Here is a 57,075-nt window from a genome sequence, read left to right on the forward strand (position 1 = left end):
TGGAAGATCATATTTTATATGTCTCTATCCTAACCTTTTGCTGCTCTGGCCTTTGGCCTAAAGCCAAACAATTCTGATAGGATATATACTGAAGAAAACCATGGTAAGAACACAATGTATACCCAAATCGGCTAACAAAGGGCATTTTCTGAAGACACTTCTAACAAAGGAGTTATCGGTGAGTTCCAGGACAACCCATCTTGGCTGAGTTTACAAAGGCTTTCTTTACAACACACATCTTGTACTTCGTCTAAACGCACTTTCCATTCTCTTTTTAATTTCTCTCTACACAGAAACACCAAACACTAGTACAGAGCTTTACCCCTTGTGTAAAAAATTCTTTAGAAAAGGTACTTATTTAAAAAAAAAAACAACCCACTGCCTGGATCTGAGGGTGACTAGGGAGTGGGGGACTATGCCTGTGAGGGAAGGGTGTGAGGGCAGCAGGCCTGTCACCGCCCACTTTCAAGCATGTTACACATTCTTCTCGACACTTGACTTTCTAGTAACTTGTAGTCTCTACTAAGTGTAAGGAAAGAATTTGCTCTGAAGGTTTCTGATTTTAGGTCCAATTCTTTTCCCACCAGAAGACTGCATTAGACTCTGATCTAACAAGTCAGTAAGGAGAGGTGAACCCATCTCTTTTCAAAACACTCTTCTGGTATCAAACAAGAAGGAAAGGAAACATTTTTGTGAAGATAAAAAAACATTAACATGAAACTTACTATCTAGAGTTCAAAAAAGGTCCAGTCCCCCATATGCTCATTAGAGGCATAAAAATAACTCTTCCAAATATTGTCCTGATTAAAAATGCAAAGCCCAGAAGCAAAAGCACGGAACACCTCTATGTTAAAAATCAAGAATAAATAAACTAAAGGCCAAGTCCCTCTGAAGCTAATAGTTATCCTCTGGGCCTCAGAGAAATCAAAAAGGTGAAGTCCCACAGTTAATCTACAGACTAGCAGAGATTTCGAACATCACTCTTAAGAGACAGAGCACCCAGTGTCCTTTTGAGGTTTGATATCTGGCTCTTTTACAGGTTTCACTTCTTCTTCTGGTTTGGGTTTGACCTAAGGCAAAAGAAAACAGGGTAAATATGCAAATGAAGACTAAGGGAACCCACAAAGATCTCCTCTACTTCAGACCTTCAAAGGCACTGTACTTAAAGGACAGCAGCAAGGCTAACCATGCCATCCCAGAGGCTGCATTTTAAAATGCTGACCATAGGCAACACCCCAGTGGACGGGAACTTAGACTGAGGGGCCCAAGTGCGGCACTTCTCTATAATATTTCCAGGAAGGAACAACTCAGCAATGGAATCCTAGAATGCAGAGATAATTTATGGCACTATAAGCTATCTTTGAAGGTACTGTTTAAGAGGCTTAATAGGAAGCAGAGATGGTTAGTTTAAGGAGTAGGTGTATGGGGAAGAAACTGGGTAAAATATGCAATTTCAAGGGGGGACTGTGCGTGTCAAGCAAACCATGCTCTTTCTGTCACAGATCCCTAGTCTTTTGGTAACTAAACATAAAGCTTTTGGTGTGAGCTGCCCTTTGACTTAGAGCACCCTGGGGTGCTTAGGTACAAATGAATGTACAAGCATTCTGCTTTATTCCTGGAGGATTAACAGAACGCTGAAGTTAAACTGAATCTTCAAGTACCCAGGGTCAGACGGGGCACGGCTATCGCAACATCAACACAGTGCCCTGTCCCCCATGCTCTTCTTATAGAAAGCACTGACAAGTTGTAAAAATGAGCTACTGTGTTGAAATAATTAAACAGTAAATTAAACAGAAAACCAGAAGATCCTGAAGGTTCAGGGCTACTCCTGAGCGCAGTCTACAACAGATCACGTCAAGCACCGCTGTAAGCTAACTGAGCACTGAGACAAATACAGAGCCTTGCTGAAGTGGACAACGCCATCAAACGCTAGCCCTATGTTCTTCTTAAACTTCTGTGACGGGACGGGAAAACCAGTTTTCATACACTGTCATCCTTGGGTCTCTTGGTGAGATCAAACGCAGCCAGCGCTTCCGGTGTCCAGTGAGCACTCATGGGAGGAAATTCAAAAGGCACAGGCTCCACGAGCCCGTAATTTGCTTTGAGTTCCAGTTGTGGGGCTTCGGTAGGAACTTTTTGAAAGTAACTGCAAAAAGCAATTTAAATAGTGATTTATTCATTTATTTAGCAACTACTGATGCACCTAAAGTATTCAAGGCTCACGATGAGTATGACAGTTCTCTGCCCCGGGCCCAGTCACAGATGAACAGGTGAGAAAGCCAGGAAGCCTACCAGCTACAGTACAACACCATGGAAGCTTCCAAGGATACAAAGAGGGACAGTGGGCCTGGCTTGGGGGTTCAGTCTATTTTCAAGGGAGATAATAAAAACTAAACCAGACAAAAGTTCAGTGTGACTCAATGCAGAGTGTCAGAAGAATATAAAGAGGCAGGCAGAGAAAAGAATGAATGAGTCTCCCCATCCTACAAAGGCACTGAAATACAGTTTGCAGACTGACTTACCAATAGGCTTAGTCTCACTGCCTGAAAGACCAGGAAGAATTTTGAGAAAATTAAAATTTCTGCTTTATTGTTAGCTCAAACCAGAGTGAGACAAATATACAAAAGAAGTTGATCTCTCTCTGTCTCTGTGTCTCTCTCTCACACACACACACACACACACACCACACAGAGAATTAACATATGGAAACAAAGAGAAAAATACATCTTTATAGGAGTGTCGTGATGAAATAAACTTTATGTTAACAATTCACATTTAAATTTTATATATAAATAAAAGGCCTTACAAACAATTTTATCACCAATTTAAAGAGAAAATTAATACTAAACTTAGATACAACTTAAGACAGAGCCTTTGGGACTGGAGATACGTGTCCTAAGACACAGTGTTTTAGCAGTGATGCCATGTGGTACTAGTGTTAAGGGGCCACACTCACATGAACCCATTCTCTCGCTGACACTTGTCCAGGGTATTCTTCACAAGGCTTCCAAGCTTCCGAAAGAACAGGTGCCCTGACGGCTTGGCCGTTGGTCCTGGTCCTTTGGTTTCCCCATACTCTTTGCACAGGGCTTCCGCCTCTGTGTACACTGCAGTGAGGACAAGTCTCAGAATTAAGTATGCCCTGCTTGTGACTACTAAAGGCTTTAAGTCAGCTGGTTCCACCTGCTGTAAAAGCAATACCAATGACAACACGGCCGGAAGGCAGCATTAGTTTCTAGAAGCTCCAGGATTAAGTTTTGCTTTTTTTTTTTTCTTTTCTCCAAATATCTAGCCCATTCCCTTTCATAAACTCAGCCAGAATCTACTCATTCTCTTTAGAATAAAAGATTTTTTTAAAAAGGAATTAAAATTCTATAAGCAAAACTTACATTTTTCTGCTTCTTGGAGAGATCTGATTGCTTCTCCACATTTATCACTAGCCAGCAGGGTCTGGCCGTGGTAACAATACGCCTGGTAAAAGAAACATTTTCACATATGCTGTCCTCCCACTTACATGGCAAATAAACTCTGCCAGTCACTACTTGGACTATCCTTTGCATCATTTACTTGAAGTAAGATTCCCCCATCTCTGTCTAAACAAAAGGTAGAATTAGGTCCAGCCCTGATGCAACGTAGGGTTCTAATCATGTTCCAAGAATAAAACCCGATAGCTGAGACTTCTTTTAAAATTTAGGACAGAAGTAAACGAAGGAGAAAATTATTTGTTAGGCATATGTAAAGGAAAAGGGTAGTGTTTGGAGATGACAGAAGTGTGTGTGTGTGTGTGTGTGTGTGTGTGTGTGTGTGTGTGTGTGTGTGTGTGTGTGTGTGTGTGTGTGTGCGCGCGCGCATGCATGTCCCCTGCAGCAGGGTCTTCTATAAGTCAGACTGGGTTGAGGATTCTTCAGGCTCAGTTTCAGATGCTAGAGTTACAGGCATGTGCTGTCATACCTAGTAAGGACCACAGGTCTTAAGAAAAATGCATCAGTGTGAAAGAGAACTCTTTAAAATCTGTTCACACAGACACTCAGTGTTGGGCCAGAGTATGCTGGAAAACATGACATGTAAGGGATATTTACTTAACTCTAAAAAAGGTTTTAGCTGCCTCTCACATAGTAACAATCTTGAAGCAAGTTTGGTGGCCGATTAACTAGTAAGGAACTTCTAAAATGGTGCATACTGCTGGTTTTCACCTAGGTGATACACACTGCATGGTACGCCTTAAGAGTAAATTTAATAAATGACAACAAAATCAGTGTGAGTCTAGAGGAGGTGTGAGCGAGGCAGAGTGCACTGTTGTTTTGCTGTGAGGCATGCAGGGCTGGCTGCTAGTATCTCTGAATACCACCTATCTGCTGGGATTTCAGATGTGCACTACCGCATCCAGCTTTACATGGCCTCTGGGGATCAAGTCTTTGTGCTTGCTTCACAGGCACTTAACCTACTGAGCCACTGCCCAGGCCATGAAGATTAGGATTTGTTGATACTCTTGTCAAATAACTGAGAATTCTCATTATGTATCCAGCCTACAGCTCTCTATCTTTTCCTCCCACCCACTCCTGCCAGTGAACATCTACTGAGAGCTGCCTGTCACTGCTTGTTGCCAATGACTAGTGGTGAGACGAGAGGCCTGGCCATCATGGGACTGGACTCGCTGTCTGGAGGGTCACTGCTACTCACGTAAGCTGTGTAGAAGCACATCTTCAAGTGGAGGTATTTTCTCCATTTGGCCGAGTATACAGGCTCCAAACTGGATAAAGTATGATCTAAAGTTACATTTTAAAAGCAAAGTATCATTTCACCCCGTTTCACTGGAACACTGCTTAGCTCCTGTGTCCTGGTGCTGAAGCAGAACGTCATCTAGTCTAAGCTCAAGCTTTCATACACTAGGGAAAAAACCCTAAATACTTAACGTGATTTATTCCCCATAATTATGTTAGAACCTCTTCACTTTGGTGGTTAATGTAGCTTTAAGTTAATGACACATAACAGGACTAAAGATTTCAAAGCAAGTATTTCTATCACAGCTTTAAAACTGTATCTATTACAGCCAGGCACACAGCAGTCTATTTGTCTGCCAGGAACAACTCCTGTCCATTCACTCATTACTGAACCATGCATGAAAAATACACATTTACTCGCTCACATGTCTGCATGTGCTCACATAATCGGTCTTACTTTCAACTCATCATCACTGTCAGCCCTCCCTTCATTTTCTCCAAGGCCTGTACCAAGTCCTTCTTAAACACGGGGCTAGCCTATTCCTTCACATAGCAAGCCCGTGTGTAAGCTTGGGAACTTTCTTTCAAAATTACAATTCAATCAAATCAGACTCACTCTGTTCTGAAATCAGACTAGAAAGCCACCTTCCTCTCACAAGCCTTTGCTAGCACGCTCACACTGTTCAGTTCCTCACATCACATCTTACGTCATGGCCTGACTACAAGTTCACCACCTGCCCCAGACTGTGAATTTAGTCTTATCTACTCAGTAACTAAAATAGTAACCAGGCTTCAAATAGAAACCTAAGGGAGTTTCCTAGATCACAGGACCAAGTCTGGTGTTCCCATTTTCCACATGCTAGCAGTCACGTTATAGGTGTCACCTTCTTATCTAAATAACGATTATGAATAATTATGGAACAGTTAAAAAGATCTGGACATGGTGGTTCATGCCTCAGCATTTTGAAGGCAGAAGCAAGTGGATTTCTGGAGTTTGTGGCCAGTCTGGTCTACAGAGTGAGTTCTAGGACAGCCAAGGTTAAACAGAAAGATTCAGTCTTTTTTTTTTTTTTTTTTTTTAAGATCCAGTCTTAAAAGCTAATCAATTAACTAACTACATAATATATACAAACATATACACATATATATTGTTTTAAAGACCAGAAGAAAAAAAAAAAGAAAGAAAGAAAAAGAAAAAGAAAAAAGGCAAAGGCTGCATATAACTGGCTACAGCTGGTGGAAAAGGATAATCCTGTCTTTCCCATTAGAAGTCAGTGACACATTAGCTGTGAGGCTCTGGGTCTGATGCAAGTGCTCTACTACTCGCTAGATTCCAAGCTTCTCGTACATTAACTTATAACATGTATATGTGCACATTTGTGTCTGGGAGGAACATGTACATGTGTGTGCCTGTGTGGGGAGGCTATTCACCTTGTCTCTTGAGACACCTTCTCTTTTACTTTTACCTGGAACTTACTGATGGAGCGAGACTGGCTGGTTAGCAAGCCACAGCGGTCCCCTTGACTCCTCCCCTCAGCTATAAGATCACAAGCACATGCCATCACATTTGGCTTTTTTACATCTTAGAGATCAAACTTAGGTCCTAATGCTGACACAGCAAACACTTTTCCCACAAAGCTTTCCTCCTAGTTTTAAGACAAATTACCCAGGATAGCTTTGATCTTACCCTGTAGCTCAGACAGACCTTGGTACAATCCGCCTGCATTAGCCTCTGGAGCAGCTGTACAACCAGGCCTGGCCTCTTAGTTCAAACAAGGCTTTACTCTAGTGTTGTAATGGAAAATATGAGAATATTTTCTTTCCTTTTGAGCAAAAATCAAATGAACAGGAAACTAAGGACTGAGAGTGTAACAACACAGCGGCTTCACCTGCTTTCTGGTAGAAGCTGGCCGTCTCGTACGCAAGAGCAGCGATCAGTCCAGGAGCATGTTTCAGTTCAATCGCTCGGGCAATCGTTACTGTAACCAACACACAGTAATCATAATCATTAAGTTCACATCCCTCTATGGGAAGTTTAGTCATAATAGTGAAAGACAGTCTTTTTTTCTTCTCAAATTTTCATAGTTTAAAAAAATTTTTTAGTATAAAATTTATAGAAAAATATAAATTAAAAAACCCCACTGATTTTGTGTTTCTGATACAGTATCTTTAAATCACTAGCCAATTATTAGCCAAGCTCAGAGAATTACTATAAAATAGCATGGTATAAAGAAGAAAAATACTTGCAAAGCACTTGATTTTGAAACACAGATTAAAAGCTTAGGATGTTACTTTACTGTTTCCTGTAACTACAAGATGATGACGTCGAGCTAAGTTAATGAGTGGAAGAAGGAAAACAGTAAGCCCAGGACAAGAGGAAAGATAAGTTAGAGAATTAACGTCTGGGGCCCGAGCAACGGCTCACAGGTAAGAACATACAGTGCTCTTTCAGAAGAACCAACTGCGTTTCCCAACATGCATATTCTGGGAGGCCACAAGCACCTGTAACTCCAGCTTCGGGGGACTTGACACTGGGAGGCCACCACCCCCTGTAACTCCAGCTTCGGGGGACTTGACACTGGGAGGCCACCACCCCCTGTAACTCCAGCTTCGGGGGACTTGGCACTGGAAGGCCACCACCCCCTGTAACTCCAGCTTTGGGGGACTTGGCACTGCCTTCTGACTTCCAAGGGCACCTGCACACACAACCTCACCACATGCACGCACACATGCAAGCACCAAAAAAATAAATCTTAAAGAAAAAAACTCCCAAGATTAACATTAGTGCTGTCAAAAAAAAGTACGAGCACGGCATCAAAATCTTCTTTAAAGACGTGTTAGCTAGGAGGAACTCTCCTGCTGATAGCAAAGGAAATTTTAAAGACGTGTTAGCTAGGAGGAACTCTCCTGCTGATAGCAAAGGAAAATTTAAAGGTAAAATGACCCTCACAAGTCAATACTTAAAACCTGAAACACAATACAGCTAAATATAAATATTCTTAAAAACAAACAGCCCAGTATTCAGAATACCTTCTTGAGCCTCCGCCTGGCACTGGATGACGTAAGCATCTATGAGCCGAGCCTCCAAGTCCCGCCCCTTTTCTGCTGGTGTAAGAAGCTTGGGTATATGACTTTCCTAGAGATAAAGAGCAGAAAACAAACATGTCAAATTTCCTCTTAACACTGTTGTCAGAGGTGAAGAAGATGTAACTTATGGGACATTCAACCTTGAGACTCTCTAGGAACCTAAGAGGGCAGACCAAGGAGCAGCAGCTATAAGCTCATAGGCAAGGTGGGGTCTTGAGTATTCAAAGTGAACTTTAAAAGAAAGCCAATGGCAAAATTTAGGTTTTATCTTAGAAAGCACTTAGCTGCAATAGTAGCCACAAGTCTCTTTTGTACTATGAATTGTCCATTTACAGTAAGAACTAATGACGGAGAGGGGATACTACAGGATCTAAGTCTGATTCAGCGTGGATGACACCCTGAAGCTGCCTCCAAGAGGCCCTCAGTGATGAGGAGTTTTAATCAGAAGGAAGCAGGACAGCCTCAGAGGAAGACACACTGTTTTTCCTCAGAGTTCCCATCCCATCTTCAGGCTATCAGATAGGATTAGAATACAATGGTTGGCTGGCAAGTGAGAGAGCCAGGATGCAACCTCACAGTCAGGTCTGTGGAACTATGACTGCTCCTGACAGCGGCAGAGCACAATGTGTAATAGCACAGACATGTTTATGTTTTGTTTACACTCAGGGTGAAGAGACAGAAAAGTAACTTCTGGTTATAAGTCACTAACTTTAAGGTAAAAATGGAGCTATGCTCACTCAGCAATTGGCTGCAGCTCACCAATAAGGCAGTGAATGTACAGGATGCAGTTAGCTCACAGGCACGAGCACATCACTTCTGCCCTCAGCCACTTGAGACTGGGCTGAGTCTCAAGACATTTCCCTTGCCAGCACTCCCTGGACAACACAGAATGGGTGCTCACAAGCACTACGCAGAGCTAGACACGAGACTCAGGGCACAGGATGCGTGGTTTGCATACAGACGCCACACCTTTTAGAAGAGGCACTTGGGTAGCTGGAGTTTGGTATGGAGCCGTGGAAGAGGCGCTCTGTTCTTGAACCAACACCCTGAGTTCGTAGAGGGACTGATCTACCTCCTTGCACAAGGGGGTTACTAACCCTGCCACTCAGTTCAAGAATTAACACCCCACCCCCATCCCGACACACACACTTTACCTTTAAATGCTTAAAAATCCCAGCTGCGATCTTCAGGCTGCGGTGGACCTCCTTGGCTTCATCTTCTGTTATGCTTTAAGACAGTAGTTATGTTAGCTAGAGGAGGAGTCTGACTCCTGGTGCTCGTGCTGTGAGCCAGCTGTGCATGCTGTGCATTCGCTGTCTTCTTGGGGAGCCTCAGCCACGCTGAGTGAACATCAAGGCTGCAGAGGTGGCTGGGGGCTAAGAGCACTCGCTGCTCTTGCAGAGGACCCGAGTTCAGTTCCCAGCCCCCACGTCAGGGGCGCACAACTGCCTGTGACTTCTGTTCTAGGGCTTTTGGCGCCCCCGTGCGTGTGCACATGCCCACAGACACATGATTTAAAAACATCAGAAAGCCAAATTAGTTATTTGTGTTTATTACTAGTTTTCTTCCTTAAAAAGTATAATTTACCACTAAAAAATAAAATAAAATAAAAGGGACATGAAACAAATCCCAAGGTTCTGCAGCTGAGTAGAGATTTTGCCTAGAAGTAAATGCTAAACAATCTTCTTTTCTTTCCAGATTGCTCTGTCACAAACAAACTATTATGAGCTGAATACACACGGTGGATTACACACTACTCTGCTCATTTGAACCACTTTACAACAGCAAACATAATTTGTTTTTAAATGGCTGCATATTACTATGTATGGTGAATCATAACTAATTGGCCAGATTCCTAATTCTGTATCCATGCCGTCACTACAGCAGTTGTCTCATTTAATACTACAATTCTTAAAAAAAAAATACTGTTATTCCTTTATTCCTCCATGTGCGTGAGTGGAGGTCACGGACAAGTCTGTGCGCTCGGTTCTCCTTCCATCTTTTTTGAGTTATGGAGGCCAACACAGTGCATCGTCAGGCGGCAAGCGCCTTTACCCACTGAGCTACCTCAGCAACTGGACTATACAACTGCTGGGTCTTCTGAACATTTTTTTAATAACCATAAGCCTCTATTGTTTTTAATGAATTGCCTATTCATATCCTTTACTTTCAACTGACTTGATGGTATTTGTTGGTTTTTGAGATTATACATCTAAAAATGGACAGTTCATTATGACCAAATCTGTCACTGTTTCTAATCTTTGTTTATTGCTTACAATAGTTATTTTATCTATTTATTTGTTTTGTTATTTTGGGTTTTTTCAAGACAGGGTTTCTCTGTGTTGTCCTGGCTGTCCTGGAACTTGCTCTGTAGACGAGGGTGGCCTCAAACTCAGAACCACCTGCCTCTGCCTGCTGGGTGCTGGGATTAAAGACGTATGCAACCAGCCAGGCAAGTGGCTCAAAACTGTAATTGCAGCACTCAGGGAGGCAGAAAAGGCATGTTCAACAATGCCTGGCTTTGTTTAATTAAATATAGTTAAATATTCAGATTAAAAATGAGCTCTTGATTTGGGGCCTTACTTAGATCTATCATGTAACAAGATTATGAACATTTTTCATAGTAGAGTGCACAGGTGGTGAGACAGCTTGCTGCACAAGCTAGCAACGTGGAATCAACCTCAGGGACCCATGTAAAGATGGAAGGAGAGCACATACTGCACAAAGCTGACCTCTGCCCTTCACATACACCTTAGCATGCGTGTCTCTCTCCCACCCCAATAACAATAAGTAAAAATTCAAAAGACTAAGCTGCATAACTGTAGTACGTAAGTATGAACAAAGACTCTTCCACTTACTTCAAGTGGAACCTTTTAACACATAGCCCAAAATAATACAGACACGTGCAACCTTTGCTTTCTAACTTACTTTTCTTTTCCAGCCAATCTTGAAGCATATTTTGTATACCATAATGCGACATTAAATCCCATGGAAATCAGTTCAAAAACAGCATCCTGCTGGGCACTGTAAATAAAAATGAAATAATTAAGTTGTGTGAATTATGATCACACTGCTATCAAAGCTTACGTGGCTTAGCAGGTGACAAGCCTGATGGCCTGAGCGCAGTGCCTGGGACCAAGCGGTTACAGAAGAGCATTGATTCCTGCATGTTCTTCTCTACACTGTACCGTGGCATGCAGGCACACACACGTACACTTCACCACCACACATAATAAATAAAATGTAATTAAAACAAATTATAAACATAGAAGCTAGGGGTAGTGACTCACGCCTTTAATCCTAGTACCCAGGAGGCAGGTGGATCATTGTGAGTTTGAGGCCAGCCTGGTCTGCAGAGTGAGTTCCAGGACAGCCAGGACTGCATACTGAGACCCTGCCTCAAAAACAAGCAAACAAACAAACAAACAAACAAGCAAACAAAAATATAACTGGCACACACAGACGATCTAAATATATGGTCCAGAATTATCTTAGTTTGCTTTCTATTTGCTAACACACACACACACACACACACACACACTCCTCAAACCAAAACCAGCCAAGCAACCAACTTGGGAAAGAAAGGGTTTATTTCACCTTATAGGTTAGAGTCCAACATAAAGTCACAACAGAACTCAAGGCAGCAGGCTGGAGGCAGGAGCTGAAGCAGAGGCCATGGCGAGCCCTGCTTCCTGGTTTGCTCCCTATGGCTTGCTTAGCTTCTTTCTTATCCAACCCTAGACAACCTGCCAGGGGTGGTAAAACCCAGAGAAGGCTGGACCCTCTTCACATGAATCATCCATCAAGACAATGCTCTGCTAACTGGCACAAGTATCAACTATGTACTTCACAGTAACCATGGAAAAGTAGTTCCCAAAGCTATGTAGAATAGTTCCACAACTATGTATTTCTGAGACTCAGAAAGTCAGAAAGCTTAGGATGGAGTCCAAACATTTAAATAAATTTGTGGTGTGTGTGTGTGTGTGTGTGTGTGTGTGTGTGTGTGTGTGTGTGTGTGTTTTCCCGTCTATCCACACCATGGAGCATGTGTGGCCATCAGAAGGTAACTTGCAGGAACTGGTTCTCTCTTACCACGTGGGTCTCGAGAGCAAACCCTGGTCAGCAGGCCTGCAGTCAAGCACCCTTACTCAACGCACCATCTCACCAGCCTCAGCTTTGCTAGTTTATGTCTTATGAATAACTATCTTCTCTCATTTGCATGTGTGTGTGACTGTATGTGTGTGTGTTTGTATGAAAGAGAGAGGGGGAAGAAGGGAGGGGAGGGGGAAGGGAGAGAGAGAGAGAGACAGACAGACAGACAGAGACAGGGAGAGGGAGGGAGATATTTTGATTCTGAGGATCAAATCCAGGGCCTTACACATGCTAGACCATGTTCTACTGGTGAGCTAACCCCTTGTTTTAGAACACTCAATTTCAGTAGTGCAATCTAAGTAGTAGTGTGACTGTGTGTGGTAGCTGAATAGGAATGCCCCGCACAGTCATGTGTTTGCTGGGCATAGGGAGTGGCACTGTTAGGACACGTGGCATTGTTGGCGTAGGTGTGGCCTTGTTGGGGGAAGTGTGTCATTGCAGGGGCTGGCGCTGAGGTCTCCTATGCTCAAGCTTCACCCTGTGTGGCACACAATCTGCTGCCTGCGATCAAGATGTAGAGCTCTCAGCTCCTTCTCCAGCGCCATGTCTGCTGCACGCCGCCATGCTTCCCGCCATGATGATAATGGACTAAACCTCTGAACTGTAAGCCAGCCCCAATGAAATGCTTTCTTTTATAAGAGTTTCCCTAGTCATGGTGTCTCTTCACAGAAATAAAATCCCAATGAAGACACCATGTACTATGAAAAAGTTATTTTCTCACTAGGTGTGGTGTTCACTCCTGCAATGCCAGCACAGTGGAGCCTAAGACAGGAGGACGACCTTGAGTTTCAGGCCAGCCTGGAACTGATAGATTTGAGATCAGTCAGAACTAGAGTGAGATTGTCTTGGCACAAATACACATGGAGTACAATTTCTACCAACTATGACATACAGTGTCATAGGTACTGGATATTGGGTACTTAAGTTACATCACATTTTTTTTTTTAAATTTTATCTCTTTTTTGAGACTTGTTCTGTTGCTCAAGTTGGCTTCAAGATCATGATCCTCCTGCCTCAGCCTCCCCACTGTTCAGTTATCAGCATGTGCCACCACACTTAGCTTAATCACATAATTCCTCACCACATCTCATGAAATGCAGAAAAAACAAGGAACAAAAAAACCAACCAAGCAAACCCCACCCCCCCAACCCTCCAGTAACATAGAATCAGTATTTCGAATGATGTGGGGAAGGCACTAAATTTATATTATTCAAGCCATCTTATGGCCATTTATTTATCTACTTATTTATTTGTGTTTGTGGGTACACATGTGCCACGAGGCATGTGCGGAAGTCAAAAGGCAAATTATAAAAGTTGGCTCTCTCCTTCTACGTTTATGTGGTTTCTGGGAGTTGAACTCAGGGTGTCATGCCTGGCAGCACACACCTTTATACACTGAGCCATCTTGCTGGCTCCCTTTCTATTTTTTATTAAACAAAGATCTAATTGAGCTAGAAGATGGCTCAGATGTTAAGAGCACTGGCTGCTCTTCCAGAGGCCCTTAGCTCAGTTCCCAGCAACCACACAGTGGCTCATAACCATCTATAATGAGATATGGTGCCCTCTTCTGGCAAGCAGGTACACATGCAGGCAGAATGTTGTGTACATAGTAAATAAATAAATAAATAAATACATCTTAAAAAAAAAACTATGGACATTTTAATAGTCTAATCCTGTATTAAAACAAATAAAGGTTAGCACTACAATAATCTATTATTAATAATTGAATAGTGAAAAAGGTGTGAAGAGAAGTTTTAAGAGTATAAACACAACTAGAAATGAGGGAAGAAAAATACACACAGTTTTGGACAGCAAACTGGGTGTTATTAAAAAAAAGGTGTTTAAATATTTATATTATCTCAAAGGTAGATGTTTGTTTGGTAGAAACACATAATTTAAAATGTAATAGTACACACTTTAGTTTAAGTCAATGTTTTAGTTAGTTTCCTAGGAAGGGAAATGTTTGACAGGCTTCTATTTTCTTCTTCAAATACACTGGCGAATAGTTAAAAACAGACTTCGATTTAGGGCCTCACTAGGTCTGCTCACCTCGGAACGTGGCCTTGTAATGTATCAGTCCACTTGAAAGTCTGAATGTATCGTAATTTGCTCTCCTGGGTAGAGTCGCCCAGTGAATTTATGAAACCTGCAAAAAAGATGTATTTTACTTTTAGGAAAAATATGTGCCCTGGCTAAAATAGTATTCATACATAGCAGGGCATGATAGTGCACGCCTCTGATCCTAGCACTTGCACTTGGGAGGCAGAGGCAAGGGATTTCTGTGGATTCGAGGCCAGCCAGGACTACAAAGCGAATTCCAGGACAGCCAGGGCTACACAGAGAAACTTCCACCTCCCACCCCCACCCCAAATTTATTCATACAATTACTTTTCCAAGTGGCTGAATGAAACTTCTGATATCTTTTTCCCTTCCATATTTTTCATATTCTCCTGGTAACAATATAAAATGTGTACATATCCAATTTTTAGAATATAAGAAAGACCATGGACCACCAGCACGACTTCACATTTTGAGACCCAAGCATTCCAAATACAGGCTGGGAGATTAAATTATCCCAATATGAAAAGTTAAATGTACATTTCCACACAGTTGGTCTTTAAAAAACACTCAAGTCTGTAACAGTAACTAACCTTGTAAAAGTGAGAAATACAAGTCTGCCGCACTCTTCATCGCTTCTGGATTACAGCTCAGGTCAGTGAAGAGTTCGAGGAGCCGAGTCCTGGATGATCTCAAGTCACTTACATCAACAGACAGTAAAGTATGTAAGTCATGTGTCTAAGACTATGTAAAGACAGCCCAGAGCCTACAACTTAAAAGCATTAGAACAATGCCCATAGGCCCACTGCTACCTTCTATAAAATAGTTGAAATTTCTAGTAACAATTGATTCAAAAGTTATATAACAATAAACTCAGTCTAATTAAAGGGGCAATGCTTGCACCCAATTGTGCAATTAAAATGTTGAAGTTATTTTTATAAAACAGTGTTTGTTTCTCTTAGCTTATCTCTTACCTGGCTATCACAAATAATTGAGAGTCTTATAATACAAGGCTTCAGAACAGCCTGAGCAGTTTATGTTCATTCTTAATCCTCTATGCTATTTTGTCTCATTCCAGCAAAATCTGCACTGTGTAGCTTTCCTTGGCTTCAGCTCCTTCCTCCTTATCTTCCTTGGACGTCTTCCCAAGGCTGAAAATCCCCTGGCTCCATCTGCTACTTCCTCTCCTAACTCCTCCTTCCCTGGCTGCCAGGAAGTCCATCCCTATTCTCTCCCTGCTCATTGATTGGTTGTAAACTACTTTATTGACTTATCAGGGGGACAATTGGGGAGCAGTTTTCTCAGAACAAAGCTTGCAAACTGACATTGGGGTACAGAAATCAGCATTTAATCTACACAATAACCTTATGCCTACATAAAAATGTATAGGAAGTTTAAAAAACTGACCAGGCATGGCACCAGAGACCTGTAATTCAGTGCTTGAAAGCGGCAAGAAGGACCCTTAGCTACAGAGTCAAGGGGAAGTGTGAATCAGCTCAGTCTACCTGGACCCTGTCTCCACTAACATGAACAACTGAGTGTATTTAAAATTCATTCTTCATTCTTTAGCCAATAGTATTGGAGGAAAACAGAAATTTAATGTCGTTGTATCTGATTTTAATAACTATTTTGAATGTCTAAATTTGGCACTACACATAAAACTCCTAACATACTGTCCAGAAGATGCAGAACTGTGTGGCCATTGTTTAAATACCTGAGCCGCCCTACTCTTCTATGCAACAGGAAGTGTATCATCTCCACCTTTCCTTCCTGCAGGTCCTTACCCCATGGTCAGGGTGACTGCCCCAGTTTTGAGACGTTCCTCCCCATTCAACATTTCTTCTCTGTGTTCTCAGTTCTTTCCCACCTACAAAAACGCCAGTCTTTGGGCTTCTGATTTTTCTCTTTTGAGATCTCTACTCTGGCCTCAACAATAACTTCCTCTTCTAGATCTACACCGTCTCCAAGCTATATTCACATCTAATCCAGGAGGCAGTGAGAGTTCAAAAAATCCCATTAGACAGTAGTGACTTGAGGCATTTAAAACAGGGCTAAGTGGCAGAAGACTAAATTTAAATTGTAAACACACAGAATGCATACTATATATTATACATTCTGAATATTTTTAAAGTCATTTGAAAATTTCCTCATTCTAAATACATAGTGTCCATTCATGTATGCACACATGTACACATGGAAATATTCATGCCTATGCATGTGTGGATGCCTGGGTTTCTCATAGGGAGCTCTAGGCTCTGCCTGTCTCCCAAAACACCTCATTCCTCAGTTCTGGGTTCGGAGGTGCACCATCTTGTCCTGTTTTTATGTGGATGTTAGGGATCTGACCTCAGGGCTCGTGCCTGTGCCTAAATCGCATATGTCTAAGGCATACTCTTTTTAGTTTGCATAATTTCAAGATGAATTTAACTTTCTGCACATTGAGCTATAGGTGATTCTCTTTTGCACATGCGTCTCACACATGTGTGCGCGCGCGCGCGCACACACACACACACACACACACACACACACGACATTATTTTGCCAACTCCTGATCTAACTTGAACAATTTATGTGAACCCCAGCTCAAGTCCTTTCTTCTATATCACTACTCTGAAGGCTATTTCAAATCACAGGAGTCTCTCCCTGCTTGGAACATAAATAATTTACTGTCTGACCTATTAACAAGACTCATATCCTACCTTGTGGCTCTGCTAAAATACATAGTTTAACTCTGTTACTGCTTTAGCCCTTCTGGAACTCATTTGCTGTACTAAAATTAAGCATGTGGCTTAGATGACCAACCCGTGATCTAACCTTCATTTGTTAACGAGAAGATACAAAGTTGTCCTAAGTTTAATGTTAGGAATGTGTTGCACATTTCTGTATTGACCATGGACATTAAGAAAATGCCTTGATTCCCTGCCCAGCCAACGCTTCTCACGTTGTCCTAACACTTACTTGCAAATCTTTGAGGCAGGAGGACCAGTGATCATGCCATAGTAGTTAAAAGACACAGGAGCTGTAGCTTTTAACGGGTTCCTATGAAACCAATGGGTCATTTTCTCGAGATGTGTTCTACAGCCAGAAGAGACATAACAATTGAAGAAGCATTAAAAAGAAAAGGACACAGTAAAAACTGGCTACTTTACAAGAGATACATTTTATGCATAAGCTATTATATACAAACATACACATATAAATATAGACACCCCAAATGAATTTTGTCCTGGCAGTCTATTCTTAAGATTACGCCTGTATAAGAAACTGAGAATTTTGTTCATAATAACTTCAGTGATAAAACACAGAAGAGCAGTGATATTTAAACTTTAATACACATTAAGCAAAAATACCTGGAGGTAAGTTAGTCTTGTATGTATTCTTACTGGTTTAGGGGGAGAACCTGAGATGCTGACCCTGCAGGGGGTCCAGATGACACTTCTGAAAGGCACAGCCAAGACCTTGGCTGGACGGCTGCAAATGAGAAGGCACAGTACAGATGAGCTTATTGCTCATCAGAGTCAAATGACCCTGTCATTATCACTGAGTTTACTTGAAGTAAGATTTTAGAGCCATTTTATTTTCCACATATTGCTGGGGTGGAAACCTTCTGTTCCCTACTAAATAGGTAGGGTATAAAACTGCTAAGAGTTCTATCATCTATCTATCTATTCATTGGTTTTTTGAGACAGAGTAGTTTCTCTGTGTAACCTTGGCTGCCCTGGACCCACTTTGTAGACCAGGCTGGCCTCAAACAGAGATCCACCTGCCTCTGCCTCCAGGAGTGCTGAGACTAAAGGTGTGTGCCACCACATCTGGCAAGTATTTTTTTTTTTAATAATAAAACATAAATTGATGAATAATTTCCATTACGAATGTGAAAATATGTGGAAAAAAACTCAATGAAATGTCAACTTTAAAAAACTGTAGCAAAACAAACAAAAATCAGCACTGTATTTTTTTTTTCCTGAAAGTTCCTGGGTAGGTAATGCATTTAGCAACACAGGAAGACTCCAAGTCAAAGCCTCTCACATCTATCTCATTACATTCCCGGAGAATACAGAAGCAATTCTGATAAGGCACATGTAATTTAAAGATATTGCACAAAATCTTCAATCAACCATTATTAGGAAAAAAAGTGTGGGGGTGGGTGCGTACAGTGTTCCAAAATATCTATATTATGCACCGCTCAGGTTAGACTTACTCATGGCAAAAATGTTTTGTGGAGGCGCCAGATACGCAACGAAAAGAGAATGCATTGTATACTCAGTGAAAGCCTAGGCAGATCCACCTAGGACTCAACCCATTTAACAAACCCTATCATAACACATCACCAAAACAGCATCCATACAAACCACCTTCAAAACTTACGCAAACGCAGCACAGGGTGAGCCTACCATACTCTAGGGGAATTTTTGAAAATGAATTTTTCGCAACTGTTTCTTTTATTGACTGTTCTCTGCTCCATCCTTCAAACATTCCGGTGACCTGGCACTCTTTCAGGTCTCAAGAACTCAGAGCGGGGTGAAGAACGACACACCCATCCTCAGGTGCCCGCAGAGCCCCCAAGTACACCTGGAATCCAGAATGTCACCTGCCAGACCTCCACAAGACCACCCGGCCTGGTGACACAGCCTCTCCCGACTCCAGAGCTCCCCGGTGCCCCTGGAGCCTACCGACAGTCTAGACACCACCCGCACCCACTTCCTGTTTACCGCCGGGACTCTTCTTCCCAGTGTCCTACTGAGTCAGCCGGTCGCGACCCCGCGACCCGCCTCCTGGATCGCGATCAGGCCTTAGTTAGGGTGGCACACCGATCCTGTCAACCTCGGAAGGGCAACCAGATGATTGCCAAGGCACTGTGCCGCATCTATTAGGCCTTCTAACAGCCGATGGGGATGCCGGGCGACGAGAGTCGGCCGATCTAGCTGTTAATACTATCGATTCTTCCATTGACTTTAAAGGATGATGGAAGTGACCCTGTCATTGGAGTTCAGGGACCAGAGGGGAGGGGGACCACAGGTTCGCACGCTTCCTGACAAGCTTACCGGGGACCTCAGAGCCCGCAACACCACTCTTCCTGCTGGAGGAAATGGAAAGTGGGACCGAGTCCGCCAGCGAGACAAGGAAGGCGCCGGTAAGCACCGAGACAACTGGGCTAGAGCGGCCGGAAGCTGGGCCAGCCGAGCGCAGACGTCACGTGACTGGAGACCGCGACAGCGGCGGATGCGGCCGAGCGTGTCTCTGAGGGGCGGGTTCCGCCGCGCTGTCGCGGCTCCGTCGGCTCGCTTCGTCTGCCTACCCTTCCTAAACTTCGTCCGCTCTTACCTCTCGAGCGTCTGTCTGGGCCCTAGAGAGGGGAGGGATGTGGCGTAGGGTCCCCAAGCCAAGTCCGGATGCCACTGTAACTATGGCGGCCCGGGCGGATTGGGGCGGCCTCAACCTAACTGGGGCGTGGCTTGGGGGCGTGGCCTCGGCGGGGCGGCCGCCTTGGAGCCGCTAAGTTTGGCTGTGGCGGCAAATGGGTTTGGGCGGCTCCTCGGCGGGTGGCGGTGGTGGCCTTAGCGGTTCCTCCTGGCCCTGTTAATGTCAGGGCCAAGCCCGGGGAGGATGGCCCCCTAGAGCCTGGCCTTGGCTGGGGTAGGGGCGGGAGGGGGTCGGGGCGGGGACCGGCCATGTCGGAGGTGACCCGGAGTCTGCTGCAGCGCTGGGGCGCCAGTCTTAGGAGAGGCGCCGACTTCGACTCTTGGGGCCAGCTGGTGGAGGCGATAGACGAGTATCAGATGTGAGTGACTTAACCGCGGGAGTGGGCCTGGCGGGTCGCCTCCCCTTGTTTCTGCCGGGGTTTAGCATCACCGTGTCCCGCAGGGCAAGCTTCTTGGGGTGGGGCCCCCGAAACACCAGGGCTTTGGTCCCTTGGGCCCTGATCTGGCTGCTCGGAGACCACCCGTTCGCCCTCCGGGGAAGCTCTCGCATCTTCCTTCTTGTGGACAGGGCCGGGCCCATTCAACAGGTAGCTGGGGCCCTATAACTGGCTCTCTCCTTAGTTTCCACCAAGCTTTTCACGGGGTGCTAGGCTCTACAGGCAGTCTTTTCCTTCCTGTCGCCTGTCGCAGATTGCCACCCCCCTAGGGGGGAAAAATCTGTCTTTTGAAAATCCCTAGGGAATACTTGTGAGTGCACCGCCCACGTTCCGGGTATGAGTGGCCTTGTTCTGCGTGTGTGTCTTCCACTCTCCACGTGTAGGAGTGGAGGTTGCCCCCCACCTCCGCCCCGGGAAGGGCTGGAGAGACATCTTTTGCCAAGGAAGGGTCTTACTCGCTCCCCGAGCTCCTCCGCCCCTCTTTCTGGTGGAGCCGTGTTTTCACAATTCCAGCTCGATTTCGTTTTCGATTTCTGGGACTGTTATTTGCTAGGCTGTGAGTCCCACCCACCTTCTCGCTTGGCTGCTTTGGGTGGAGTCCTCTCAGGATGTGAATAGAGGGGAGCAAAATGTGAATTAATAGACTACGGTACAGGAGCCGCCACTCCCTCCGTGGGTGCCTCCCCCTTTTCCTGTGTACAATGTATAGCCTCAGGGTACATGTGAGGACCGGTTTCCTTCATCCACCTAAGTCTCATTTTCTCTTTCTGGTACCTCTCACTTTAGGGATGCTTTAAAAAACAACAACAACAACAACAACAAAAACTATGTATGTATAAACATTTTGAGCAGTTTCTTGAACCTATTACTAAAAGAAATTTCCTAAAAGATGTTTTTATTTGCAAATTGTTACCATTAATTCTCAGTTTTAAAATAAGTTATTGTTTGGGGTTTATCAAACTGTGAAACCATTCTTATCTCGATTTCTAGAAAGAATACAGGATTGGTACTTGGAAAAAAAAAATCAAAACTCCTATCCAATCCCTACAATAGCTACTTGTTTTTGTCCACTCTGTGAGATAATTTGGATATATAGATGTTCTCTGTCCAGCTTAACTGACAGATGCTCTGTAGAGTCAGAAGCTCAGTGCTCTGGGTATTTTCGCTATGCTGGGCAGCTACTAACATGTATTTTGGATCCTCGTGTATTTCTTTTGTTTTTGTAGCTGCCCACTAGTAATAGAATTCTTTTTCTTTTTACAAAATTAGAAAACTGGGATTACAGCATAATGCTTTTGAAGTCTAGAGGGGGGGGTGTGATTTTTTTTTTTTTTTGGTAGCTCCAATACCTTTCTACTGATATATGAGTTAATAATAAAGTGTTTTTGTTTTATAAAACATTGATAGAGCAATTCTGTAAATAAACTGTACAAATTTCAAGATTCCCTCCATTGTTGGAGAACGTGCCCTCTCTACCTCGATGAGTTAGTGGATGAGCATCTGTGTGTGTGCGCGCGTGTCACCTGCTATAATAGTAAAGAAAGTGGCATACCCTGAAATGGAAAGCCGCCTCTCACTGTGATGCAGGGGACCCAGCAGCTGTTGGTGCTAGGCAGCAGATCTCCCAATGGAAAGTGAAGAATACCATGTCTAATTGAAATTACAAAGGAAAAGTGAATATGCAGCCTGCTTAGTGGGAATGAGAGTAACAGGCACATGCAAATCCTTTGTTGATTCTCCACACACTGACCACTTTACTGGAGAGCTGCACAATACTCTTCCAGCTATAATAAAGTTACCCTGTCAGATTTCAGTAGAAACGTAGTGATTGGGCTAAGATTAGTAGCATTCCGGCTACACATAAATGAAGCCAAGAATTTACATCTTTTTCATTTACCAGAAATGGAAACAGGTTGCCCTTTGAAGCCAAGGAGACCAGTTGGGGACCATGGTAATGATGCAAACAATTAGTCACTGGCCACATATCAAGAATGAAGGGAGAGGTCTAGGATAACTGGGCTTTTTAATTGGGTGGTCATACTGTCCTCACAGTCATACAACATGTGGAGGCTGGCTTATGGTGGAAATGCTGGAGGGATAGTTTGTGTACTCAATAAGAATACTATATTTTGTTTTCAAGGTTATCTTATATATATGAGTGGTTTGCCTGGATGTCTTTTTGCATGTCATGTGTGTGCCTGGTGCCTATATGTGGAAATCAAAGAAAGCGAGCAGGAGTGAGTTCTTACCTTCCACCATCTCTGTCCCAGGGTTGATTCAGGTCGGCAGCTTTAGCTACTGAGACATCTCACCTGTCCATAGTAGTTTTCTTCTATTTGCAGAGTATCAGCCCGGAACTGGTAGAGAGAAAACCTGGTTCTTTCCTACAGATGGTTGAAACACATTAATATCTGTCTATAGAGATAAGATTCCTGCCAATCACTTATGTGTTTAAAGTCTATTTAAGACACTTTCTGAGAGTGGTCCTATTTTATATGTAGGCACCAGTGTAGTAGGATAAGATAGATTTATTTGCCTTTGTGTGAGTCATGTTTGCTTGTGTGCACAGTGGACACCCTCCATCACCCCACTGTGCTTCTGAGGCAAAGGCTCTCCCTGAATAGTCTCTGTGAGGCTGGAAGCTATCAATGATTCTCCTGTCTCTGCTTCTTCAGTGCGGGGTGTGCAGGTGTGCTAGGATGCTTGGCAGGTTGTGTGACTGCTGGGGTCCAAACCCTGGTTGTCAGGATTGGGCAGCAAGGGCTCTTAACTGTGCAACCACCTCTCCAACCCCTAGAGAGGAATATGGGGCTAGTTCCTTACCATTCCTAACAACTAACTCTTTCATTTGTTCATATGATTATCCAGAGCATGTAGATTTTCCTTCAGCACAGAATCAGCTCTTACTTTTTCTTGGGATTCCATTCACATGTACTTTGGATATATATATATTACGTGCGCGCACACACACACACACACGGGCGCGCGCGCACACACACACACACACACACACACACACACACACGGGCGCGCGCACACACACATACCCTGGTCTTTTAAAGAGTTTTTATTGTTGTTTGCTTGCTTGTTTGTTTTTAACCCAGGACTTGGGAGGCAGAGGCAAGCAAGTTAGAGGCTAGCATTTTCTACACAGCCAGTTCCAAGTCAGCCAGGGAGAGCTACATAGTGAGACCATACCTCAAAACACAAAAACACCACCACCACCACCACCAACAGCAACAAACTATTGAGATATAACTTCTACACCACAAAACTGACACATTTTACATGTATACTTTATTTTTTTAGAAGTTAAATTTCCCAGCTTGTGCAGCTGTCACACACTGCATTTAGAACATTTCCATCCCCTCCAAAATGTCCCTTGTGCTCCTTTGCATTCACACTGCATCCTTGAGCCCCAGACAACTAACTAGTCACCTGTGTTCTGTCCTCCTAGTTTTATCCTTGCTGGACATTTCATGTAATAATCACCCAGTCCAGTTTTATAATGGCTTATGTAGCATAATCTTTAAGATTAATTTAACATGTCTCTTCTTTTGTTAGTGAACAAGTATGTTATGTTGCATACGTGTGCCATGTTTTGTGTGCCCACTCACTAGTGGACATTCAAGTATTGATTATTATCAGCAGTGCTGCCCTAAATGCAGTTATTTTTTAATGAAATTTGATTTGTAATTATGGAGTGATTCAGGTACCTGAAATTGGGAGGCCAGAAGTTTGGATCTCCTGGAGTTGAAGTTACAGGTGACTGTGAGCTGCCTGACATGAGTATTATGAACAAAGCTTAGGTCCTCTGCAAGAGCAGCATGCTCTCTTAAGCACCGAGCCATCTCTCCAGCCTGTGTAATTCCTATTCGAACATGCATTTTCATTCCTTTTGTGAAAATACCAATAAATGGAGTTGCCAGATCATGTTGTGTGACTTTTTAAAGGGACCTGCTGAGTTATTGTCCAAAGTAAGAGATGTCATTTCATATCTCTGCAGTGGTGCAGAGTGTCTTTCCCATACAGCTGCGTTGTTACCGGCTTGTCTAGTTACAGCCCGTGCTTCGCTGTGCTTCTCATTTACGTTTCCCTGATGACCATTACTGTGGAGTACTTTTCCATGTTTATTTTTCCTCTATAAGTCTTTGTGTACCGTTCAGATCTTTTGCCTGTTCCTAAAATTTGTGTTATCTTGCAGGCATAAACTTCTAAGTGTTCCCTTAACAAGAAAAATAGTCATATTAGTTTTTTGTTATACCTTGTCTTTTCTGGAGTCCAGAAAGTCTATGAATAACATGTTTAGGGAAAGTATGTTTCTAGCTTTGGGAGAAAATAAATAAATGTACTGAAGCAACTACTAATTGTTTTTTATCTCAATGGGTTTGTTATTATGGACTTTTCATGTGAATGGAATCATATTTTTTTAATGTGGTTTCTTTCATTTAGCATAATGTTTTTAAAGTTTATATTTTAGCATGTTATCTTCATTTCGGTCTTTCTTTTAACTGAATAATAGTTCTTTAAAAAATTATGTGTGTAGGTGTTTTGTATGTGTGTATGTGTACCACATGTGTGCCTGGTGTCCACAGAGGTCAAGAAGAGGGCTTCAGCTCTCCTGGGACTAGAGTTATGACAAATCGCCATGTAAGTTCTGGGAATTGAACCTGGCCTTCTGCAGGAGTAGCCTGTGCTCTTCACTGCTGAGCTATTTTTCCAGTCCCAGAGACAAATAGTTCATTGAATAGTATACCACATTTTATTTATTCACTCATTAGCCATTGAACATTTTAGTTGTTTCCACTTTTCATTTATGAATAAGGCATGTGTATGATCAAGAATTTCATATGAACATATATTTTAAGTTCTTTTGCGTATATACCAAGTAGTTTAAAATTGCTGGGTCATATAGTAAGTCTGTAGTTAACTACTTGACAGACTACCAAGCTTTTCATATGATTGGTACCATTTTCTGTTTTTTATCAGTAGTGTCTGAGGGTCCTGCTTTTTTCCACACTCAAGAACATCTGCCATTTTCTCCTTTTAGTTTTTAAGTTATATCAGTGCATCTTTAATTGTGAAGGGGTAGCTTATCATTTATATGGATCTGTTTATGTTCTTATTGGCCATTTTTACATCTCTCAAGAAAAATCCTTATTTGAATTCTTTTCCCCAACCTGGGTCCTCTCTATTTTCCCCTTACGAAGTGGATTTGATCCTTAATGTTGGATCCTTACTCCTTACTTGGAGTAATCACATTGACCCAACCGTGAAAACACTCAGAAGGCCTACTTGCTTTTGCATGCATATGTACACCATGTGTGTGGAGGTCAGAGGACAACTTGGGGAAGCTGGTTCTCTCCTCCTACCTTGTGGGCGCTGGGGGTCGATTTGAGTTATCATCATACTTGGTTTTTTTGTTTTTGTTTTTTGAGATAGGGTTTCTCTGTGTAGCCTTGATGGTCCTGGACTTGCTTTGTAAATCAGGCTGACCTCAAACTCACAGCGATCCCCCTGCCTCTGCCTCCCAAGTGCTGGGTTTAAAGGCGTGTGCCACCACCTCCCGGCTTTGGGTTATCACACTTGAAGGCAGACACTGAGCGCTCTCACTGGCTCATAACTGCTGTCTTTATGATGATAATGGGTAATGAGTGATTTCTTTCTTTTTCAATTTATTTCATGTGCATTGGTGTAAGGGAGTAAGAGCCCTTGGAACTGGAATTACAGACAGTGGGGAGCTGCCATGTGGGTGCTGAGAATTGAACCCGAGTCCTTTGGAAAAACAGACAGTGCTCTTAGCCACCAAACTATCTTTCCAGCTCCCATAGTCTGATTTCTATTAATGAATGTTGCAGTGTTGTTTTCCCCCAAAAGACCAAATACCTCCAGAAGTAGATTTTGATAAGATTTGTCATGGATGTAATTTGGAATTGGACTCAGCAACAAATTAATAGTAGATTGAAAAGCATCTCTAGTCTGCACAGCTATTTGGTGCTCAGTTGAGTGTCAGCTGGATCTGGATGCCTACCTTCTGGCTAGTTGCAGAAGAAATCGTTCCTGCTAAGGAGAGATGGACTCAGTGTTCTTTGAGACCCTCCTCAGCCCTAGCATTCTGCTTGACTGTCTTAGCCCACTGAAATGGTATGAAAAGTATTATAGCATATTTAGAGCCTGTGTCTAAGGGTAAGGCATTACTGCAGCAAAGCAGTGTGCTTCGCTGTTCTGAAAAGGTTGAGCTGTATCGTCTTGCTGCTCTTGAGATAGCTTGCTTGCTTTCAATTCTGAAAATGTTTTTTCTTACAGATTAGCAAGACACTTACAGAAGGAGGCCCAAGCTCAACACAATAATTCCGAGTTCACAGAAGAGCAAAAGGTACCATAAAGCAATCTGTAGGTGCATCTGATCCCAAATGATGAGGTTCATTAAGCAAAATTTTTTATTCATTCTCTCTCCCTCCCCCCCCCCCTGTGTCTTATACTTAAAAGAGAAACTGATTACGTTTGTCTAAGTTAAGTGGTCGTTTGCAGATGACCTGCCATTTATTTATTCAGCCACGCTCCCTTAGATAGGGGTGGAAAAACCCAGCCTTCGGTCACCTGGGGAAATAGGTTATGAATACCTCAGACTTCATTCTTTCTCTCGAAATAAACTAGTGAGCACCCCAAACCAAAACAAAATAACAGCAAAATGTGTAAGACTCAAAATAAAATTAAGAATTTCTCGTTAGTGGTGATGGCGCACAGTGGTGGTGGATTAAGCAGTACTCAAGGCAGAGAGACAGGTGGATCTCTAAGTTGAGGGCAGCCTGGTGTACAGAGTGAGCTTTAGTACAGCAAGGGCTACACACAGAAATCCTGACTGAGGAAAAAAAGCACTTGGCCTGCAAATCTATCAGTAAACAGACAATGTTGCGAAAAGTTTCAGTGGTGTCCTTTCTCCTTGAATTAGATTTTGTGTGTGTCAACTTGAGTCCTCATTAGAGATGATAAAAACAAAACAAAACATGGGAACACTCATCCCTGAAGGTGGGGAAAAGAGGAAATAACTGCTTTTCCTTACTCAGGGTGTCTAGAAGTGCTAAGCTAATTTTTAATCTTGTAAGAAGTAAGGAAAGTGTCAGTGTCTGCCCCACCTCAAATCTCCAAAGACAGAGCTGGGTGAAACTCTGGTCTGGTGACTTCATTAATTCATATTTTTTTTCCCCCACAAGGGAAGTAAGTGATCGGGGCAGGGGCATAATTTGTTAAGCCTAAGCAAATTTACTTTATTCTATGGGCTTCTGTTCATTAATTCTTCGTTATAGGTGTTTGGGACAGAACAGACCACTAAGATTAGTAATGTTCTTGCCAAAGATAGCATGTGCACATCTTAAAGCATGTAAGAATTCCTTAGCTAATGTTTTCGAGGTTTGGTTTGGTTTGGTTTTAGTATTTTAAATTTTCATGTTGCTACAAATTTCTCTTTTCTTCCTTGATAATTGCTGATGTCCACAGGAGACTAAAATTTTTCCTGTAAAGTACCACAGCAGACATGAGGGATTTCCTTGAGAAAGAGGGCAAGAGCTATACTCTGCCCTTTCTCTAGGGTTTGTGAAGTCTGCCTTGAGTAACCAGCTAGCATTACAGGATTGAAACTTAGGATGTCAAATTCTGAGAAACAGAATTTTAGTACCTAGGTGCATGAATTAACAGTTAATAAAGTTATTAACATGGAAGGAAAATGAAAACCTAGGGAATTAAAACATTTTAGTAACCTCATATTTTGCTCAGTGATTTATTCATTTTAAGTTACTTATATTTTGTCTTCCAATATCTGTTGCTAAAGAACATGTCCTGTGGCATCAAATTTTTTTTTGGTATGGGATCTGATATCTGTTATGGATATGGATTATTTCTTTATTTATAAATTTTTAATTTATTTTAATTTATTATATTTAATTTATTATAATTTATCCTGATTGTTATACCCTCTCGGATCTTCCTATTCCCACCCTCCCTCCCTCTTTCACCCTATTCCCCTTCCCTAGACCTCTGACAAAGGGGACCTCCTCCCGCACCATATGACCACAGCCTCTCAGGTCTCTGTGACCTCAAATATAAAGTGTTTGATTTGCTAAAAAGGTACTAAGATTATAAAAAATAAAATAAATTTTAAAATGGGCCTGCCATGATTGTGGTAAAGGGAAAGGACTGTAACATTTTCACAATTTTCTTTAACCCGAGACTAAGGCCTCCACACAGCTGATAATGCTGTTCATCCTTAAATTTGCAGCTTTCCCCACAGCCAGGCACCTGGCTGTCCTCTTCTACTTCCTGCTTATATACACGTCCAGATCTTGCAGTCCGAAGGACCAGGAGGCAGGCTGACCTAGGGTAGCATACGGAGCTCAGCGCTCTGGTTCTAGGCCCAGATGTCCTTATGAGATGAGGGATTAGTGTCCTACAGGACCTTGAAAAGTACCCTGTCCTACATCTCTTGTAACTTTTCCTATGGGGTGTCACTGTTTCCTAGCTGATGGATTTCTGAAGCAGGTGTTACCTAGAGTACTTGCCAGTGAGGCATCGTGGCTGCACCTGAACAGACAGAGCTTGGCCTGCCGCTGCCTGGTCTTAGACCCCTTATCATCATGTGCTACATTATGAATGTAATGCATACTTTTAAACACTTAATTTTCTTAAAAATTCAAGTTGCACACACACAGCCATCCATAGTGGGCCTTAATTGATTGTCACCTAGGGAAGCAGTTATCAGAGGCCCTTGAGTTATTAATAATAAATGTCTTAAAAATAATGAGCTTCCAGATATGGTCTGGGGAATATTGGTTCTGAAAAATTAATAAATATTTTGACCAGAATATGTGTGACTTCGGGGCTTCAGCATGCTAACGTGATATTGAATATTTTCGAGTGTGAATGCATAGTCTTTTTACATTTTTATTTGGGTTTGGAAAGTTTCCTCCTGTTGGGGTCTAGTGTTCATAAGAACATAATATGGGGATTCCTGTTAGATCTGAGAGTCAGTTAAGTGCTGTGCATGGCCCATAAGCCAGAGGGGAAAGCCCAATTACATTTTCTTCATGAAAAAAGAAAAATCGTGGATGTTTTTTACTTTATTCTTGGCAAAATTAATTTATGTTTTCTAGTTTAAATCAAGACAGGGTTCCTCTGGGATTAAAGGCATGTGCCACCACTGCCTGGTAAAAGAATTTTTAAAAAGCAGTATTTCTAGAAAGAGTCAAATGGTATTTACTCACTTATATCTGCATACTAACCCAAGGGGCATGTCCCATGAAAATCTTCACTTACCAGGAAACTGGGACAGAGGGGAAGGACATCCTATTGGGACTCTAGATGAGAGAAACATGGGAGAATAGCAAAGTAGAAGGATCCAGAGGGTCCTAGAAACCTACAAGAAGAACATTATGATAGGCAGATTTGGGCCCAGGGGTCCCGCTCAAACTATGGCTCCAGCCAAGGACAATACAGGCTGTAAACTTCAAACCCCTACCCAGATCTAGCCAATGGACAGGACATTCTCCACAGTTGAGTGGAGAGTGGAGTCCGACTTTCACACGTACTCTGGTGCCTCATATTTGACCATGTCCCCTGGAGGGGGAGACCTGGTGGCACTCAGAGGAAGGATAGCAGGCTACCAAGAAGAGACTTGATACCCTCTGAGCATATACAGGGGGAGGAAGTCCCCCTCAGTCACAGTCATAGGGGAGGGGAGTAGGAGGAAAATGGGAGGATACACGGGATGGGATAACCATTGAGATGTAATAAGAATAAATTAATAAAATAAAATAAAATAAATAAATTTTTAAAAAAAACAGTATTTCTATAGTTCTTTTTTCTCTCCATCCGGCCCCCTCCACCTCCTCTTTTTATTTGGTTGGTGTGTACGTGTTTCTGAGGCCTGCCGTTGACTCTGTAGCCCTGGTTGGCCTTAAGCTTCGGACAGTCCTCCTGCCTCAGCCTCCCTAATGTGGGTATGATAGTGCGAGCCTCACAAGCAGCAGAAGCTGGTCTCTAGCTCATAGTAAACGCATGGGGGTATTTTATGAGTAGGAGCTTTGCTGGCTCTAAGACTACTGGTATTTACTCAGAGGGTTACTTTAAGAGAGATCCTATGTTTCAAGATAATAATCTGCATTTTTCACAATATTAACTTTAAACATAAAACACAAAGCATTGATGGAAAAGTAATAATGAAAATCATTATTTCGTACACCCTTAAAATCGGTAAGACTGCATAGGAAGTTGATGTTAGCAGTGAAAATGAGAGCATTAGTCCTTGTAATGTATGCAGATGCTACAAATGTAATGAGACACAGTCGGAACCTCAACCCTACACATTAATAGAAGTTTTTAGAAAACCTAATTTAGCCAAAGGAAACAGCATATTTTTGATAGTCTGAATAGTCTTAAATTGTGGAAGTTCTAATGAGACCTTTTCACACGTCAAAAAATCCTAGAAACAGAAACGGTAATTGTCCTAAAACTACGTGGTAAAAGATAGTGTAAAAATTCCATATGTACTGTTCCTGACATTGTCACTGATTTCTGGTTTAAAGTAAGCTTATGTTTTTTAAAAAAATATTTCTTTTATTTTGAGATTATGATACAATAACATTTCCTTCTTCCCTTTCTTCCCTTCAAGCCCTCCCATATACTTCTCCTTGCACCCTCTTGAATTCATGATCGCTTTTTCATTGTTACTGCATGCATATGTGTATATTTATATACACATATATATTCCTAAATACAATATGCTCACTTTCTATAATATTCCTTACATGTATGTTTTCAGGGCTGGCCATTTGGTCTTGCTGCCTTAGATCTTTGTGTAGGGTTGGGGCCTTGTTGGCTTTCACTTGTCCATTTTGGCATGTCCATTGTTGACGTCTTTGCTCGGCTCATGTATTTTGCTTTGTTTAAGGCACAGTCTTTCTATGCATCCCTGGCTGTCCTGGAACTCACTATGTAGGCCAGAATGGTCTGCGCGCACAGAGACCCTCCTGCCTCTGCCTCCTAAGTGCTGGGATTAAAGGTTGCACCACCTGGAAAACTTACAATTCTTATTTGCATCTTTTCGTGGTTAGTTTACTTAGGTTTCATTTCATTTCTCAATAGTTTTATTATTATGACAACTAAGTGTAACAGCCAGTGGAAAGCTGCCAAAAACTTTATTCCAGTGAATTCCCTACTCGGTGTAGAAGGTTTTCTCATATAAGTTTCTACATAGACTAGAACATGCTGTCTCATGATACCTAGAAAGCCCTTCCCTGTTTTGAGTCAAATTTTGTGGTAATGAGAATTCAGTACTGTATGCTTGTTGTGTATTCTTAGGGTTTCCCTTTTTATCTCTGCCTTTTTTTCTACCCCCATCTCTTCACACACACACACACACACAGACACACACACACACTCTCTAGCTAGACAGATGATTAATTATTTAAACGTTGAAAAATTAAGTCTGGATTGGGTGAGATTATATTCTTTATATATATTTAACTGATTTTTCCCTTATAGAAATTGAATATATTATAGCACAATTAGTTTATTTCTTAGACTTTTTAAAAAATATTTATTACATTTACGGTATTCTGCTTGCATGTACACCTGCACACCAGAAGAGGGAACCAGATCTCGTGTTAGATGGTTATGAACCATCATGTGGTTGCTGGGAATTGAACTCAGGACCTCTGGAAGAGCAGAGGGTGCTCTTAACCACTGACCCATCTTTCCAGCGACCTCTTAGATTGTTTTTATCTTTTCCCCTAACTGATCTTTTGAGTTGTCAATTTTCCTAGGCAATGACAAAGTAAAATATTTTTACTATACTATACTACACTATACTAGATTTTTCTATACTGTATTAAGTATGAGCAATTAGTTTGAGTGAGTGCTAATAATTTAAGTCTGAAATTTGACTTAGCTTACCTTCAGTGCTTAGTTTCTTTTGAGAAGTGGGAGGGTTTTTCTATGTACACCTGGCTGTCCTGGAACTCACTCTAGACCAGGCTGGCCTCGAACACAAGAGACCCACCTGCCCCTGCCTCCCGAGTGCTTAAAGGCGTGTGCCACCACTGCCTTGCAGTTTCATCTTTTTTTTTTCTTCCGAATTTATTGTGTGTGTGCACGTGCGCGTCCGCGTGCGTGCGTGCGTGTGTGTGTGAGAGAGAAAGAGAGAGAGAGAGAGAGCGCAAGCGCACACGCAGCCTTCACGAGTTGGTTCTTTCTGCCCTCACCTCAGGTTGGCACGCATGCCCACTGCGCAGCAAGCAAGCACAGTCACCCCTTTTGTTCCCTGAGCATTTGGCTCCTCAGTGCTTAGTCCTATTGTAATTAGACTCTGACTGACATGTCTAGACTTGAGTCCTTAATCACTTTTCTGCACTGCGTCAGTAGCAGCACATCATTTTGACATCAGGAGCATCTACAGTGTGTTTAGATTATTGACACAGCTGAAGTGATAGCATCCTACTTCTTTTGTAATACTGAGGTCGGTATCATTCCTTCAAACGGTTGTGAATAATGCCTGTTAGTATTTTGCTATAGTGTAGTGCATTATGTATTAAAGCTCTTGGTGGTTCTATAAGGAGAAAAGTTTACATTTAAGATTTTACTGCTGAACTCCCAGTTTTTAAACTACATTTTTATCTTGGGTGTTAAGCATATGAGATTAAATAGATTTTGTAATCTATTTGTTTAAAAAAAAATAATATGTGTAGCACTAATCAAACAATAGGCCCAGGTCCATGAGCCAGGGTTTGTGGGGATAAGAAAAAAAAGTGGATGCTATCATTTAAATCTGAGTATATTGATATATCTCAGTACAAATACAGTTCTTCCTTCTCCTCCCCCTCCTGTTTTTGTTTTTAAAGACAGGGTTTCTCTTGTGTATCAAGCTCTAGCTGTCTTGAACTTGCTTTGTAGACCAGACTGGCCCCAAACTCACAAAGATCCACTTGCCTCTGCCTCATGAGTGCTGGGATTAAAGGAGTGTGCAATCACACCCAATTTTAGAATTCTTTTTTAAAAATGTAAAAGGCATTTACTTTTGTGTCTGTGTGTTTTGCCTGTGTCTGTATCCATGCACCACTTTGATGCCTGATGCCTACAAAAGCCAGAAGAGGGTTTTGTAATGGATGCATCAATATCTCAGTGTAAATAGAATTATCTTTTAAATCTTTAAAAATAATGTGCTTGGATGTTTTACCTGTATGTATGTCTGCATGCCTGGTGCCCACAGAAGTCAGAAGAGGGTGTTGGATCTCGGTGGTTATGAACTGCCAAGCCGCTGATGGGCCCTGAACCCAGGTCCTCTGCAAGAGCAACCAGTATTCTTTAACTGCCATCCCTTAGTCTTTTTTCTAATATATAAAAAGCTATATCTAAATATATAACTTCACTTTTTTAAACCTTTCCTTTTGCTTTCAGAACATGAGACAGGTGAACTGTGTCACCTTCCTAAACTCTTTAGTTTAGAAATCTTTCTTGGGGATTGACTCCTTAGCAGATCTCACTGTGTCTCAGGAAGGTTTGGGAAGCTCCTTTGTTGGAGTTTGTGGACTCTTGTGCCCATGCTTTGTACTACATGACTCTGGGTCTTATGTCATATGAAACATGAGCTTATTGAAAGTAGAAACTACGCCCAGACATTAGTGTCCACTTTATAGCTATTATAAAATGTATCTGATTATAAAATTTCCCACCATTTACTGTAGACACTGACTTTGCTTAGTATTACATATGTATTTAAATAAGTTAGGTTTGTTTCCGTCAGAATTGCATTATGTTAGTCTACTACTAATAACTTAAGAAATTTTAAATCTTTTGGTGAATTTTGGGCTTAATAGAGAAGCAAGAAAGCTTGGAAGGAACCATGGCACTGAGTATTTTTCATTGGTATTCGTTTTGGAACATTCATATTTATCTTAATTAATTAATCTATTTTTATGACAGGTCTCTCTATGTAGCCCTGGCTATCCTGGGACTCTATGTAGACCAGGCTGGCCTTGAACTCACAGAGATCTCTGAGTGCTGGGATTAAAGGTGTGTGCAGCCATGCCCGCTATTTAAATTTAACTGACACAGGAAAACATTAAAATTGTACATATCAATGGACAATCAGATTTATTTGTTTGCTTGTTTGTTTATTGAAACAGGTTCTCACTATGTAGCCCTGGCTGTGCTAGAACTTGCTCCATGCTATAGAGAAATGAAATTTAACTTGTTTTGAAATTTTTTGATACTTTTTATTGAATAAAATTTTTATTTTATTTTATAATGTATTTTTTCTCCTTACAGAAAACCATAGGCAAAATTGCAGCATGTTTAGAATTGCGAAGCGCAGCACTACAGGTAAGTAGAGGCCTTTTTTTGTTGTTTTTTGTTTTTTGTTTTTCAAGACAGGGTTTCTCTGTGTAGCCTTGACTGTCCTAGACTCACTTTGTAGAACAGGCTGGCCTCGAACTCACAGCGATCTGCCTGCCTCTGCCTCCACAGTGCTGGGATTACAGGCGTGTGCCACCACACCCGGCAAGTAGATGGTTTTTAACTGACATGATTTTTCTGCCAAAACATTAGGCATCCGTGCCAAAAGCTGTGCCATCTCAGGAGAGTTTTATAATTATGAGAGTTCATCAGTAACATGTATACTTACACAAGTTAGTTCATATTTTGTAAACTATAGAAATCAAAGACAAAACCCAACTTGAGACTTTCTATTTTCTACTTGAAAGCAAGAAATTGATTTTGAATCACTTTGAATATTTGGTTTTTACCATTTAAGAGACATAGGGTACAAGGAAATCTTTGTAGTAAAAAGATGTAATGTGCATATTTTAAATTTAGTCCACACAGTCTCAAGAAGAATTTAAACTGGAGGACCTGAAGAAGCTGGAGCCAAGTAAGTTTCACCTCCTGAGACGCCTGTGACGCCTGTTAGGGAAATAACTCATTGTAGATAGTAAAACTATTTAACACTAGTAAGATTTTTCTCTTGATATCTACTTATGTTATGTCTTATTAGTTCTTTCTAAATTACTGTAATATTGTAGTAGTTATAATTTGATGTAATGTATATTAGCCTTTATTTGTTTCATTGGCTTTAATAAAACTAGTTCCCTTGAAAACATTTTCTGAGGAAGACTATAAGGCGTGGTGAGTAATGCCACTCAACTTCCACGACGTGAAGGCTGGAGGCTGCTGAAGTACTTCTTGTTGGGTCTATTAATTTTTTTTCCTCTTCCTTTGAAACTTTCTGAAGTAAATGATTCCTTCAGATATTTTGGTGTTTTAAGATGCTGCCTGAAAGGCTGCTAACACTTTTTTTCCTTTTCCTTTTTTGCTGGTTCAGATGAGTGCTCACTTTGCTGAAATGTCTGCAGTATGGGCAGAGTGAATATGAGTAAACTTTAGCTGATAGCCATGAGAAGGGCTGCATGGCTCCTCATGCTTTTGTAAACCGGGAAGAACAGCTTTCAGATGCATCTCCTATGGCAGATATCTTTGTATGGAATCATAAGTCGTAGTATTTTAGCAAAGAAGAGTGTCTCAGCTGTGTGCTCACCTTCCCTCACTCTATAGCTGAAGAATGAGATGAAACGATTAGCCCTGTTTCTCTGCAGCCCTTAGTGGCTGGACAGGGCCTGGATTAGGTGAGCCGAGTTCATGTTTGTGCAATCCTTTTGGTGTCTCCACAACTTGGGTGCAAGGTAAAAAAAGAACTGAAGAGATTGTTCATATCAACATCTCAGGCTGCCAGTTCCCAACTCATAGCAACTCTGCTGAAGGAGGGCGCAAGTTACACAAGAAGCTGATGTGCTTGTAATGGAAGGACCAAGGCAGCAAGAGTGTGGCAGAGTCTGTACCAAAAGGGATCAGGTTTCTGTTTTGTTTGGGTTGGTAGAGAGAAGCACACAGGCACACAGATTTGCTGTGATTCTGGTGGCTTTTCCACATTGTTAGATGATCATATTTCATCTCTGAGCAAGATCCTTCTGCATATGGCAAGAATTATGATGAACTGTGTCATTTTAAAAGTTTTGGTTACTTTATGTAATACAGACCATAACCTTTTCATTATAAGAACTGTAATTTTATATTCCTAAATAGTTTTTACCTGTACTCAGTGTATACAGGAATGACAATCAAATAAGGTAAAATTTTTAAATTTTTCTCGTGCATAGAGCTCTTATGATTTCTTTAAAAGGCATTAGCAAATACTTTATATGAAGTTTTTCTTATTAATAGCTTCATTGAGATATTATCTAGATAATAAGATTCTTTAATTTAAAGCATGTAGCTCCTTTTTATTGTCTTGACATTGCAGCCATCACCACAGTCGATTTTAGGATATTTTCATCACCCTAAAAAACCCCTGTATCCACTAGCGTCACTCATTCTTCCCTAGCCAATCCTGACCCTCTCTAATTACCAGTTCTAGGCAACAACTAATTTAATTTGTCTATAAATTTGCCTGTTCTGAACATTTTATACAAATGGAATCATCTATGGTCTTCCATGACTGGCTGTGTGTGTATATGTGTGTGTGTGTGTGTGTGTGTGTGTGTGTGTGTGTGTGTGTGTGTGTGATATTTTGAATAAAAGCACATTGATGGCTTTAATTAAAAATTCTGAGTCTGAGGCTGGTGTTCTCTGTGGTAGAGTGCATACCCAGCATGTGTGAGGCACCCACAGAACCACAAAGAAGCAAACACAAATGCAGCAAGGTCACGGCACCAGTCAGGACTCAGGGATCTGGGTCTAAGGAAACGCCTTTCTTTTTTTTTCTTCCAAAAAAAAAAGGAAAGAAGAAGATGTAGTGGGATCCTGGCTTCTTACAATTACTATTTTCAGTTGGGATTTTTGTTTTTTGTTTGCTTCACACACAGTTTAAGAATCTTGCAGAGGGCTTGGGGTGTGGCTTGTGGGAAGGAGGCCCTGGTTCAGCTCTCTAGCATTGCAGGACAGACAGAGGCAGGGTAGTCTAGGTGGGGAACGTTGTGCCAGGTGCAATAACTAGAAAGACTAAACTATTTCGAGGCAGGTATTTATTATCTCTCTTAATCATCCTCTGTAATTTCTCCCAGTGCCTCAAAGAGATTTCACTGGTTGCTTTTGTTGTTGTTAAGAGTTATTGACTATATGACTTGGCATTCAGAGAAATTCTCTCAGCTGCCTTTTGCTAATGACAGCTGTGGCTCTTGCCTGTGACCTTATGCTTGAAATATCAGGAATGGGTTGGGATACATTAATCCTGAATTTCATAGTTTTCTAGTTCAAACTTCTGAGACACTATTATAATTCATGCTTTTGTAGAATATTAGACTAAGAATGGTTTGCTATACCTTTTGCTTGTTTTTTTTTTTAAGGCTTTTATTTGTATTTTAAAGACCTATTAGATTTAGTTTATTTTGCGTTGTTTTGATAAGATGACAGACGTTTCTGTGTAGCCCAGTCTTCTATGAATCTCAATTCTCCTGCCAAGTACAGGAATTAAAGTAACTTACCACTTGCTTTGCCTTCATTTTACTATTTTTTGAATTTATATAATGCTTTTCATTTGAATTTCTTGATACTTTAGGAGAGTTGTTTTACATCTAATTATCATTCCTTCCTGTCTGTCTGCCTGCCTGCCTGTCTGTCTATCTATCTATCTATCTATCTATCTATCTATCTATCTATCTATCTATCTATCAATCATCTACCTGGAAGAGTAGAGTGCTTGGCATCTGGGTAACCTTCAGGACAGCTTGTAGGAACTGTCCCTCCACTCTATGGGTTCCAGGGATCAAAGGCAGGTTCCTGGACCTGGCAGTAAGCCCCTTTCCTGCTGAGCTACTTCTTGGCCTCTCTTGACTGCTTTCAGGTGATTTTAACTTGTTGCTTCCTGAAGGAGCATAGCAGTGTATACTGTATCTCAGTAGGACATACTGTATACCATCAAATTTGGACATTTATGAGCTATTTCTATCAAATACTTTCTGCAACATTTTAGATGGAATATTAGTTGAGCTTTCCCTTGATTATGCTTCTTCTGTGAAAATGAATGAGAGTAGCTTTCAGTATGTTGGACTTAGGGGATTCATTTTGCTAATGGTTTCTTTCCTTCAAAGTTCTTAAATCTCTTGAAAGTCTTGTCTGAAGTTCATAGTAACCCTGTGGCTGTAGTAATTCTAGTAACTTTTATGTTACTCCTCAGAACACGCTGCTTACACCAACCTATCTTCCTCCACCCCCAATAAAATTCCTTTCCATTAACCCATCTTTCAGAGAGAGTGCTGCAGAGATTCCAGCTTTCCTGAAAGTTTAACCAACTTTCCCCTCCTCTCTTTATGTGATGTTTTTATATCCATGGCCGGTCTGCCCTGTAGTACTCTCATTTCTATTGATTCCATTCTGCAGAGCAGTTACAAACAGCCTTTTACTTACTGTGCATAATCTATGCAGTGTTCTGCTTACAGTACAAACCTGGCAAATTTGTGCTGTATTCAGTAGATGTGAATGTCTTGAGAGGGGTCTTCTTACATAGTTTACAAAAAAACCATTCAGAGTGAAAGTAGTTTTCCAGTCTGCCTACCGGGAAGTGCTATGTTGGCATGAGCTGCAAGGGGATGGCAGGTCCATTCCCGATAAGTAAGGAAGCTGGGAGCACTGAGTTCCCAGTAGGAAAGGGCGCTACAGGTGTCAGAGTGATGTGTGAGTACATGAAACTGCAGGCCCCATATGAATGGCCCTCAGGTGGTGTGTTTTGTTGGGAAATTGTAAAACACTTTTAAAAAGTGAGGCCTGAGGCTAGCAAGGTGGCTCAGAGTGTAAAGACACTGCCACTAACCTGACGACTTGAGTACAATCCCTGGGACCCATGTAGTGGAAAGAAATAACTTGTTTCCCAAAGTTGTTCTCTGACTTCCACAGTGCATGCACACAAAGTACATAAAATATAACAAGACAAATCAGTGGAGCCTGGCTGGTGGAAGCAGGTCGTTGAGGGAATTCCTGGGGTTGGTTGTACACAGGAGTGTATGTGTCTTCAGAGGCCACAGCAGGGCCTCAGACCCCTGAAACGGAAGTTAATGGTGATTGTGAGCTACCCTGAGTGGTGCTTGGAGCTGAGCTGTGGATCTCTCCAGGAATAGCACATGCTCTTAAACACTGAGCCATCTCTCCAGCCCCAAATATCTCCTTTCCAAAGCACTGATGCCTGAAAAGAGAGGTTTACAAAACAGAAAATATTTGCAGCTGTAGTAATACATGCCTATAATCATTCCTCTCTGGAGGGGGAGGCAGGAGGATTAGGATTTCAAGTCTAGCCTCAACTATACAGTGAGTTTGAGGCCAGCCTGGCCTACATGAGACCCTATGTCCTCTGTTCCTCTTAAGGGAAAATAATTCTTTATAACTAATACAGCTTTCAGCTTCTTTTACATATTTTAAGGCTTGGCTTTTTCTCATATGATTTCTGTGTCATATCTAATATGAATGACAAGTACTGTCGTCCTCTCCTCCATTTTCAGTGTTTACCACAATATTATGTGAGTGATTCGCTGGTGTTTGCCGAGTTACAGTTTATTGTAATCATAAAGTTCAGAAGGATGTTGTTATGTTTTCGTAAGGCAGAATATCTCTGTGAGTCAGTCACAGTGGAAAGCTGCGCTGACTATGAATTCCCGCACAACAGTGCAGGTGTCTACTTTCTTTTTAAGCACTTATTCCTAAAAAAGAAAACGAAAAAGACAGACAGACACTTAAAGTGCAAATACTGGAAGCTGAGTGTGGTTGTGTTCAATACTTTAAACTTCCCTGCATCCTCATGTATGCTCTTTAATTTTAGTTCTCTCAATAGTCTGTGAAAGAAGTGGCATTCCCATTTTAGGATTGGGAGAATTCAGTAATGTATATTACTTTAGCATAGTTATACAAAGAGTTCGTCATTGGAATTGTAGTGCTAGGATCTTTTTTAAGCCTACTTGGTCTTCTGGTACTTTTTTCTTGCTTGTAAACCTATATATTGTTATTTGAAGAAGCCAGACTCAAGCTGGATGTGGTGAGATACGCCTGTTCAAGAGGCTGAGGTGGGAAGATTGTCATGAGTTCAGGGCCAGCCTGTGTGACATGGTGAGTTCTAGGCCAGGGTAGGATACTGAGTGAAATTTTGTTTCAATGTACCCCCCCCCACCCCCTCTGAAAAAGCACTGCTTCCTTCTCTGAGCCCCTGCTGCTCTTCCTTCTTCTGGAATACCGAACAGCTCTGACTCCAGAGTGGGTGTGGACAGTGCCTCTATCCTGGTTCCCAGCTCCAGTGTCTTCTTACAACTTAGCTTTGAAACACTGACCCTGTGCTCCACTGTCACTGTCCATTTACACAGTCAGTCTCCTCTGTGTCCATCTTAACAGGAACCACATTTGAACATTGGTTTGTCTACTTATTGGCATCCACTGTCTGTTTTTCTTGAGTTTGGTCTAAAGTCCAAATAGGAGTTTTTGATGAGTGTATATCTCAATTTAAAAACCTGCCCACAGCCAGTATTCATGTTTGAAGACTTCCTTGGAGGATAACCTCTACTGTTTCTAGATCTATAATATATTAATATATATATATATATGTATATATATAAAATAACATTTTATCGTAAGAGGGACATCAGAAGAATGACCTTTGTGCTGCAAACCTTCCCAGTTTTATGTTGTTGAGATACCTACTCAAGACAGAGTAAAGCATGATGTGGTGCTCTTTTGCTGTCCTCTGGGATGCCAGGCTTTTAGCTGCTCACATTTGTATGATAGCTGGTCTGTTTGTTGATGTGGTTTTGTATGTTTTTCTTGAGTTTGGTTTAAGATCCATTTAGGAGTTATTGATCACCATATAGTCTAGAAGAGTCTAAAGCAATATGGGCAGTAAGTATAGTTACTGAGAAAAGAAAGATGGTGGAAGGGCAAGGGTAAGAGCTAAAGAGAGAGAATACAAATCAGTGGAAACTGTGCCTTCTGATTTTTCTTGCAATAGATTCTATGGGCACACATATAAGAAGTTGAATAACTACTGACAGTCATTGGAATATGCCATGCCATTGCAACTAGTGCCCTCCGGATAGTCCCCTGTAGAGGCTTTACAGCTCTGAACTGTAGGACTTCCAAGGTAAAGGCTGAGTGTGTTAAGCACTAAGAGACAAGAGCCTTTTGTGTTGCCTATTTCGTGCTGTGGATTCACTTTCATGTAGTTTGCAGCTTGCTGTGGGGACCTGTATGGCTGGAAGTAACCACAGATTATATATGTAGAGCACCTCTGCAGACAGCAGCGTCACAGAACGTCGCGCATGCCCAAAGGGAGCTGTGGGGCACAGTACCATGCTGTCTGGAGACTTGTAAGGGTAACTCTACTTTGTCTATATGAATAGCATATAGCCGTATCCAGTACATTTTATCATAAAAGGAACGTGAGAGAAGTATAACCAACCGTACCAACACAAGCCATATTGGTTTGGTGACACCAAGGAGGAAACTCAAGACAGAAGAAGATATGTTCCTGTGTCTCTCAAGTTGTTATCTTTAATGTCAGTCCTTCAGCTAAAGCAGTACAGGGAGGAGGTACCCCACAGCTCACCCAGGACTTTGTACACAGTAGGAAAAGTTTTAGGAGGAGCTAATTTTCTCAGACCATCTGCAAACAAGCACAATGGTTCTAAAATGGTATTTAAATGTGCATAACAAAAGTTCTTAAAAATTATCTCTATGAGCTACAGTGTTTGGTTTTTAGAAGAATTCATGGTTCTTTGTCTTTTTATTGTAGTTCTGAAGAATATTCTTACGTATAATAAAGAATTCCCATTTGATGTTCAGCCTGTCCCATTAAGGTATTCATATTTATCTTCTTCCCTTACTACCTTCTCTGTGCCTGCTTTATACCTGCTTATATGTCTGTTGTTACTTTTGTACAATTGGGTATCACTGATCCACTTGATATCAACATTGGTAACAACAGGTAACAATCCTGTGAAGAGCTATGAGGCTTTGTTGGTGTGCTGAGTGTTACAGCTCATTGTTTAGGTTTTTTTTCTCTCTCTCTCTCTCTCTCTCTTTTCCATATAGACGAATTTTAGCACCTGGTGAAGAAGAGAATTTGGAATTTGAAGAAGATGAAGAAGGTGGCGCTGGGGCAGGAGCTCCTGATTCTTTTTCCGCTAGAGTTCCTGGTAGGCACCCTTATATAACAAACGCATTGCTTCATCAAGCAGGAGCTCATGTTGGTATTTTCTAGTAGAGAGTAAAACCTCTCCAGAACCCTTGCCAACTATAAGCAAAGTTCCCTGGCTAGGCCACTGTCAGTGGTTGTTTAGACACAGTGTGAAAGGATCCATCTACATAAGTGCTTCTGAGAACGCATGTTCAAAGATTCACCAACATTCACAGCTAAAGAGTACTGCAAGAGAAAGCAGAAACAAAATTAGCCAAAGAAAAAGGCGTATGGATCAAATTGGGGAAAAGGGGTGCAGATTCCAAAGCCCCCTTTTCTGTGCAGCTAGCCACACAGACTGTATTTAATTTCCACTATAACAAGTTGTAGCTGGGGGCTGGAAATATGGCTCAAAGGTTAAGAGCACTGCCTGTTCATCCAAAGGTCCTGAGTTCAATTCTCAACAACCACATGATGGCTCACAACCATCTATAATGAGATCTGGTGTCCTCTTCCGGTGTGCAGGTGTACATGCAGAACACTGTATTTGTAATAAATAAATAAATAAATAAATCTTTAAAAAAAAAACAAGTGGTAGCAAGATCGTTAAAGGTGAAGTGTCTCCATAGAGATTAGCACACAGCACTGCTATTGGGAATTGATCACAGGATCACTTTCTACCTACCACAGACCAAAATTGCAGGTTTCAGAAGGAAAGAGTGTCAGCACAAGTTGTGTGCTCACATAAACACTTCACGTGTTGAAGGATGAATGGGGCAGATGGAAGACTTCCTTAGATCTGAGACCCTAAATGCCAGCCACAGGCCAGCTTGCAAGTAGGCTTTTTCTTAGGCCTGCAATATCATCCTGTGTCTGTTACGTCATCAGTCTTTAACCCAATTGTGGTTGGTGTAACCAGGCCCAGGTGGGCTCCGCAGGTCTGTGGAATGTTACCTTTATCTAAGAGGAATTAAGCATACACAGTGAGCCTTTTTTATTTGTGGACAAGCTTGGATGAGGCTCTTCTTTCCGAATATAAATAATAGGGAAATTACACATAATAACAGGTACTACTGACAAACCTTGGGTAGAGGACATTATTTCTAGTCTCTTGCTTGTGAGATCAGATTCTTAATTCTTTTTTTATTTTTTAATTTATTAAATTAATCATTTTTAAAAGTTCCTGTTTTCCCTGCATGGGTGTATATGCACCACATGCATGCCTAGTGTCTGCATAGTGTTAGCCTTAACCTCTGTTGAGTTCAACAAGACTTTACGAAGGCTTTTTTAAAAGCACCAACTGTGAAGGAAGGGATTAAGAAATTAGACTATCTTAGCATGAAGGTTCTCATAGAAGACACCAGTACAAACGAGAGTCACCTAAATAACCTAACCTGTGGTCTGTGGTGTTAGACAGCACAGTGCTTCTGCCCTCTGGGATAATGATCAGAGGTTTAATGGGGTATCGTAGGACCATGGGTGTCCCTAGCGTGCTGTTTATGTTTCATGCCCTGGTGATGCTGACATAGGCGTGTCCACATTGTGAAATTCAGCAAGCTGCATTTAAAACTTAGACATTTTAAATGGGTGTGTTGTTCTTCAGTGTTTTTTGTTGTTGTTGGTGGTGGTTTTTGTTGTTGTTTTTGTTTTTGTTTTGTTTCTCAAGTCCAGGCTGTCCTGGACTTGCTTTCTAGACCAGGCTGGCCTCAAACTCACAGCAGTCTGCCTGCTGACTGCTAGGATTAAAGGTGTGCACCACCATGCCGAGCATCAGGGCAGTACTTTTTAAAGGAAAACCACTATTAAGCTGTTCACAAGACATGCAACCAACTCTTTTTCTAATCTATTAGAGATCTACAACTTAATAAGGAAGGGACATTTCTACACTCTCTTCAGAAAGAAGAAAATCCAAACACATCATCTACTACAGAACAGCGTGTGCCTTATTGGCCTTCAGAATCCAGGCAAGCCGTAGCCAGAGCAGAGCCTCTCCACACCTAAACTGATTTGAGTAAAGTGCCTGAGAAAACCTAGTGCCCGAAGACTACAACAGCACTCGCATGCTGCCTGTTGTCAGAGACAGAAATGGAACAGCCACTGTAGGTGTGCATGACATAATTAGCACGAAGGAAACAGACCATGTGACTTAGAAATTCCTGCTTCAGAGAAGTTGTACCAGAATATGTTCATTACTGTGCGTATAGAAGTATTTAAAAAAATCAGAACTTGATGAGCTCAGATGTCCATGAACAGCAAAATTAGTGCATACATTTCATTATTTATCTAATAAATTCTATATAATTTCTTGAGCCTTTCTGAGGAGAACCCAACTAAATATAAGTACTCCCATTCCCTTCATAAAATTACTTTCTGAAGCTTGTCTCAGTCCAGTGAAAAGCACTCCTTCTTTAAGTGCCTGTGTTTCGAATTGGACAGCCAGAGACAGTGTGCACAGTGCTATGTTGTGTGTATGTTCAGAATTGTTCCTGTCCCATTAAAAGTCGTTAATGAAACCCTGCAGCGAAGGCCGTCTTCCCACTCTTAACTTTCTATGTTGTCTCTGTATTGAAACTAGGGAGTAAGAATAGGAACTAGGTGTGGTGTTTATGCCTATAATCTAGTGTGTAAGGCTGAGCTTAGAGGGTTGCCTTGAGTTTGAGGCCAGCCTGGGCTGCATAACAAGACACTGTCCCAAAAAATAAACACCAAACCCACAAAAAAGAAACACATTTAAAAACATACTTTTAATAGCATTATTATGATATTCGTATTATAAAATTTATCTACTGTAAGTATACATTTCGCTGATTCTTGATTTATAAAGAATCTAACTAGAATTTATAAATTCGACATTTATGATGGTGACCACCATACAGTTTTACAGCATTTCCATTGCCCCCACCCCCAATTTCATTGTACCTGTTGACTATCAATCAGAAGTTCTTTTTAGAAGACCCTGCATCGTGTGCTCCAGGTTCTTCATTATTAACAGTAAGAAAGCAAATTGTTGAACCGAAATTTGATAGATACCAACCAAAACCCTATGTAAGTGTTGTGTTCTGTATGTGGTTTAACTTATTGCATACATACAGGATTGAAACCAACCATTTTCTTGAGTTGGGATGTTCTCTTTGGGTGGGCTTTTGAAGTTTTGGTTTGGTTTGGTTTTTGCCAACGGGATTTGTGTGTGCCTGGTGCATGTACCTAAATTTGTGGGTACATGTGTCCATGCACACAGACCTGGAGACCAAAGTGTGTTCAGTGGAGTGTATTCAGCAGTAGGCCTCCTTCAGGCAGGGTGTGAACTGGAGTCTTAGCATGTGGGATAGGCTGTGCTCTCTCAGGCCCCTCTGCCCTCCTCCCCCTCTGCTTCTAACGCTAAGGTCATAGGCAAGTGCAACCATATACAGATTTGTACACTGGCTTTTCAAACTCAGCTCACCCTCAGCACTTGGGAGGCAGAGGCAGGCAGATTGCTGTGAGTTCGAGTCCAGCCTAGTCTACAAAGTGAGTCCAGGGCAGCCAAGGCTGCACAGAGAAACCGGGTCTTGGAAAAAAAAAAAAACATAAATCAAACTCAGCACTCAGGTCACAGAGAAAGCACCAGGCTATGTTCCCAGCCAGATCTTTTAGTTTTAAAAGTTTAATTGGTGAATGGAAATATTTCAAGCATTCTAATTGCTCTTGCAATTTTGTGTTGCCATTCCCTCTAGAGGTAACCTCTAAAAATAAATCATACAGAATAGAATGAGAATGAGAGGAGGGAATTAGACCTTAGTAATCTACCTAATAATTGAATCTCTAAATACTAAATTACAAATTAGTTGTGACTAAAGGATTTTCTCATCTCTATTCTCAAACTCCCCCCATTCCCCCACCTCTGGCTTTTTGAGACAGGGTAGCCCTGTAGACCAGGCTGACCTTGAACTCAGAGATCTACCTGTTTCTACTTCCAGAGTCCTGGGATTAAAGGCGTGTAGCACCACTCCTGGCTTTTTTTTTTTTTAATGTATGTATGTATGTATTTATTAGGTATACAGTGCTCTGCCTGCATGTACATCTGCAGGCCTGAAGAGGGCATCAGATCACATTATAGGTGGTTATGAGCCAACGTATGGTTGCTGGGAATTGAACTCAGAACCTCTGGAGGAGCAGTCAGTGCTCTTAACCCCTGAGCCATCTCTCTAGCCCCTGCTATTTTTTTTTTTTTTTTAATGTGTTTGAGTATTTTTTGCCGTCATGTATATGCACCATGTTCATGCAGTGCCATCAAGGCCCAGAAGAGGGCATCAGATAGCCATGGATATCCTTGGACTTGTGTTACAGCCAGTTGTGAGCTGCCATGTGGGTGCTGGGACTTGAGCCCAGGTCGTCTGGAAGAGTGTCTAGTTCTCTTAACTGCTGAGCCATCTCTTTAGCCCCACAAACTTCTCAAGCTTCAGAATGACATTTTTTTCTGTCTGTTTTTTTTTTTTACAAGTTCATATTCAGATGTAATATATATGTATTATGTGGACCTACTATGTTATTGATTTTGTAGTAGCTTAGAGCTGGGCACCCTTGAGTAACATGATTATTTAATGAGCTTGCCATAATAATTCAGCTTTTAAGGTGTTTGTGGTGTATGGAGTGCAAATTTAGCTTATTTGTTCATAGAGAATAACACCAAGCCAGATGTGGTGGTGCATGCCCATAATCTCCATACTCAGTAACCTAAGAGCACCCTGCAAACCAAAAGGAGTAATACAGGCTTTGAAGTTGCTAGAAAGCAAAGTGCTAATGCCTGCCTGGTTACTAAGTTACAAGGAAATCTGTGATTCTTCTGCTTACTGAAATGTTTACGCTGGAATTATTTATGCCCTAATTTGTATTGTGGTTCCTCTGTTGCCAGGTACTTTATTGCCACGGTTGCCATCAGAACCAGGGATGACGTTACTCACTATCAGGATTGAGAAGATTGGTCTGAAGGATGCCGGGCAGTGCATCGATCCCTACATCACAGTCAGCGTGAAGGGTGAGGAGCGCTGAGTGTGGCTTTCTTTCTGGCAGATGCCATGCTGCTTTCCACTGGGAACACTTGCTTTTAGAGCAGGGGCACCTGTGTCCCTAGCAACTTGTTTTAATTCATCTGTAATGATAGGAAATCCCTAGGGTTGATCTTTAGTCCTTCAGTGTATGTTTCTAATAGATTTAATAAACATATTTTTAAATGTATAGCTTAGACTTACTTTTCCTTTTGGGCTTGTCTGTGTTTATTCTTATACTTCATACTCGAGACCCATTTAGGGACTTGGCTAGCCACACACAGTCCCCTTAGCAGCTAGGGTCTCGGCTAGCCACACGCAGTCCCCTTAGCAGCTAGGGACTCGGCTAGCCACACACAGTCCCCTTAGCAGCTAGGGTCTCGGCTAGCCACACGCAGTCCCCTTAGCAGCTAGGGACTCGGCTAGCCACACACAGTCCCCTTAGCAGCTAGGGACTCGGCTAGCCACACATAGTCCCCTTAGCAGCTAGGGACTCGGCTAGCCACACACAGTCAGTCCCCTTAGCACCTAGGGACTCGGCTAGCCACACACAGTCCCCTTAGCAGCTAGGGACTCGGCTAGCCACACACAGTCCCCTTAGCAGCTAGGGACTCGGCTAGCCACACGCAGTCCCCTTAGCAGCTAGGGACTCGGCTAGCCACACACAGTCCCCTTAGCAGCTAGGGACTTGGTTAGCCACACACAGTCCCCTTAGCAGCTAGGAAGCTAGCTAGCTATGCATAGTCCCCTTAGCAACAGAGACAGTTTCCAGAATGCAGAATTATAAAAAATGCCTCCTCTTCCACAGGTATATAGTTTAGCCCTCCAGTTCATATAGCAGGTTCTTGATATGTGAATGCTGCAGTGGAGGGTAAAAATAGAGACTGGGAAAAGGGTCTGTCCATAGCGTACAGACCCTGAGAGCCATGACAGGACAGGAAAGTATGTTATCAGAGTTAGAAAGTGTGATTATGCTGGTCGTTTTTTCTCCTGTTGCCAGCAGAGAAACCATATGGCTGAATTCTTTTGTTGTTGTCATATGTATTATGCAGTACTTTATTTTAAAAAGCATAGCTGTGATCCTACTTTCCTGGTAGCTGAGGCAGGAGAATTACTTGAGCCCAACTTTGGAAAACATATAATAAGACCCTGTTTCCAAAAAGTTAATAATAAGAATAATTATTCTTCAAGAAAAGATACATATGTTCATTTTAATGTGGATATTGAGCTCCCGAAACATGTTGAAAAGTTAACCAAAGGTTTGTGACCATAATCTTTGTCTTCCTATGGACAGCACTCATTTGAGAGTGTGTATACAGTGGTTCAGTCATTGTCCACAGCTAGCAGGGTCAAGTCATGATTATCGAGAAGTAACCACTGCTGATACAGTGGTTGACATGAAGCTTTCTGAAGCTAACCGAGAACCAGATGTGAGCTGAAATTAAATGGAGGCAACTGGCATCACTTAACAGAAATCAACTCAGATCCATATGCTCATTAGTAATAATTAAAAGGAATTTAGCCACAGAGAAAAATTTAATAAATAGAGACCATGACTGACAACACTAATGAGGGTAACACTTAAGTCAGTGGTTCTCAAACTTTAATACGGTTTTCCATGTTGTGGTGACCCCAACCATAGAATTATTTTTGTTGCCACTTCATAACCGTAAATTTACTACTGTTATGAATCATAAATATGTGATATACAGGATATCTGATACATGATCTCCAAAGGGATCGCAACCCACAGGTTGAGAACCACTGCTTTACGATCTAACCAGCTATCAAGTGTGGAAAGTATTTGTTTCTATACATTGATAGACCATTTACAGAATGTAACTTTCAGGAAGGTGCTCTGTAAAACATGAAATAGTAAATTATTTGTAGTGAGTGTTGTTACCTTTGCATGTATGTTGAACTGAAACATGATTATGTGTGTCTTTAAGAACTGAAATTTTCAGATGTACCTACCAATTAACATCTCTGTTGAGTAATATATAAATACTTATTTGTTAAGCCTAATGCAGAACCTGATTAAGTGAGCTTCCTGGATCCTGGAAATTAAAGCCATACCAAGCAGCTTAGTAAACTATCTGGTTGTACTAAGTCAGGTTATGTTTTAGGAAATATAACCAAATATAGATGCTATGTATACATTCCTTCACTGATGAAAGGGGTTTTGTGTGTGTGTGTGTGTGTTTGTTTTGTGTTTTTGGCAGCTTTCATGCTCATCTGACTTGAGAACAGTGGAGGAGTTTGACTTAATTCTAGACTTCAGGCCTTTCTAGCCATGCCCTTCATCACTGTTGCAAATAGAGACTGAGGGCCACATTGTAGTAAGATATACATACATGCACGCACACACACACACACACACACGCACACACACTTCAATCTTTACTGCACATATTAGAGTGGCCTGTGCCCTCAGGAAACAAATTCTTTCCCCTCTTAAAGATCAAATTTGATCTGCAGACTTGTTTTCCCTCCCTGTGGTCTCCATCCTCTCAGCTCAGCTCCTCCTGCACACCCATGCACAGCAGCAGTTCCCAGGCCCTGCTCATCAAGGAGGCATCCCTGTGAGCCCCAGAATCCCTCCCCCATCCCACTCTTCAGGAAATGTGGCCTTTGGTGGTCTGTAAGTTCGATTGCCCCTAAGTGGAAACTTGTTTCTCTCTAGATTTGAATGGCATAGATTTAACTCCTGTACAAGATACTCCTGTGGCTTCAAGAAAAGAAGATACATATGTTCACTTTAATGTGGATATTGAGCTCCAGAAACATGTTGAAAAGTTAACCAAAGGTTTGTGACCATAATCTTTGTCTTCCTATGGACAGCACTCATTTGAGAATGTGTATACAGTGGTTCAGTCATTGTCCATAGCTAGCAGATGTCAGTGTCACCTGGTTAGTTGGTTTGAAGAAATCCAAATAGTAATGTTTTAAAATGTTGAGATTAGGTGCTGTGTTATCTGGTTGAAAAATGACACTAGAATACAATGTTTTTATTAAAAACGTTTACTATTAAATAAAAAAAAAATGTACTATTAAGTAAAATTTTAGGCCTTGGAGATGGCTCAGTGGGAGGACCTGAGCTGGATCCACTGCACCCATGTAAAAGCCAGGCATGACAGCCTGCCAGTGCTGGGCAATGACAGATGAGTGGATTCCTGAGGTTTGCTGATCAGCCAGACGCGCTTCAGCTGGGTTCAGTGAGAAACCCTATCTCAAGTAGTAACGTGGAAAACTGATGAAGATACTGACATTAACTCCTTGTTTCTTCATGAACACATATACACACATACACACATGGCAGTTTTTCTTGTTTTAATGAGTAGAGGGTGCTGGAACTCCTGATAAAATGTTCTCTAACCCTTTCTTTCCACTTGCACTAAGCAGGAAAATTTAGAACATGCAGCGATGGAAAAATGCCACCTTTTAGCACAGTGATGCTGCACTGCCCGCCTAGCGCAAGTCTTAGTAGTAAACACTGGCAGTTGCCACTTGCCCAGTGACAAGTCAATGTTCTCTGCTAAGATTTTGAGATGCCAGGCTCTGTAGGAAGCTTTTGTGAAGTGAATGCCTTTAGAAACAGTTCCTGCAGCCTCTGTAAATGTTTTACTTCTCAAAGCCAGGGCTGTGGGAGAGGCAGCCCCCAAAGTCCAATCGATAAGCCATGGTACAGCAAAGCAGTGTTTTTTTGAAGTCCTCAAGGTCATTCTGATAGACTTCAGAACTTGAAACTCCCTGGGTTAAAGAGTATGTATCAGAGAGTGCTGGGTAACTAAGGAAGAGATTGCAACCCCAAGTGTGCTTTATGCTTGCTTTCTCCCTGTAGCTCTCAGTTCTGATGGGAAGGGAAGACAGTGGTGGTCCCTGGACTAACCTGTGCTGTGCTCTGTCCTTTCCTGGTAGCTGATGATTCGTTGAAGTGTATTCAGGGCTTCACTATTCCTTTTCTCCAGTATTGAACTGAATATTTAGTCACTATAGTTCTAACTGATGCTAATGAAATTTCATGTTTATAAACATTTTAATCTTTGGATACCTTAATTTTACATTTTTCTTAACAATCATATGGAATACAGAGCTCTGCATACCAAGACTGCTGTAAATGTCTTGTGTTCAGATAATGCAGATGAGTAAGAAAGAACAAAGGTGGCATGTTTGGGCTTTGGTTTTCAAGCATAACTTTGTTAATATTTTTTGGCCCTCAGACACAGTCATGATGAGATGTGTTCCCTGGTGAAAAGACTAAGAAATGTGATCTGATCACTCCAGAATCTCTTCTTGATAATTAGATGTTTCTAATATTGGTGTAGGAATGACAAGAGATACTACACCTTTGTGGATTTGGTAGGGTCCTGTGCGTAGGGAAATTGGTCCCCAGTAGCCCATGTATGTGATCCTTTTGTATGAGGGGGAGTCCTTAGCTAAGTGTACCCGTCTCACCCTCTCTGACCTTCCTGTGTGACCTGAGTTGACTGGCCTTTGCTTGATTTGTGAGATGCTCTGTTTGTACCCGTGCCAAGACTGTTCACACATTTCAGAATGTTGTTAAACTTGATCAGTTAGAAGCTGTACTGTCACTAAAGTAGATGTCTGTTACAGTCTTTAAAGACAGGACCAATACCACCCTGCCTGATGCAGAAGGAAGTAGCAATTAGTTGAGTGAGACATGGACTCCCATCATTTTCCATGCCTGTTTTAGAAATCAGTATTTGGGTACACTGGTGAGGTAACTTACTTCCCTAACCTCAGCTGTTTGTCCCTTGGAACAGAGAGCTTATCTGCTGGTCTTTGGAGGCGTGTAACTATGTAACTTCCTCATGCTCCATTCACAGTGCTTGACTGTTGTTGCCTTTACACTGGCCTTCCACAGCACTTCTTGATGTAGAAGTCAGAAGTTGCAGGGGAAAATACACAACTTAGAACTCTAAAGCAGGCATAGGTAACATTCAACAGCCCGTGACTTGAATTTAGATTTGTTTTAGGAGGAAGCAAAGCTAGTCAGGCTTGACCATTTTAAAAGGAACATTCACTGCCAGTCTGCGCAGTACATGTGCACTTTTTCTCTGTGGACTGTGTTCCTTTTCTGGAATTTTTGTTTTGTTTTGAATTTTTTTCTACGTGTGGTTGTCATAGTTTGGGTTTCTGTTGCTGTAATGAAACACCATGACCAAAAAGGCAAGTTGAGGAGAAAAGGCTGTATTTGGCTCACACTTCCGTATTGCTATTCCTCCATGAAGGACAGGAACTCAAACAGCAGGAACCTGGAAGCAGGAGCTGATGCAGAGCCCATGGAGGAGTGCTGCTCACTGGCTTGCTCCTTGTGGCTTGCTCAGCTTGCTTTTTAATAGCACCCAGGACCACCAGCCCAGGGATGGCTCCACGTACAATGGGCTGGGCTCTCTGCCATCAATCACTAGTTAAGAAAATGCCTTACAGACCTGCTTACAACCTGATCTTATGGAAGCATTTTCTTGAGGCTCCCACTTCTCAGATGGCTTCAGCTTCTGTCAAGCCTAGAATAAAACTGTCTAGCAGTAGTGTACATGATTTTGTATATATTGGTTCATATGTATATGCACCTATACCTATGTGCAACGTATATAGAGGCCCAAGGCTGACAGTGGGAGTATTCTTCAATCACTCTTATTCATTGAGACACATTTCTCAGTTGAACTGAGAGCGCACTGATACAGCTAGTCTGGCTCCAGGAATTTTGTCTCCTCCTTCCAAGCTCTGGGAATGGCAGGCAGACCACCATGGTCGCTGTCATTTATGTGGGTTCTGGAGAATCTGGATTCCATCTGTACACTTGCCTGACAGGTGCTTTAACCTCTTACTCCTGCTCAGTGTTCTTTGGTCCTAGTCTTGAGTCAGTCTAGCTCAGGAAGTTTTGCTAGGCTTCATATAGTTGATATGGAGAAATGTTAGACACGGCAAGATTTGGGGTGGGATCCCTAGCAACCAAGTCACACCTTACCAGATTGTATTAACAGGTTGCTTTGTGGATTCTGCAAACCATTGCTTGTTCATATGCTTCTGGTGAGTAAGAAAGCTAATTAACATACAAGGTGTTGCCTGGTTTATGTGCCTTTCGATTTCTTAGGTGCGGCCATCTTCTTTGAATTCAAACATTACAAACCTAAAAAGAGGTTTACCAGCACCAAGTGTTTTGCCTTCATGGAGATGGATGAAATTAAACCTGGGCCAATCGTCATAGAACTGTAAGTTTTGGGCATGGCACATGGAGCTTGGGGGCCAATCAAGCAGAGTATTTTCAACAATAATCTTTCTGTTGTGGTTACAGATACAAGAAACCCACTGACTTTAAAAGAAAGAAATTGCAATTATTGACCAAGAAACCACTTTATCTTCATCTACATCAAACTTTGCACAAGGAATGATACTGATACAAATAACCTGGAGTCTGTGAATTTTACCACTCGGAAACCATCATAATTCTGTGTAGTGTATCACCCTTCAACAAGCAGAAAATGAGTCCTACCCATGCCAGTTGGCCAGCAAGTCTGTTGCAGAACCGGACCCCAGAACTCAAAAGTTCAGCATGTCACTGACCTATCACTACTTTGGATACAGATTTTGAAACATTTTTACTTTTCTATTAATTGTGCAATTAATAGTCTATTTTCTCATTACCACTACTACCCTGTTTCCTGGACAGTACCTTTGTAGATTGTGCTGAACTTCAGACAATGCAGCAATAAGAATGTGCTAGAGTTTACATCCTGCTCACTTTTGCTCCAATATGCTCTTCTGGTTTGAATGTCACACTCTGGGTTAAGGTGGGTAGAATTGCTCTGAGAGTTAAATTGCCTAGCCACGTCTCCTTAGAAGTGGTCTAGCCTGATGCCATGGGTCAGCTGTATAAAGTGTGCCCTGGCCAGATGAGAATCAATCACACATGGAGTATTCCCCAGCTGACCAGATTGATTTCCTGAAGTGAGCACATGTATCGTCAGGTGGATTATTTATCTGTTCTTCTCTATCATACTGCTAATTCTTTCTGGTAGACTTAGGGTTAACTTTGGGACCATCTCAGAATAACTATAGAATTTTACATTTGTTTACAATGTCGTTTAAATTGTATCATTTAGGAACAGTTGTTTCAGATGTTAAGATGCTGCGGGATAACTGCTGCTTTCCTGACAACCCGATGTGAGACCTTCAGACGCATACCTCTTCTTAGTATGCAAAATCTGGAAAGATAGTTTATTTTTTTTAATGTAGGTAGACAGGACTGCCATTTATTTCCTACTTAGATATACAGTAATTCATCCATATGAAAATATGCAGGTCATTACTTTATTTTGACTTGACTATTTACTTTTGATTTAACAAGGCATAAATAAAACTTTTATAGCACATGATGGATAGTTGTTACACAGGACATTAAGATTATGTGAGGGGCTGTCTGTGGGCTATAGAGCCCAGTGAACAGTGCATGAGGGGACTGCACTGTCAGTACTGGGCCTGTTTTTAAGTAGTATAACCTCATCAAACCATTCAATATATTTGCTTCTTCAAGTAGCCACAATGAATGAGGATGCTTTAACCTTGCCCTTCGAGAGACCTAGTCTCAACTTTCAGCACCCACTAGGTCACTGCTTACTAGATGGATGTTAATAAAAATGGCATTTCAGGTTCAACTGGGAACAAATCCACAACCAAATTAATCTTGATTGGATTGATTCCAAATGCTAAAATAATTCTGTCTATAGTGGCTCTGGGGTATGAAGAATTTGCCTTAAATTAGCTCATCGCCCAACTCAAGCTTGAGATGTAGATCCCCAGACTGTAAGCTCCACAGGGGCAAGGGCCACATCTCTGTGTCATGCCAGGTTCAAAGGTGCTTGGAATTACTCTGTGCACGAGGAGTAATCAGTACCTTTTGTTTGATGTTGCTGACTAGACCCAAACAATAATTCCTTAAAACCTGTTATTAAAATGTAGCAAAGACTGTACACATTGTCCTTTCTCTTTCCTCACAGATCATAAGACAAATAGCAAGGTGGTAATTTTCTGTGCTGCAGCACCGATCCTTCACATGAGCCTGATTTATCTGGACTACAGATGCGGGACATTGGGGACATCACGTGATAACCTCAGCTTTAATTCACACCCAAATGACAGGACTGTCTGAAAGCAGTTACCCATTTCAAAAATGTCCATTGCACAGTGCCTTGTCTCTAACAGAGGTTTTCAGACTGAGGTACTGCTGCTTCCTAGTGAGCTTTAACCACTCAACCCAGTGGTTCTGAAACCAGAGTCTGTTTACCTGAGGTGTGATGTCCTCTGTGCCATCTGTAGACTGACAGCTTGTGCTTCTGTAGCACTTGGTGTATGATCAGACAGGGCTGAGGAAGGGCCCAGATGTGCTACGGGGTGGGGGGGCGGGGGGGAGGAGGGTTTCTCTACAACTTCCTGATGATTTTTATGATATACGACAGGATAACCAAAGGGCTTTAGAGGGAAATATCCTAATTTTGCATTAAAAAGGAAAAAGGTTTACGTTACCTTTACTATTTATCCTCTTAGCTGGTATAATATTTATATGCCATCTAAACTTAGGTAGCCAAGATAGCTGAGGCAGTAGAATAGCAAGTTTGAAAAAGCCTAGACTACACAAATGAGATCCTATTTTTAAAAAGGCAAAAATTGGAAATTTTCACTTTTGTCTTGAGGAGGTTGCCAGATACATTCGACTTGTGTTTGCAATTTATTTTTTTTAATATGGTTAAAAGATGCTATGTGCTGTGAGCTTAAGAGATGGTTCAGGAGCATTTACTGTATTTACAGAGAACCAGGGTTCAGTTCCTAGCACCCAGGTAGTGGCTCTTAACTGCCTGCTAACTCATTACAGGAGATCTAGTGCCCTCTTCTGGCCCCATGGGCACCAGACATACACGTGTTGCACGTACACACATGCATGCATAGAATAAAAAATAAATTTTTTAATGGCATGCACTATCCTGTGGCATTTTCTTATAGACATAAAATCTGTAATTCCAGATTGGGGCCAGGCAGGTTGGATTCTTACTGGAGGATTTACAGGCTCCTTTGGAACTTCTGCATTAAAAGACCCTATCTTTGTATGTCTTCAGTCATTGACGTTTCATTTCACATTGAAGCTTTGCTCATTTTCCGAAGTCCCCAGAGGATTTAACATTGCACCAGTGGCATGATTTGCCCTAGATTTCAGTCATTACTTCACAGAGAGCGGTGTCACAGAAAGCAATTTTCACCTTTTCTAGCTTTAAATATTGTAGCTCTTACATAGTATGCTGCTAGTTACTGAAAATAAATTGTCTGAACTAGTTGTTTTAAAGACAGTGTAAAGAGGGTGCAAGACTTTTAAGTATGACACAATATCAGACTATTAGACTTACCTGATTTATAAATAAAAGCTTGAGTACTAATTTCTGAGTATTATCTGCTAAAAAAAAAAAAAAAAAAAAAACAGGTGTGGTGGTGCATGCCTTTAATCCCAGCACATGGGAGACAGTGGTAGGGAGATCTCTGTGAGTTTGAGGAAGGCCTGGTCTACAAAGAGTCCAGGCCAGCCAGGGCTACACAGAAACCCTGTCTTGAAAAGCCAAAGAAGAGAAAGAAAGAAAGGGAGAGAGGGGGAAAGAGAAAGAAAGAAAAGAATTGAGGTAGGCATGGTAACTCAAGCCTGAATACTAGCCACTAAAGCAACTGAGACAGGAGGATCACTGGGAGTCTGAGACCAGATTGGGTCACAAATCACCATGTAATTGAATTGAGTTCATCCCACAGATGTGGAGTGAAGACATACATTAGTTTTCTAGTTTACAGTCATTCTTCCTCACTCAGTCGCCTTCCTGATTCCTTGTCATGCTCCTTGAAAATCAGCTGCAAGGTCATATGAGAACAGATCTTAGTTGTGGCACATGATTGTTTTTATCTTGTTGTCCACCCTTATTGTAAGAATGG

The 57,075-nt window shown here is 41.7% G+C and overlaps 2 protein-coding genes across 2 annotated transcripts; one reads left to right on the forward strand and one right to left on the reverse strand.

Annotated features, from left to right (window-relative positions):
* Positions 1–490: 490 nt before the first annotated feature.
* Brox (BRO1 domain and CAAX motif containing) lies at positions 491–17,177 on the reverse strand. Its single transcript, XM_051148067.1, has 12 exons — positions 16,977–17,177; positions 14,612–14,718; positions 14,010–14,106; positions 10,737–10,832; positions 8,963–9,035; positions 7,752–7,857; positions 6,611–6,700; positions 4,681–4,766; positions 3,390–3,471; positions 2,957–3,107; positions 1,987–2,146; positions 491–1,070 (listed from the first exon to the last, which is right to left on the reverse strand). Exons 1-12 carry the CDS (start codon positions 17,075–17,077, stop codon positions 984–986), a joined length of 1,236 nt encoding a protein of 411 aa, XP_051004024.1. The 5' UTR covers positions 17,078–17,177; the 3' UTR covers positions 491–983.
* Positions 17,178–19,332: 2,155 nt separating this feature from the next.
* Aida (axin interactor, dorsalization associated) lies at positions 19,333–53,527 on the forward strand. The gene is made up of 10 exons (XM_051148064.1): positions 19,333–19,800; positions 26,185–26,254; positions 34,195–34,248; positions 34,741–34,795; positions 41,681–41,744; positions 41,980–42,083; positions 46,956–47,078; positions 49,772–49,894; positions 53,207–53,324; positions 53,408–53,527. Exons 1-10 carry the CDS (start codon positions 19,691–19,693, stop codon positions 53,502–53,504), a joined length of 918 nt encoding a protein of 305 aa, XP_051004021.1. The 5' UTR covers positions 19,333–19,690; the 3' UTR covers positions 53,505–53,527.
* The last annotated feature ends 3,548 nt before the right edge of the window (positions 53,528–57,075 follow it).

The sequence above is a fragment of the Acomys russatus genome, chromosome 6 (assembly GCF_903995435.1).
Source record: "Acomys russatus chromosome 6, mAcoRus1.1, whole genome shotgun sequence".
In the NCBI taxonomy this organism is placed as follows: domain Eukaryota; kingdom Metazoa; phylum Chordata; class Mammalia; order Rodentia; family Muridae; genus Acomys; species Acomys russatus.

Excerpts from the sequence above, each read along its gene's own strand:
- Brox (XM_051148067.1), bottom strand. The coding sequence starts at position 17,077 with ATGACCCATTGGTTTCATAGGAACCCGTTAAAAGCTACAGCTCCTGTG. Across the intron at positions 14,719-16,976 it reads CCTGCCTCAAAGATTTGCAA|TGACTTGAGATCATCCAGGA; the intron begins GTAAGTGTTAGG and ends TGTTGATGTAAG. Across the intron at positions 2,147-2,956 it reads CAGCGAGAGAATGGGTTCAT|TTACTTTCAAAAAGTTCCTA; the intron begins GTGAGTGTGGCC and ends TGCTTTTTGCAG.
- Aida (XM_051148064.1), top strand. The coding sequence starts at position 19,691 with ATGTCGGAGGTGACCCGGAGTCTGCTGCAGCGCTGGGGCGCCAGTCTT. Across the intron at positions 34,249-34,740 it reads TGCGAAGCGCAGCACTACAG|TCCACACAGTCTCAAGAAGA; the intron begins GTAAGTAGAGGC and ends TTTTAAATTTAG. Across the intron at positions 49,895-53,206 it reads TGTTGAAAAGTTAACCAAAG|GTGCGGCCATCTTCTTTGAA; the intron begins GTTTGTGACCAT and ends TCGATTTCTTAG.